This window comes from Acomys russatus, chromosome 29 (assembly GCF_903995435.1).
Source record: "Acomys russatus chromosome 29, mAcoRus1.1, whole genome shotgun sequence".
Taxonomy (NCBI): Eukaryota; Metazoa; Chordata; class Mammalia; order Rodentia; family Muridae; genus Acomys; species Acomys russatus.
Genome location: NC_067165.1, coordinates 8,028,137 through 8,100,225, shown reverse-complemented (window position 1 = coordinate 8,100,225; position 72,089 = coordinate 8,028,137). Strand labels below are relative to the sequence as shown.

At 40.9% G+C, this 72,089-nt stretch overlaps 1 protein-coding gene and 1 pseudogene across 2 annotated transcripts in view; one reads left to right on the top strand and one right to left on the bottom strand.

Annotated features, from left to right (window-relative positions):
- Cdkn2c (cyclin dependent kinase inhibitor 2C) overlaps positions 1 to 3,526 on the top strand; it is a 6,393-nt gene extending 2,867 nt beyond the window's left edge. For both annotated transcript variants that reach the window (XM_051171268.1, XM_051171267.1), the window contains one exon: positions 2,300 to 3,526. In XM_051171268.1, coding sequence (XP_051027225.1) covers positions 2,300 to 2,677 — 378 coding nt within the window. In that variant the 3' untranslated portion in view covers positions 2,678 to 3,526. The remainder of the gene's footprint in view (positions 1 to 2,299) is intronic.
- Positions 3,527 to 29,914: 26,388 nt separating this feature from the next.
- On the bottom strand, positions 29,915 to 67,664 carry LOC127211925 (serine/threonine-protein phosphatase 2A 55 kDa regulatory subunit B alpha isoform-like; annotated as a pseudogene).
- Between the last annotated feature and the right edge of the window lie 4,425 nt (positions 67,665 to 72,089).

Sequence of the window (72,089 nt, the reverse complement as noted above, 5' to 3'; positions counted from 1 at the left end):
TGCCACTAGCCCCAGATCCTGAAAGGTTTTCTAATGAAAAGTCAAAAGATTAGGTCAGTTTCACTTCATCTGTGTGCAGAAAAAGATAGTGCAGACGTTTTTGACAGACAGGACGATTGGGTAAATATTACAATAATTAAACTTTGACAAACATTGAAAAAGTAACCACCCAATTTTGTTTATATTAACAAACTTAGATAATACCCTCTTATAATAGCTTAATATCAGCACATATAATGAAGCAAGCACACACAAGCAGGAGTCCTTTTCAGTGTACACAATCCTGACTCTGAAAATGTGTCATCAGAAAGAACTTTCTACAAAATCATTGGTAATATTACTATTACTTTCTGCCAAAGATGGCAGATTTTACTCTGTGATTATGTTTCTTACTCAACTGCAGAAATCTTTTCTCCTTTTGCTGTTGTTTTTCAGAATAACCAAAGACCTTTATCGTACATATGCTTTACAAAAATCTAAGGTGTCTGTTTCTTGTTTTGCTCACTCTAAGTCTTTAAATGTGGCTAAGGTTTTAGGGAGGTGTGACAAAATTCAAAATTAGACTGTATTAAATTTTAATAAACAGAAAATATATTTCATTGAGGTTCTGGAAAATAAATTTTGGGTCATTTTTCTACTGCCTTAAATGAAAGACTGAAAGAGGTTTTGTTTTGTTTTGTTTTTTAAAGGGGAAACTTGATATCTTGACAAAGTATGTAGTTTGCACTTATAAAATAGTATTCACTCTCAATATATTTTAGTAAATTTTAATTCTTTCAAAACCTTTTAAAGAGATTAAATGAACTTTGTACATATTTTCAAATGGATTAGTGTTTGATTCCAATAAACATTGAGTATCTGATAAGTAGCCCACTTATATTATTATATAACTTAGATTCTTATGAATATACCTAAGTATAAATGAAACCAATTCAAATGCTGGAATTTTCTGGCATGTTAATGAAAGTAATATCTTCACAAGTGAATTAAATATGTATTATACTTTAAGTGCTATTATATAAGATATTTTTACTTATGAGAGATTTTTGACCAACAGACATCTTTTAAAGATTAATACATTTAAACAGTAAATTAGTATTTCTGATATAAATTATTTTGAGCCTTGATAGCAAGTATTGACACTATTTTCTGACTTTCAAAACAGTGGTGGTTTACAAATAGCTATTCTTAAATGTAATGAGTGCAAACGGAAATTAGCCAGGATCACCAGTTGATTATTAAATGGCTCAAACCACAAGACGAAGCTGTCTGTTCCAACACACATTAAATGTCTTGCATTTCCTTTTGCTCCCCTGGGTATTGGAAGGCCAGTCAGACTCAGAGAAATACTAATATAGCAGGATTGTCCACTTTATTCCTTTCAGGAATGGGAGCCAGACAACCATTTCCTCCCTGACACGAGGCATACCCCCAACCTAGTTCAAAATAAATTGATGTAAGAAGTAGAACACAGTAGCTGGATTAATACCTTAATAACTCAGTAATATTCTATAATTTGAATGAATTCTAAGCATGAAATATTTTCAGTAGCCAATTTTTTTAATAGCCTATAAAGAAAAAAATATTAATGCTTGGAAAATTCAGGCATATCTATTTGGAGGGACCTCATAACAACTAGTCATTTAAGAAAATGTCAACTCTGGGATTTTAGAAGATCGGTTCTACACCAATTGACACTCATCTGAGAGGTTTAAAGAAGCCCATCATTTGTTTTCAGTAGCTACTAGGAAATAAATTTTCATGCCCATTTAATCTTCCAGAATTAATACCCCAGGTATATTTTATGAGCATGAATAAACAAATAGGAGTCTCCTAACTTAAATCCCAAATTACATTTCTTTTATTTTAAGAAATTCATGAAAAAAAAAACTGCTACTTTTTGTGAAAGATAAAGAACCAAATTAGCCATCAGATTTATTCATGTTACAGAAATTCTGCTTTATTTATCATCTTATCCTGCATCTGGGCTCATTTAGAATATTAACTCAATAATCTCAATTTGTACAAGTTTTCCTCTTCTCCTTCTTCTCCTCCTCCTCCTCCTCTTCCTTCTTCTTCTTTTTCTCCTCCTCCACCTTCTCCTCCTCCTTCTTCTTCTAAACCAGCTGGTATTTTCCTGCTACCCAGCTCTTCAGACTGTATGCTCTAAGTCTTCTTCAAGCACTGAATCAAAAAAAAAAAGAAAAAAAAACCACACTGATAAAACAGACAGATGTCTTTAAATATTGCTGTAGCTCAAGCTCTGGAGGGATTCTCCTATCTTTAACTTCTTCCCTAGGTAATGAAACTTGGAAATCCGGAGATTGCCAGGAGACTTCTCCTCAGAGGTGCTAATCCCAATTTGAAGGACGGAACTGGTTTCGCTGTCATTCATGATGCAGCCAGAGCAGGGTTCCTGGACACTGTACAGGCTTTGCTGGAGTTCCAAGCTGATGTTAACATCGAAGATAACGAAGGGAACCTGGCCTTGCACTTGGCTGCCAAAGAAGGCCACCTCCCTGTGGTGGAGTTCCTTATGAAGCACACAGCCTGCAATGTGGGCCATCGGAACCATAAAGGGGACACCGCCTTTGACTTGGCCAGGTTCTATGGAAGAAGTGAGGTCATTAGCCTGATGGAGGCAAATGGGGTTGGGGGAGCCACAAATTTGCAGTGAGGGAGGGCTTTCCCACATTGCCTTTACTTTGTCAGTTAGTTGGTTGGCTGTCTGTTTTACTATCACTTATTAAAATATAGGATTTTGTTTTGTTTTGTTTTCATACGTTAAGCAGCTAATTAAATCCTTCAATTTGCCTAAGTGGAAATCTTACTGCAAGTGTATGAAATATTTAAACATTCTTTCACTGTCAAAATTCTGATTTCTAACATGTAATTGCAAATAGCTATGCCTTCTGGATATTTTATCTTTGATTTTTTTTTTTTTTCCTTTGCTTTGCTTACCCTTTGCCAGTCTCAATGTCAGACTTGGAGACTTTGTTTTAAAAATGATTTGTCCTGATGCATCTTTTGCCTAATTAAAACACATTTTTTTCAGAAGAGGACCACATTTTCCTGTGGTTTTTTCCCCCACCACTTCTCTGTAACCTATGCACAATTTGCACTTTGTCAGAAATCTGATCAAAGCTCATGATCCTGTAAGTCTTAACATTACAAAAGAACACATTGGGAGCCTAGTTACATTGTAGCTACAGTGGAGTTAGCTCTTTATTTCCCTCCATGCTCCCTCCCAAAGAGTTCATTGGCCAGCTCTGCTTTTATTAGTATTTTAGCTTCAAAAAAGAATATGAACATCACTTTTGAAAATCAGAATTAAAATGATTTCACTATGACTTTCTTGAAATGTCTAATCTTCCCCTTTTTCTCAAAATTGAGGCAAGCAGCTGAAAGGTAGATTTTGGAAGAGGCAGTCTGAAAAAAGATGACAGTTCTAAAAAGCCAGTGCTGAAAGAAAGCACCACTGTCAAGTGCTTCTGTTCGGTTAGGTAGTTTTTTAAGATCATAAAATGAAAGAGTTGCTTAATGTAGTTCTCAGATTTGTCGCACAAGTAAGCCAGGATAACACTGGCCTTTCCCCCATAAGTGTCACAAATGCAAAACTACAAAATGTGTAAGTATTAAAATACAAATATCAGTGTTCATGGTGGGAGGCTAAATATCTCAGCCAGATAAAAAAATGCATAAATAATATATCAAGACCATAACTACTTAGGATCTACAGAATAAAAAATATGGAAACTTCCATAATATATAATAAGCAACTCCTCCACATGGTACTTTATTTATTTCTACATGTTCATTTTCTTTTTTTTTTTTTAAACTAAATGAATGTAAAGTCTTTTGGGGGAGCCCGTTTAGCATAAAAAAATAAATTGTTGAGGAAAGTAGACATATCTCAAGTTCCCAAAAGAATTTTCACCACATCTAGTACTTACACTGTCACATTAGTTAAAGATAGTCACCAAAGAATTTCAATGCCATTTATAAATTTATAAATACTGCATTCATCATTTGCAACACAAACAAAGATGGTTTTTGTGAAAGTTCCTGCTTCTGCTTCTTATGCTCTCTGCCCTCAATTCAGAAAGAACAAAACACTTGAAGGTTTATTGAAGGGTGTGGCTCTGATGTCTGCTTCAGCAAGGGCTGCAGGCAAGTGCTTCTTAAAAGCTCATCTTCTAGTGTAATATTAAAGAATCTGGGATTTTTTAAAAGCATAAACATTTTCACTGTGGGGTTAAAAATTCGCATTCCCAAAACTGAATACAATAAGATTTTTACTTCTGCCTTTTTAAATTGCAATTCTACATGAATTTATTTTCAATGGCAGTATGATACTAAACTTAGGAAAAATTTGAAGGTATAAGTAAAGGTGGCCTAGATGGAAAATATTTTGATTTAAAAATAGAGTCGATATATAAAATAAAGGTAGTACTATTACTGAAAGTAAATCTGTAAAACCCTTCTTACAAATTGCGACCGTAAAGTTAGGTAATTCTAAATTTATAGTTTAATTGACTCGCAGTACCACTTGTCTCAGCATTTACTTTAATCCCATGATGTAAAATCACCTTTAGAGATTTCAAATACAAAGGCACAAGACGTCCATAAAGCAAAAGAGAAGTACTGTAGTTGCTTTGTTCTCGGGTGGTCTGAGCACAGCAGAGGGAGAGGACGCCCTATCTCTTCATCAGCCCAAGATTTGCTAGGCATTAAAACATCTTCACATTACCCTGGCTCCTCTCAGGAAGTAGTTTTGGTAATCTGAGTATTTTAGAAATGAGTTATGTGGTCCCCTCTAGGAAATATGAAAAGCTATTCAATCTCGCAAAAACCTCGACAGTACTCAGTAGAGCTCTTGAATAAGCAGAGAGTGTGCTGCTGAGCTTGGGTGTGAACAGCAGCGAGCTCAGGTCTGAAGAAGGCTGAATTTATTCAGGTGCAGAGTAAGGATGAAAAAGCTAATTGAATAGAGTGCCCAGATCCCCAGGAGACCCTGCTATATCAAAGATAGAGGTTATAAAACAGATTCGGAGCTGAGTTTTCTTCACTGTGTCCTAATCCGAACCGGGAAACTCAGGTCCAGCCTTTGCACGGTAAACTAAATCCAGGCTTACACCTGCGGGGATGGAGGGTGCACTAACAGGGTCTCAGTCCACAATCTGGTACTGGAATCACTAATCAAGGTGCCTTTAATCTCAGTTCTCTAGTGAGTCAATAGACATATATCATTCATCAAGAAATGTTGCGATGAGCTCTTGCACACACACACACACACACACACACACACACACACACACACACCACTGTGAATACGTAAAGTATTGTTTGATAAGCTTACTTTGTCTTGATCTTATTGGATATGGAATTTGGACGGGGACCTTCAAAGTTTTTTGTTGTTGTTGTTGCTAGGAGGGTGTCTTAGGTTTTCACTGGAGACCAAGAAACACTGGAAAAATCACAGTGCTGGAGAGAGAATGGGTCATATTTGCAAACTTTCCTGAATGTTCTAAGCTACTTCTGTCAAAAGACTACAGGGGAGAAAGCCTCATCTTAAGAGTGTGTAGACCGTGCTGCCTTTACTCGGCAGTTTCATGCAAACCGACACACGCAGACATTTAGTGAGTGGCACAACAAAAACCCAGCCTGAGATGGGAGTAAAGCTCTGCTCAGAGCCAACTCCAGCATGTTTGGAGGGGCTGCGAACACATCTTTTGTGTCCTAGACTCAGACTGAGCCTGGGCGCGGTGGGTAAGAAGCTGGAGCCCGGCGCTCCTTCGCAGCGCGCAGAAAAGCCCGAGGGTGGGGGCGGGGGAGCTGCAAAACCGTTAGCTCACTTTTTTTTTCCTTCCTTGCAAAGGTCTCTTTTCTCTTCTCTTCCTGTCCAAATATTTCAAATTTCCGCGCCTTAAATAACAGTCTTCTTTTATTTAGCTAGTTTCCTAGGCAGGTTTGGCCGCCCAGCTGGTCTCTGCCCCCTACGGACCCGGGATGCCTCTCGCGCCCCGGTGCCTCCTGCAGCCCCCCCCCCCCCCGCAATCACCCCGGGCCCAGCACGCTGGGCCGAGCAAGCCTCTGCGAGCCACAGCCCCTGCCCCCTGCGACCTCGCTTGACCTGGCTGTCCCGGGCACCCGGAGCCACTGAGGCTGCCCCCAGCCCAGATAGGAGCCAGCTTGTCTCTCAGACCAATTTCCCTCCCTGAGCTTTAGGGCATGCACTGCTTGGGGCTGGGAAGCCCTGAGCACTGAGGCAGTGGCAGCGAAAGGCAAGGGGCGGGAGGAGAGCTACGGAGGAGGCCGGTGGCCGCAGCCCGCGCGAGCCCCACGCCGAGGGTAACCTTGGAGGCGCCCTGGAGTGTGTGCGCAGGGACAGTGTCGAGCTGGCGCACCCGGCAGGGCGGGAGGAGGGAGTTGGCATCAGGAAAAGGGTAGCGGGTCCCAGCACCCCGGGAGTTGTGGGCTACCCGGGCAGCCAGATCTCGCTGCTGGCCCTCGGGAACTAGCCATCCGGCTGGAGAGCGCTGGCCCCCGGGCTGCGGTCGGAGGGCAGTGCGCGAGCTGGGGCAAGCAGGCCGGTGAGCGCCTTGCGCTCCGCGGAGGTGAGCTAGTAGCCGGAGCTGCAGGCGGGCGGGCTGCAGCTACTCGGGAGAAGCCCTAAAGCCCGAACTCCTTTCCTAGGCTGGCGATGACAGCTGAGGACAGCCGGGCTCCCAGACTAACGTCCAACGGCTAGGAGGCAAATTCTTCTCTGGCTTCTTACCCTCTTGGACTATTCTCAAAATTGCCCCATGGTTTTGTTTTTCCTCTGTACTTTACTGGACATCCGAACCGAAATGCACGTTCATTCAGAAAGACCCCAGCCTGAATGGTAACTTGCAGGGCTGCGACGTGCAGAACACCTAGGAGTCTTATTTTTTTTTTTTTCCCCTCAATCTTCAATACCTCAAGAGAATTATTACCCTTCTCTCCCAACCCCCAGATCTGGTAAATTAAGGTTTTAGCCAAATATTTTGCCATCTGTGTAGAGACAGTGTGTGGACTTTAGGTGTTAGGATGTGGTTTTGGAATTTTCTGTGTTGTCTTTAATTCTCAGCAGACATTAAAAAAAAAACACACACATGGTAATGGCCAGCAAGTGAGCAAAGGTTATTCCTGCTCCCACAACACCTGCAACAGCACAAGTGGAATTCACATACTTTGCTTCCCGAGTTCTAAAATGGATTCTGGACGGTCCAGAGAAGTCAGCACCTGAAGAGAAAGCAGAGCTGTGCACTGTTTCACCTAACCTCTGTGTGTCTGTGTCTCACTGATCAAGGCAGAATTTTAACTTAGGCCTACTTAATAATTTTATACACAGTCTTTTTTTTTTTTTTTTTTTTTTTTTTCCTCCTCCTTCACACCCCACTCCCCAACCACCACCAGGCAAAACCAGCAACTCTTTGGGAAAGGAAGTAAGAAACCACCAATTTCTATTCAACTACACTTCATTTCTTCTTAGTACTAAGAAGAAATCCTATTTTCAACCAGTGATGGTGGGGAGGAAATAATTTACCAAGAACACAACATTTAATTGGTATAATTATAATTATAGTCTTTTAACATACAAATCATGGAGATTCTGCAGTTGCTAAGTAAAAACCCAGATTTCTTCCTGGGAATATCTGGACATGGAGGCTTCTGTTTTTTTCCTATCTCATGAGTACAGTCTCTTAGAAAAGTCTGGAGCTTTATCTTAACCATGTAGAGAGCAGTATCGTGTTGGCAGGTTTCATTTCTGTGCCTTTGGTTTTTCAATTAGTTACATAAATAGTGATAGTTCCATATGGCAGAATGTCCCAACATCTTTTGATGTTGGATTTGGTTTTTTTAATTTAGAAATACAACCAAGTTATTAACTATTTTAAAATCCTGCCTACTCCCTTGTTCCTACTCAGTGTAGTATGTACACTTCTGGGGCGGGAGAGAGTCTGTTCTGAGTTTTAGATGTGTGCTTTGGAAACACAACTTCCTAAAATTAAAAAATTAAAAAACAATCTCCCTGGTGTCTAGGAACAATTCTACCAGTTGGCAGCTCGCGAACAGCTGATGTCATAATGTCTTTTCTCACATGTTCAAAATTGTCATACTGCATAACTGGGGCCCTTTTTGCACCCAAATAATTCCTGTCCCATAGCTACCTCCTTAGATGTTTTTACTGAAAAGTGGATGTATGCCCTCAATGAAGCAGCAGCACCCTGCTGTCCAGTCCAAGGTTAAGCTGTCCAGACCAAGCTGTATGGGCCACTTAAAAATGACACGAATTTCTTCCTTTGCCAAGGTATGGAACAGGTCTGAATAGATATAATCACCTTAAAGACCTAGAGTAATTAACTTGCAGATTTAGAGTAATCTTACAGTGTGGTGATGATTCACAGTGAAATAAAAGCAGCCATGTATTAGGACAAGGGGCCAATTACTAAATCTGATGGCAATCAACATGCTACTGGCTGCCTCAGTGTTTAAATGAGCAATGGTGGCTGTTGTAGTGTGTGTGTGTGTGTGTGTGTGTGTGTGTGTGTGTGTGTGTGTGTTAACTTCTTATGTTGTGTTCCTCATGAGATTAAAAAGTTGATCATCTCAAGGTCTCTTAAGTTAAACATAACTAGGAAAAGTCTTTTTTTTTTTTTTTAATCATTTTGCTTTACTAGAGCCATAATTTTGCTTGTCTCTAACTTTAACTCCTCTACCCCCTTTCTTTCTTTCATTTATTTTTCTCTTCACATTTGGGGTAGTAAACAACAGGGGGGAAACAGCATGTAGGTAGAGATTTACATTTTTAAAAAATCCCAAAAACCAAAACAAAAAAAACAACTCAACTCCTCCTACCTCATCTGTCTCTTTTCTCATTCTTAAAAATCACTTGGACTTTTAAAATTATACTCAGTAATAATAAAAAGTAGTTTTTATTCCCATTAATTCTAATTTACCTTGGGCCTATGAGAAAAAAAGCCTTGGCTTTTTATTTTTCTGGCAGCAAAGGTGAGAGTAAAGAAGTGTTTGTGCTAAGTTACAGTAATCATGTACTGATGTCTCGAATTTAAGTTGAAATGCTAAAAATACTTAATAATTTATACATGCTAAGAATTTCTTAGCATAAAATCAAGATCTAGGAATATACTGAATGTGATTTGTGGCCTTCAAAACAATTTAATACCTTAATTTGGCATATTAAGAAAATGCTGAGTATTTTGACAGATAAGTTAAGGTGAGGCAGGTGGCCTCTGCTAGTTCAGCATCAGCCTTGTCTACACAGTGAAATTCTGTCTCAAAAAAAAAAAAAAGTTAAATAGTTAATAATTATGGGAAGATATCCAGAAAAGGACTTCAGAACCAAGGCCCACTTGCTTTTAAAAATAAATTATTCCTACAGGTAAATTGCACAGTTTAACTGTATTCTTAGTGCTTAATGGCTGTATATATATTTTTTACTTCAAAGTGTTCTCTATAAGCATACAGCTAGAATGAGCAGACAGTCAAAGCAATGCTTTTTAGTTCTGCCCTACATGAGTATTGTTATGTGAGTACTGATGTTGAGATGCTTCCTACCGAAACTTTATATTGAACAGATGGATATTTTGAACAAAAATACCAATTCACTAAACATTTCTTTTTTTAAAGATGCTATATTATTGTAGTTCATACAAATATGACCTGATCCTTTCCCCCCCATTATATGTGAGTTCATTTTCACTAATAATTCAGGGAAAGATTCAAGTTAAAATCTTAGAACTGAAAACACTGAACAGGCCCTAGTTCTGCCTGGTATTATTTAAGATTCTTGTCATGGGCAAGTATATAACAAGACATTTAACATTCACAGCTAAGAAATTTCAAATTTGAAAACAGAATTTTGATAGTGACAAGAGGACAAATAGATATTTTCAATATTTTAGATAAACCTGGCTACAGGTTAAATATTAATTACACAAAAGGGGAAATTTGATAAGGAATCCAAAAGGATGGCCAGTAAGATGTATTTGTCCAAGAATAAAAGCACAAGGGAAATAACAGCATTTTTAAAATTACATCACTATTAATAAATATAAGAAAATTTAATTTTCTTATATGGAAAAATTTCCAGTTTCCTATGACATTTTCTACTGTTTGCATTTGAATAATGTTTCAAAGACATACCTAGAAAAGAAACACTTATGTATAGTCATATCTATGTATTATATATTTTTTTTTTCTTACATATAAAAAGCATATATTCTCCCCCAAACTAGCAAGGTCAGCACCACTCTGAGGGACTTGGTGGACACAGCTGGCCATCTGGAACAGACTTAGGGGCCTATTCTGTGTGAGGCCAGCATGAGGCCACATGGGAGAGATCACTGAACTGGCTGAAGGCTGGCTAATTTGTTTAAAAGTAATCAAAATGGCTCCGAGCTAGTACAGCATGTCCACAGTTGCTGAAATATACCGTGTATCTACCAAGAAAGCAAAGAGCTGAATACAAAGAGTATCAAAAAATAAAGTACTTTGGTTCAAGTAAGACATAACAAACACCACAGGAAAAATATTAAGGTGAAAATATAACAAAGACTTGTATGCAACAGTATGGGCTAAATGCCAGTGATTGGAGTTCTGTTTAAAAAGCTTATTTTAACCCACTTTAAAGACTGAAAAATGTATGTTTCTTCAAATATTACTTATTAACTATAAAAATATTAACTCATTAATACTCAATTTTAAAAATTTCATCAGACTCTATTGAAGGGCTTGTAGCATAACCTAAGGCCAGCAAATGAAGTTTCTGATGACCAACATAAAAGAATTTTAAAATATCAGTGTTCTCTAAGGAAAATAATGCCTCAAATTAAAAGGATGGAAATAACCCCCCCTTTCTTTCTATAGGAAAAGATTATATAGAGGATCGAGGTAAAAATAAGTTTATTTTTTTAATCCCAAAGTATTTTTTACCATTATTTTGAATATAAATGTATATATATACATAATTTAAACAAGACATAATGTCTGTGTATAGTGAGGATTTTCTGCTTAGCACATAATATACTAAGGAAAAATAAGATGAAAGCATCTGACATGAAATCCAAGCTTCTGAATGGCAATGACACTAAATCAACTAACAGAAAAATTAACTCACACAAAAATCATCTATTAATTTGACGGAAAGGATTTCTCAGGAAAACTATTTCAATCTCCTTCGATTAGATTAAAAGATTGTTGGAAAGCAACATGAAGATCCAAAACCAGGTAGTTTCTGTGATAGTAATTTTTCTGAAGGATTTTCTGAGGTTGTTTCAATGTAATTGTGCACATACTAGCATGTAAAAAGTTCTCCATTCAGAATTGTGCATGCACACATGCATGCGTGTGTGCGCGCATACACACACACACACACACACACACACAGGATTTGGATAAATGTATTTTCCTTTTTAATCTTAATTTATTCATTTATTCATTTGGCTTACATTTCAGTGAGACAAAAGAAACACATAAGTAAGTTATGAATATTTGTTTTGCATCTGTGCTTCCTGGTTTAATATTCAGAACTCCTTCAAGGCAAGGGTTGGGCCTCCTTTAAAAAAAAAATCCCATTCTACCAATCAGGAAACTCAGGACTGATGGAAAGTGAGCACTTGTCTGCAGACATAAGCTAGGAACTTAATAATAGCATAGGAATTCAAACTTGTCTCTTTTGTCCCTTCCAGATGGGAAGATTTTCACCAAATTGGCACAAATCAGACCCGTCATCACGGTCACCTACTAGGCTTATGCTGTTGGGACTATAGGCTTTCTGCATTTGCAAAATGGAAATAAGCCCTCATTTTTCATGTTCTCATAAACAACAGTAAAATGTGTACAAAGATCCTGCCCCTCAGTAAGGCCTTAATAAACCACAGCTATTAGTAATAAACCACGAGCAACAGAAAAACACATCCTTTTTTGTTTGTATGCTTTTTTTCTAAGTCCTTACGTTGTAGGTCAGGCTGGCCTGAACTCAGGACAATCCCCTTGCCTCAGTGCCCGGCAGCCAGGGTTTATAGACATGAGCCAACACTGCCAACCTGGAAATCCATTCTTGATATCAAGGGACTTAAAAACTGCTTGGTTAAATGAAGTTTCTATGTGGTGTGCAATCTATAGCTGGAAACTAAGTGAACATAAGCAAGTGCCTGGTAACGTGTGGTGTAGATTGTGCTGACAAGCCTTACTGGTGAAAAATATTAGAAGGCTGAAAATACTGCTTTCACTATCTCATCACTGGCTACCTCAAAGCAATTGTCTTCTAATCTCTCAGAGCGCCTTTTTCTAGCAAATAGGTAAGTTATGCAAAGTGGCTACATGGACAGACCTTTTACAATAAAATCATATATAAATCAATATAATTCCATTGCCTTGGAATAGGTAAATACGACACTGATCAAACTAGGACTAGAATGAGTTTTGTAGTCATTACAAAGCATGGTCCATCACAGCAGTCGGTATGGGATGGCCAGTGGATGCGGAGCCAAATGAACGTTACTTGCAATTAGGATGTTCATTGCCTATTTCACTGTGAAATAGACGCTTAGCCTTTCTGACTTTTACTTTCCATATCTGCAAAATGGGTATAATACCATTTACTTTACGGGGTTCTAATCCCTTTAAGCAATATTTATTAATGTTACCTAAAAGTCTGTTAACACAGAGGTTTGTTGAGACATCAATTTAGTTATTTTAGTCAGAAAGAAAAGAAAGTCCCACAACCCTAAGTAACACCGACATGTGTATGATGGTGTGGGGCCTGTGATCCCAGACTGCAGGAGGCTGAGGAGAGAGAGAGAGAGAGAGAGGTGGGGGTGGGGGGGAGAGAGAACCAGAGGCATGGCTTAATTGGTAAAGAGCTTACCACACAAGCCTGGTGACTCAAATTTGACCCCTGTAACCCACAAAGAGTTAAAAGGAAAAAATTTACCTCCACACAGCTGCTGTGGCACGCAGGCACCCCATAATATCATATACACACAACAATAACCAATAAAATTTCAAATTAAAAAAAATTAAAATGAAAATGAAATCTTTAAATTAAGACCTAGAATTACCACTCTAGGCAACTTCATATACATCTGATCGATATATATGTGATTCAGTTTAATAACTGTACTTATTAAATAGCCATTGTGTGTAAAGCATTGCTTTTTAGATTTTATCTGATTTTTCTTATGTGTGTGCAACTGAGAGTGTATGCACATTGCTGTGGGGGTGCCTGGAGTCCTGGAGGTACAGGCCACTCAGAGACAGCCTATGGTGGGAACTGAACTTCCATCCTCTGCCAATCACTCTTAACCACAGAACCATCTCTCCAGGCCTTAAAATAATTGTTCTATATGATAAATATACAGTGGTGGATTAGATGGCATGTCAACTCTCAAGAAACTCACCTTTTTGTAAAATTACCACATACAGAGTATAATAAAATATGAAACAATTAAGACAAATAAACAAACTTGACTTGGAAGTTAGTAAGTACCTGAAAGATAACAACCCCCTTTTTAGAGCTAACCACTGTTCAAGAATCAAGTAAACTTCTACTTTCACTTAAATGAAGATTAGCCTATAAAATAATCTCAGAACAAAGTAAACACATACTATATAAAATATTTTTTAGGATGTACAGTTACATTGTTAAGAATATATGAGAGGCTGAGCACACCTTAATCTCAGCACTTGGGAGATAAAAGCAAATGGAAGTCTGTGAGTTCAAGGCTAGCCTGGTCTACATATTGAGATTTAGGCCAATCAAGCTTGTATAATGAGACCCTGTCATTAAAAAAAAAAAAAAAAAAAAACAATCAAACAAACAAAGGAAGAAAGAAAGAAAGAAAAAACATAAGAACTCTTCAGAGATCAAAAAGAGGGAAGAGAACCCTGACACCAGCTGCTCCCAGGGGACACTGAAGAAGCCGTGACATAGTACATGAAGTTAGCAAGAACAACAGCAAATGATGCCAGCAGAAGAATGGATGTGTACCTCTCCATACAACTGACTGTCTTTAGCAGTAAAAGAGAATGGAGAACAAATAGATGTTACTACATGGACGAACCCTAAAACATTATGCTAAGTGAAAGAAGCCAACACAAGAAATCACATGCTGTGTGACTACATTAATTAACTGTTAATAAGATGCAATCTAAAGGCAGAAAAAGCAGATTAATGGTTAACAGGTACTGTGGGAGGGGGATATGAGGAATAAGTTTGAACGGATACAAGTTCCTTTTAGAGGTGACTGACTGAACTAGATATCACCTGTTGCTGCCTAGCTTTAGGAATATGCTAAGACTACTGTATTCTACACTTTATTAAAAGGGTTTTTTGTCATACGTGAAATAGAATTGCGTCACTTTCTCTACCTCCAGCCCCTCCTCCAACCCTACTCTCAAATTGATAGCCTCTTTTTCTTTGATTATTATTGTTACTACACATATATGTGTATGCACAAACACACACACACACACACACACACACACACACTGCTGAGTCCTTTTTTGTTGGTGGTATGTATAATGCTGGAGGTTGGTCTGGTGCTAATTACTGACTCTGAATCTTGCCATTACACTTGTGGCTGCCCTGAACCCCGCCTCCCTAATCAGCTGAATAAAAGGCCATGGGTTTTCAGGAGAGAGGATTTTGGGGAAAGAGAGGCAGAAGAAAGAGGAGACTCTCCATAGGATAGGAAAGGGCCACATGGGCCCAGAGGAGCAACTCTGAAGTTCCACATGAAAGAAATGGCCCAAATCAACAACCTTAGCAAGTATTTGGTAGCCCAAATAGAAATTATGACAAGCAAATGGCATGGGTTGGAGGCTGGGATCTAAATAAAGATGGCTTAGGAGGTAATAGCTGCCTTGCCCCGGGTCAAAATAGGCTAGTCTAAAATACAACAGGTGTCTGTGTCTTTATTGATTGTAAAAGAGGGTTAGATAGTACCACTGTAATAATTATAAGCCTAATAATAAACATTTATTAGGTCATACCACTAAACAGCAATAGTATATAGTTTCAAGGTTGAAAACTCTTCACTGAACAACCATAAAGGGCTTCATTCCTGGAGAGGCTAGCTCTCCTTATCCCAGGAGTCCTTAGTTGCCTCTAGTTCTTTGTCTAATGGTGGAACCCCATGAAAAATTTCCCATTACACATTAACTTATCCATCGATACTGCCATTGTCCTGGTATTATTCATGCAGCCATTTCTAGGAAAGACTTTCACAGCAGACTACCTGGTACTCTGGCTCTTACAATCTTCCCACGCCCTCTTCTGTGATGTTCCCTGAACAACAGATGCAAAGTGATGTTCGTATATCCTTGGGGCCAGGCTCCCCATGATCTGTTGATCTCTGCATTACGTCCAGTTGTGGGTTTCTGTGATGGTCTCTACTTGCTGTAAAGATAAGGCTTCTATGATTAAGAGGTGTTAGCTACACTTATCTGGGGGTTTTAGAGTAGGATTTCTTAATGTGGTAAGGCATTTGACTAGTTTAGCAAAGTGGAGGTAGTAGAATCCTTTCTAAGGTCCATGATGTCACAATCTGGCTGGGTTTGCCAGTACCAGGCAAGATTTCTCTCTTGTTAAATAGGCCTTTAATCCCATTAGATAGCTGGTGGTTTTCACCACCATATGAGTGCCACTTATTGCACCTTCATGCATGTGTTGCCGTTCTGGAATTGCCTGGGTTCAGGAGTGGTGCAGCTACGTAGGACTGCTCATTTGCTTTCCCCTCTTCACAGCTCACACAGCATTTTCTGGAATCAAGGACGCTAGACTGCAAGAGAGGGGCTTTCAGGTCAGGTCCAACTAGAAACCCCCATGGACTGTGGACCATGTGTGCAGTGTCTTCAGCAAACTGAGGCCTAGCCTCGACCCCTGAGAGGCAACCATGAACTACATCCATAATCTATATCGTTTGGGAGATCCTGAGTTCAAATCCCAGCAATGCCTTTGTACAGACTAAGAGGATGAGGTTTTTTGGTTTGTTTTTTGGTTTTTGTTTTTTAAGAGGATGTTTTAAGACAATTGTATTGCATACCATTTCACCATTTCTTTTCTTTTCTTTCCTTTTTTTCCTTCTTTCTTTCCTTTTTTTTTTTTTTTTAAAGGCAGGGTTTCTCTGTGTAGCCTTGGATGCCCTGAAATGAGCAACAACAAAATTTAGGATATTTGCCCACTCACCTTCAAGTCAGCTTATCACAGAGATGCTCACACACCAGTGTTTGTGGTTCCACTGTCACCATAGCTAAGTTACAGAACTGCCCTAGTTGTCCAACAACAGAGGAATGGATAAAGAAAATGAAAAGGAGGGGACAATGTTGGGGGGGGGCGCTCAATGTATAATATACACTTCTGTAAAAGTAACCATTATTCTCCTGGATCAATTGTCTATGAGGCTTACTGCCTCCTTCTGCGAACCTAGGCCTAGTCCTGGAAGCTTCTAGTCTCCATACAATCTAACCTAGGCCCAGAATGTTTTCAGTCTCTGAGACTTACTGTTTAAAAAGCTCACCCATATTTGTTCTTTTTTTTTTTTTTTTTAAGATTTATTTATTTATTAAGTATACAACGTATGTACACCTGCCTGTATGTGCACCAGAAGAGAACATTAAATCACATTATAGATGGTTATGGGCCACAATGTGGTTACTGGGATTTGAACTCAGGACCTCTGGAAGAGCAGTCAGTGCGTTTAACCTCTAGAGCCATCTCTCTAGCCCCCACCTGTACTTGTTCTTTCTGAGCTCTGGGCTGGCTGGTTCAACTCAGCTGTGTGGCTCAAACTCTTCTCCCAGCTGACTTATTTAACCTGGCTTCTCTCTTGCCCCAGAATTGCTCTGCTTGGCCTCAAACTAAATTTAGCAGTCTGTTCTAATCTTCTGGCTTCTTCTCACTTTCTGCCTCGTTCTGTCTTCACCTGACTTTTCTCTCTGCAAACCATCTATTACTGTCCTGGTAAAAACTGCCTCCTCTCTCTGTAAAACTGCCTCTTAAGTACTTTTCCTTTCCTCTCTCCTCTTGAGAGTTGGGTGTATCCTATTCTGTCATATCTCTGATTCGTCACCTTTTCTGCTACTCAATTAGACACCACTTTAAAACATGGGTGCTTCCTTCTACAAACTAACTTTACCTTTGTTTGGGATTAAAGGCATGTACCACCATGCCTGGGCCTAAGCTTTTCTTTACCTGATCCTTGCTCTATACTAGGCCTTGAACTCAGATCTGTTTGCCTCTGTCTCCTGGATTTAAGGCATGTTTGTATTCCAGCAGGATGAAACAGACCTAGAAGATCTTTGGATGTGATCTCTTGCCAGAGCAGCCATGTTCTAAATTAACATTCTTTTACACACTTCTGTAAATATGTCCTTTTGTAACATACTACAACATACAATCAATATGCACGATAGAAATAAAATATTCCCATCTGCATTTATGTCTATTGCTCTTAACATACCCTTCTTGGAGTGCTAAGAAGAGGCTGTTTCCTTAATGAGTTTCCTCCGGGCAACAGGGATTGTGTTCCTTTTGGATAACTCACTGTCCCCCCATTTCTATCATAATCCCTATCACATATTAGATAGCCAATAATATATCTTGAATGACTGAAAGCAGAATGAATGATAGAATAAACGAATCTTGACTGGAATATACCTCAGAGAATGCTGAGTGCATGGACAAGGCCCTCAGTTCACTCCCAAACACTATGCAAAACTACTTGGTTTTCATTAACAGAGAATAATTGCACGAAATTTTCACTGTGACATGCACATAACATACTTTTATTGCATGCCTGCCCCCATCGCCCTCACCTACTCCCCTTCTGTTGGTTCCCCCTTCCTTTTTCCAAATAGTCTGTGTCACAGTTAGCAACAGTTGTCACCTTGACACTCCTGAGAGGAGGAAACTCAGCTGAGGAATCGCCTTCATCAGATTGGTTGTGGGCACGTCTATGGGGGACTGCTATCCGATGTGAGAAGGGCCCTGCCCACGCCCACTGTCCGTGGCCACTGTAGGCTTGACCATCTGAGCAAGTCAGAGGACGCACGCCAGGCAACAGCGGTCCACCACGGGCTGTGCTTCACAGCCTCCCTCAGCTTCCCTCGCTGGAGTGACATTTTGGAATTTTGATTAAAAAAAAAAAACACACAGAAATATTATAAGAAAGTGCTTTCAATTGAATCCCATGGGTGGGGATAATGGGGCTGCTTCGAACTGACAGGAGCAGCTGACTGTGAGTTGCCCTGTGCTCTAGGAGAGGCATGATTTTTGCCAGCTGAAGATAGCTTCTATGACTGTGTGACATTTGGAAATCTGGGAACCTTTCTTGGTCTACATACCAAGTACTAGGCCAGCCAGGGCTACATAGTGAGACCATGTTAAAAAAAAAAAAAGTGTGTGTGTGTGTGTGTGTGTGTGTGTGTGTGTGTGTGTGTTTCCTGCATCTTTACAAGTATTTGTTGAGTTTTGTTTTCTTGACGACATTCTGACTAGGGCGAAATAGAATTCCATTGAATTTTGACTTGTATTTCTCTGATGGCTAAAGATATTAAAAACTTTTACCTATATTTCTTAATAATTTGTACTTCTCTTAAGAATTATGTGTTTGGTTCGTTTGTTAATTTATCGACTGGACTCTCTGTTCTTTCTGTGTTTAACTTTTTGAGTTTTTACAGTACATTCTGGATACTAATCTGTCCGTATGGCTGGCAACAGTTTCTCCCCCTGTTCTGCGGGATGTCTCTTTGCTCTAGTCACTTCCTTTGTTGTACAGAGCTTTTAATTTTATTATTTTGTTGTTTGTTGTTTGTTAAGACAAGGTTTCTCTATATAGGCCAGATGGGCCTTAAGGTGTGGTCCTTCTATTTCAGCCTCCCAAAATGCTGGGATTGCAGGTGTGTGGCCACTGCTGGCTTCCACACAATCACAGTTGTCGCCTTCTCCTCGCCTACCCCCTCCCTCCCTCCCCTTCCTCTCTCCTACCCCCTCCCTTACTCCATTCCTCTCGCCTACCCACCCCCTCCCTTCCTCCCCTTCCTCTCTCCTACCCCCTCCCTCCCTCCCCTTCCTCTCTCCTACCCCCTCCCTCCCTCCCCTTCCTCTCTCCTACCCCCTCCCTTCCTCCCCTTCCTCTCTCCTACCCCCTCCCTCCCTCCCCTTCCTCTCTCCTCTTTTCTAGGAATCAAACCCAAGGTTTATGCATGCGATGGAGTGCTCCGACCACTAAGCTATAACCTCAGCTCCCATTTGTTAAGTTCCGGATGCTGTCTCGCCAGCTGTTGAGATTCCAGTCACAGAACCGTTGTCTATATCTTGAAGTTATTTCTCTGTTTTTCTGTGTCTGAGATTAGAGTCTTACCTGACAATGGTTGATCCATATCAGATTGATTTTTACACAAACATGCACGGATCTGAAATTCAGTGTTCTTCATGTAGATATCCAGTTGTCCCAATATAATGTCTTAAAGGAGTCGTCTTTGTCTTCAGTTTTAGTTTGTAACCAGCAATGTAATGCTTCATTAGAAATTATTGTGTGGAGCCGGGCGTGGTGGCGCACGCCTTTAATCCCAGCACTCGGGAGGCAGAGGCAGGCGGATCACTGTGAGTTCGAGGCCAGCCTGGTCTACAAAGTGAGTCCAGGATGGCCAAGGCTACACAGAGAAACCCTGTCTCGAAAAACCAAAAAAAAAAAAAAAAAAAAAAAAAAAAAAAGAAATTATTGTGTGGAAGTTTGATGGGAAACTTTTATTTATTTATTTTTATTTTTGAGTGATCTCAATATGTCACTTCTAAAGTTGGCTATTAACTGCAAACAGAATATAAATTTTTCACTACAATGGAGCAATCTCAGCTAGGCATGGTGCAGCGCACCTGTAATGCTGCCACTTAGAATGCTGGGGCAGGAGGATTACAAATTTGAGATCATTCTGTTCTATATAGAAAATAGGAGGCCTTTATTGGTGACATGAGGCTTTGCCTCAAAAAACATAAAACAAATCTTGGAGTGGCATGCCTTTAATGCCAGTATTTGGGAGGCAAGCAGATCTCTAAGTTCAAGGTCAGACTGGTCTACAAAGCAAGTTCCAGAAGAGCCAGGGCTACATAGAGAAATCCTGTCTTGAAAAACAAAACAAAACAAGCAAAACAAAACCACTGGGTCAGCCAGGCATGGTGATGCACACCTTTAATAGCAGCTCTTAGGAGGCAGAGGCAGGTAGATCTCTCTGAGCTCAAGGCCAGCTGGCTTATAGTAGAGAGTCTCAGGCTAGCCGAGAGTATATGACGGGACCATTATAAAACAAACAAACAAGCAATAGTGACCCCTTTCTAACTAACCAATTACTAACCAAACCAAGCATCATCACAGGCCTGATCTGTGTATGTACTTTTGTTCTATTTTTATCTTCTTAGGCAGAGTCTCACTGTGTCACCCAGGCTGACCTGGAACTCTTGGGCTCGAGCCATCTTCCTGCCTTAGTTGCAGAACTGCTGGGACCCGTGGCATGTGCGTCCTGATGTGATGCAGAGGGAAGGATACAACATCACTTGTGAAATATTCTTACCAAGAATGTATAATGTAATCCTGAGAAGCCCAGCAAATAAACACAGATGGTGAGACATTCTATGAAACAATTGACCAAAGTCTTTTTTTTTTTTTTTTTTTAAATCAGTGTTGTCAAAGAAAAAGCACAGATCTGTAATGGATCGAAAGAGAATCTGGGGGAGCAGAGGGGGCTACAGCTCCTGCCCAGCATGAACAAAGTCCTGGGTGTCGTCCCCAGCTATGGGGGGAGGGGGAAGGGCTGGAGATAAAGATTTAATCACTTAGAGGCATTTAAAGGAAAATATAGACTCAGGCAATAAATTCTTTCTAACAAAAAGGGCAAGTTTCTTTCTGAAAGAAACAAATTATCAAAGCTGAGTCAAGAGGACGTTTAAAAGAAAGATCCAAGCAGCTAATTAGCTACTAAATAAATTGAATTATGAGCTTGAAATGCTCCAGCAAAGAAAACTTTAGCTACACATGACTTCATTAATGGTATGGCGTCAGTGTATGCTTTAGTTGTCAACTTGACACACCTGAGAAGAGAGGATCACAGTTGAATAACTGGGAACATTGGGTTGGCCTCTGGGCATGTGTGTGTTTGTGTGTGTGTGTTCTTAATTAGTGATTGATTTAGGAAGGGCTAGCCCACCATGGGCAGTGTCATGCCTGGTCAGGTGGGCCTGGGCTATATAGGGAGGGCAGATGAGTAAGCCAGTAAGCAGCTTTCCTCTGTGGCTCCTGCTTCAAGCTCCTGCCTTGGCTTTCCTCAGTGACAGACCGGAATCTGTAAGATGAAATAAACACTGTCCTCCCAAAGTTGCTCTGGGTTATGGTGTTTATCACAGCAGTAGAAAGCACACTAGGACACAGTTTGGATGTGAAGTGTCCCAGACAGTGTTTCACTTAGTCCCAGATGGTGGTACTGATGGGGGAAGCTGTGGAACCTTCAGGAGGTGGGGCCTGGTTAGAGGAAGCAGGTCGCTCAGGGAGGGCCTTGACTGTAAGAGCCTGGCCCACTTCCTGCCCTATCTCTGGTCATATTCTTTGAGGTGTAGATGAGGCATTCCAGTGCGCTCTCCCCCTGCCAGGAAACCACCTGCCACCAAATCTTCTCTGCTTCTCTGTGATGGGCTGCATTGGAAGCAATGCTTCCAAAACTATTTACTTTAAACAGAAGGTTTAAGCCGGGCGTGGTGGCACACACCTTTAATCCCAGCACTCGGGAGGCAGAGGCAGGCAGATCTCTGAGTTCGAGGCCAGCCCAGTCTACAAAGCGAGTCTAGGACAACCACCGCTACACAGAGAAACCCTGTCTCAAAAAACCAAAACCCAATACAAAACAAAAAACCCAGAAGAATTAGTAAATAGAATCCAGCAATATGAAGCATGTTATGGTGGCCAATTCCTGTCTTTTAAACACCCGAAAGACTGAAGCAAAGCCAGGCATGGTGGCACACACCTTTAATCCCAACATGCAGAGGCAGGTGGATCTCTGTGAGTTCTAGGCCAGCTTGGGCTACATAGGGAGTTCCAGGACAGCCAGAGTTACATAGTCTCAGAGAGAGGGGGGGAGGGGGAGGAGAAATCCAGGGTTGATTTAACATTAGTCAATCACTTTAATTCATTACTTGAACAAAATATATGACTCCAACCACATGATTATCTTAATAGAGGGAGAAATCTTTCCAGACCATGACACCCAGTCATACCGTGTGTAAAAAATGAGAAGAGATTGAATCTCTTTTATCATAAAAGATACTTAGGTAACTCTTAGAGCAAAGCTGCATTTAATTTTCAACTGATTTCTTCCCCCCCAGATGGTTGCACACTCACTCACCATTTCTGTCCAATTTGTTGTGCCCTCCATCCTAGCCAGCTGGCTCCGGGGCAACATTGTAAACATGCACATAACCTTTGACCCAGCAACTCTACTACTAGAAATCTACCCCCAAAGAAATCTAGGTTCCTCTTAAAGTCATTGGTACAGCTCCTTATTTGACATGCCTTATTACGTGTCTAAGAGGCATTTACAATTGATAATGTCCCAAGCTACACTCAATTTTTAACCCATAAAACCTGTTTCATCTGCTGCATTTCTTGTCTCAGTTAATAGCCTACTATCACCCACACTGCTCAAGATGATCAATCTCCTTACTATTAGTGTGTGTTCTCTTTCTATTATACCATCTACTAGCAAATACCGCTGATTGTGTCATCACAACAGATGTATTTTATGTGCACATGACTTCTTACCCTCTTCATTATTGAGCATCGCTGGGTCTAATTAAGGGTGCCATAGTCTCTTAAATAATCACTATTGCTTTGTCTGGCTGAAGGTGAGTCATGCCCAGCTTCGGGCACTAAGTATATTTAACCCAAAGCACCTGTATGGATACATATTCGTAAGAAAGAACAGACGTGGTCTATGATGCAGTAGCATTGCTGTTTAATCACTTAGATTCTCCTATAAATACAAACTACTCCTATACATATCTAGAATGAGGCAGGAAAGGAGAACATGAGCAATAAGTGCCCATGATGCTCTAAAATATGTTCATAAGCCGGGCAGTGGTGGCGCACACCTTTAATCCCAGTGCTCGGGAGGCAGAGGCAGGCGGATCGCTGTGAGCTCGAGGCCAGCCTGGTCTACATAGTTAGTTCGAGACCAGAAATGCCTACACAAAGAGGAATTCTGTATCAAAAAACAAAACAAACAAATAAAATATGTTTATGTGAGGCATATTTTCACATTTAACTTACGAAATATATAAAAATATTTTCTCATAGATGTTTTATTAGATTGTTTGTTTAATTAGTCTTTTTTTTGCACTTTCCCCAAAAATGTATTTTCCCACTTTTTATACCAATATCAGTTTTCAGACATAGTCTATTGACGAAGGAAAAACTCAGTTTCTCAGGAGAAAGAAATTGCCAGTCTTGCTAAATATATAGTGTGATAACAGTCTTTCTCTAAAGATAGTTTCTTTTCTTTTTCTTTTCTTTCTTTCTTTCTTTCTTTCTTTCTTTCTTTTTTTTTTTCTTTCTTTTTTTTTTTTTTTTTTTTTTTTTTTTTTTTTTTTCTTTTTTGTGTGGTTTTTTGAGGCAGGGTCTCTCTGGGTAGCCTTGGCTGTCCTGAACAGGCTTTGTAGACCAGGCTGGCCTCGAACTCATAACGGACCACCTGCCTCTGCCTCCTGAGTGCTGGGATTAAAGGCGTGCGCCACCAAGCCCAGAAAGATAGTTTCTTTTGAAAGTCAGATTCTGAATGAACATATTTTCACATGGAATAGGACAATGAAATAGCATGAACAAGTTTACAATAAATTCTTCTAAATAATTATTTTTTCTAAGATGGCTTAAAATTCAATACTAACGTATTTAAAACATAAAAGAAGACCTGGAAAAAAATAAAAGAAGACCTGATTTACACCTTTGTTCAAAAATAGTATTTTCTTTTCTGTTCAACGTATTGCTGATTTCTCTGGTTTCATCATTAGATCCCAAGAGAATAGTTTTCTTCATCTGAAGTACATAAATATATGGCACAGTTAAATAGTAGGGCACAATTCTCTAAAAGATTCACAATCTTATAAAAATTACCCTGACAACCTGGGTGTGGTGCGCACGCCTTTAATCCCAGCACTCGGGAGACAGAGGCAGGCGATCACTGTGGATTTGAGGCCAGCCTGGTCTACAGAATGAGTCCAGGACAGCCAGGGTGACACAGAGAAACTCTGTCTCAAAAAAAAAAAAAAAAAAAAAAAAAATTACCCTGACTTAACGTAGATGTGACTGGAGATCGTTATGTGATTTGAAATAAGCCTGACACAAAAGACAAGTGTTACATGATCTCACTAACCTCTGGGATCTAGAAACTGGTCTCAGAGTGAAGAGCAGAAAGGTCCTCACCTGAGGCTAGGGAAGAGGGGGATGAGAGGGATAGAAAATATCAACGAGTATAGGCATAAGGTTAATGTGTTATTAAAATGCTGACTTTTGTATCTCCCATATTTAGTTGCAAGCCTTGTTCTGAGAATAGCCTATCTCAATGTTGTATAATTCTGCTTCCCAATTGTCCCCTTGTATGCCAATAAAGCAGTTTACAACCAATCACTGAGCAAGGGAGAGAACAGGGCTGGACTTCCTGCCAGGTAGGGGAGGAGTAGAAGTAGGGGGATTCAGCCAAGCAAAGAGATACAGGAGAGATGAAGAAGGTTCAGCTGGAGCAAAGAAAGAACTGAAAATCAAGTAACTTGGAGATTTTGGCAAAGGTAGAGTCAGGATAACATAGAGGGTTAAGAACAGACTAGAAGTGCTCAAGATTGTGTTGTAAAGCTTTATAAACAAATATAAAGGCGTCTCAATTATTTGTATTATAGCTGAGATAAGAGAGAAACTAAGGAGCTGGAGAAATGGTTCAGAGGTTAAGAGTGCTGGCTGGTCTTCCAGAGGTCCTGAGTTCAATTCCCAGCAACCACATAGTGGCTCACAGCCAGCCGTCTACAATGAGACCTGGTACCTTCTGGCCTGCAGACATACATGCAAGCAGAATGGTGTATACATAATAAATAAATAAATCTTAAAGAGAAAGAGAGGGAAAACAAGAGAAACAACACAGGTTTTATAAAATAGCCATAACAAATGAGCTCTAAGTTAGCCTTAGAGAGGAGCAAGAACGCCTGTGTGTATGGCAGCTGTCGCTCACTGTATGTGATAAGGCTGATGCTAAGTCAAGACTGGTGCCTTGGTCCTTACTTACGTAGAATGACAACTGCCATGCATGTGGCTCATGCTGCTCTCTCGACCTAGTTACTTAAATGTAGTGACATTTCAGACAAACCTGGGTGTCGGGCCTATAGGATGTCAATGGCTTCTGGCTGTGTTTGCTCTTTAGTTTTTGGTGCCGGATTCTGAACCCAAGGCTTCGCTCACGCTAACCACATTCTAGTACTCTGCTTCAGACCCAAACATTTTCATGCTGCCTTCCCCTGCCCCACCCCCCACGTCTCTGTAAGCAATGCCCTTATAAACCCTCTTGGCTAAAGCCTTCTGGTTATGTCACCAGCTTTGTGCAGGTGCTTTAGTTAATGTAAACTGCTTCAGTGTGCGATCCGAATGGAGGTGACGCCTGAACTATTCAGACCCCTGTAGCTATTCATTGTCAGTGTGCATGCTCCAGCTGCTTGGTTTGAGAGCAGCCTTCTTTCCCTCTTTATTCTCCAACCCAATGCTCCATTTGTCTCCATAACTCTAAAGAGCAACACATTCCCAACTCTTACCTAAATTTTATTTTATTTTATTTTAATTTTTTGCTTCAAAAAGGTTATCTCCTCTAGCACACTGTAAGCTACATAAAGGCAATGATTGAATTTACTTTTTCACTGTTATATTCCAACAGCTGATGAGCACCCAATAAATATACATCTATTCACTTAAGTATTAACTGAATGCCTGCCACGTTGTAAACTCTGGTTCAGCTTCTGGAAACAGATAGAATGAGCCAGGTCTCCCTTCTTACTCGATAAGTAACACGATGCATTTCAAACATAAACCCATATGATACCAATAGTTTTTTCAAAGAAAGGAATGGGCATTCCAGAAAAGAAACTAAAAAGTTGGACTGGTTTTTGTGGAAGGCTTTCTCACTTACCTTAATAAGCAAACACATTTTTTATTCTGTTTTTTTGAGACAGGGCTGGCCTGTCTCTGTATAGCCTTGGTTGTCCTAGACTTGCTTTGTAGACAAGGCTGGCCTCAAACTCGCATACATCTGCCTGCCTCTGCCTCCCTGAGTTCTGAGATTACAGGCTTGAGCTACCACTGCCCAGCATTTCCTTTTTTGTTTGTTTGGTTGGTTTGGTTTGCTTTGCTTTTTGAGACAAGGTTTCTCTGTGTAGCTATGGCTGTCCTGGAATTCACTCTGTAAATTAGACTGGCCTCAAACTCACAGAAATCCACCTGCCTCTGCCTTCCGAGTGCTAGGATTAAAGGCATACACCACCACCGCCTAAATTTTTAATCACCAGTTCCCTGACCCCTTTCTAAGAACAAAGAGGCCATAAGATTTTATGAAGAGAGAATGGTTGATCTTTCAAATTTTTAAATGTTTCAGGAATTTTTAAAAAGACTTATTTATTATTATGTATATAGTGCTCTGCCTGCATGTACACCTGCAGGCCAGAAGAGGGCATCAGATCACATTATAGATGACTGTGAGCCACCATGTGGTTGCTGGGAATTGAACTCAAGACCTCTGGAAGAGCGGTCAGTGCTCTTAACCTCTGAGCCATCTCTCCAGCCCCAATTTTTTTTTTTTTTATTAGAGGCACAAATTACCTTTCTAAAGTACTCCCATCTATGAATTAATTAAAAACATACAAAACATGGGAAGGTATCTCTGTGGGTGAAGTGCTTGCTAAGTGAGATGATTCAAATGAGAAAATGGTCCCCACAGGTTCATGTATTTGAACACTTGGTCCTCACGTGGTGACGCTATTTGGAGATATTATGGAACTTTCTGGAGTGAAGCTTTGTTGGAGGAAGTAGTCACTGGAGACATGGTTTGAGGGTTGATAGAGTCACCTGACTTTCTGCTCTCTCTGCTTTCTCTGTGGGGATGAAAAGGTAGCCAGCCAGCTCCCTGCTTGTGCCAGCAGATTATGCCTTCCCTGCCAGTATGGATGCACCATCTGGAGCCATAAACCAAAGTAACTTTTCCTTCTATAAGTTGTTTTGCTTACAGGAACAGAAAAGTAGCTAATATAACAGTGAAGTGTGAAGACCAAAATTCAGATCTGCTGGGAAGGCAGATACTGCCTGTAATCCCAGCAGTAGGAAAGCGGAGACAAGGAAATCCCTGAGCAAGGTGGCCAGGATAGCAACATGGGCTAGCTCTAGGCTCAATTGAGTGGCCCTGTCTCAATGAATAAGGCAGAGAACAACTGAGAATTACACACATGCAAGCACACACACACAACACATACACCACACACACAATACATACACCACACACACACAATACATACACCACACACACAGTATATACAGCACACACACACATAATACATACAGTGCGCGCGTGCGTACACACACACACACACACACACACACACACACACACACAGACGGAAATCAACCCAGACATTTGACAGGGCATGCTGATGTACAACTGTAATGCTTGTACTTGGGAAGTGGAGGAAGGAGTGTATGCTCAAGGCCAGCCTGGGCTTCATAGTAAGATACTGTTTCAGCCATCAACAAAACATAATTCTCAATAGTCTTTGTAAATTTAAGAAGAAATTATAGAGCTTTTGGAAAATTTAAGGAGAAATTTAAATAGCTTTTTAGTAGGCCAGTGAGGTGATATATAACTGATAATGGACCTTCAAAAATAATGTGCTCCTTAACAAAGTGTGCACGACATCAAAATACTGTAGTTTTAAAATCTCAAAACTTTAACTCAGGGTCATTTCAACAAGATGATCTATTGTAAATAGGTGTCTTTCAGTCGCATACCTTGTATGCCCTTTGTCTCCCCAAAGTGGCTGTCTCCGCCTCCCTTTTTCATTGTTTGTCACTTTTATTCACTGTGTGCTTTTTTTTTTTAATTAAAAAAAAATGGGCAGGGTGTGGTAGTACGCACCTTTAATCTCAGCACTTGTGAAGCAGAGGCAGACAGATTTCTGTAAACTGGAGGCCAGCCTGGTCTACATGTTGAGTTCCAGGATAGCCAGGGCTACGTAGAGATACCGTCTAAAAACAAAAGGATAGTTTTGGCCTCTATGTGTGTCTGTGCACCATGTGCATGCAGTGCCTATGGAGACCATAGGAGAGCACCACATGCCCTGGAACAGTCCAAGCTAGGCTGAAAGGCAAGATGGTGCAAGAAAGTCGTTTTAACTAAAAGTGCCATGCCTTTACCTAGTAGATGAGGCGAGCTCCACCACGACAAATTTACACTGTCACAGTTATTTTTACAAAACTGTTTATTTTTCAGTTTCTTTCTTAACCTGGCTATCACACAGATAACTAAGATTCTTTTATATTTGTTTAACAATAAGCTTCACAACATAATAACTGAGCAGCTATTACTCTATTCTTAACCCTCTAGGCTAATCTGGTTTCCTCCAGCCTTGCATACCAGAGATCCCTACACTTTGTAGCTTTCTCTGCTCCAGCTCCTTCCTCTGATCTCTCTTGGACCTCTCCTATGGCTGAACCCTTTACTTCCTCTTCTAACTCCTTCCCTGACTGACAGGTAGTTCAGCCTTATTCTCTCCCCTGCTCAGTGATTGGCTGGAAGTGGCTTTATTGGCATATCAGGGCACAACCTGGGGGCACAGTTTATACAACATTGAGACAGGAGACTCTCACAAGGATTGCAACCGGATATGGGGGGCAGAGAAATCAGCATTTGAATTACACAATAACCTTAAGCCTATATTACACAGCTTTTTTTTTTCATGTGACCATGACAATATGTCGATGGGGTTAGAGAGATGGCTCGGTGGTTAAGAGTGTGTACTGTTCTTTCAGAGGACCAGAGTTCACTTCCCAGCATCCCTATCAGATACCTGACAACAACCAGCCGTAGGGAGAGCTGATGCTTCTGGCTTTCATGGGCACCTGCAGTCACATGCACGTACCTACAGATACACTCACACACATAAACATAATTAAAAATCATAAGTCTTAGAGAAACAAAGTTAAGTTTAAAGTGTATGTGGAACAGCACACTCTCAAGCACTGGAAAGGATGCCTCAATGGACCTCTCTTTCATAGGTACGGTTGTCAGATTCAATTATCTCAGGTGAGTAGGGAGTGTGCCCTTCTGCTGGAAATGCCAATCATCACTTTTAATTGAACTATATACAGAGTGTAACCTACAAAACGTTACTTTCATTGGAGTGCCAGCTATATGAAAAATTTTCTCGCTAAAGTCTAGCCTACCAATACATCTTTCTTTTGCTTGCTGTTTGCAGGGACTTGGTGTATCTTCGAAACTGTGTGAAGGGGTGGGGAGATGGTTCATCAGGCGAAGGTGTGTGTTTCCAAACCTGACAATGAGAGTTCGATTCCTGGGCCCCACAGGATGGAAGGCGAGAACCCATTCTGTCTTCTGACCTCCACATGTGAGCTGTGGGGTGTGTGTGTGTGTGTGTGTGTCTATAACACACACACACACACACACACAATAACAGATGCAATTAAAAATTTAAAACTGTGAAGCTTCTGTGTTATAACTCTCTTGTTCTGTAAGAATTTCTGAATAAATTATTATAATATTCAGTCATGAGGGCCCTATAAAATCTATTCTAAGACCACTCAAATTTGCCAAATATGCAGTCGTTCTCTTAGAGAGAGCAAAATTTGCTTCTGAGATATCCACATACTTGTTGTGTTTCCAAATGCTTGCCTGTTTTCTATATTTAAGTTTTGACTGACAAATATTCTCATCATGCTGTGACCGCTATGACAACATTTTACATCAGAAACAGAGGGGATGATTTGGGGGAACAAAATGACCCTGTTACTGGGATCTTCCAGCTCCTAGCAGTTTAGAATGCCGATCACAGACGCAGATGCCCTCATGTCACAAGGCAGATGCTGCAGGCAGATGTGTTACAGCTGTTTGGGTGCAGTTTGGCTGTCGTCCTAACCCTCTGTGAATGCTCCCGTAATGACAGAGTCGGATACACAGTATCGAAATCCCTATCTGTAACTTCCAGGTGCCAAACGTTGATCTGAGAATCATCTGTAGGTAAACAAGTTTCATAGCCGCTGTTAACAGAACTTGGGTTGATACTGTATGCATCAGCAGTGGTAAGTGGTCTTCGTAGACTGGCCTCGTCCAGCAGGTCCACAGCTTAAAGCTGGGCACTTGCAGCTGTGGTAGGACCTCTCAGACTGCCATGTCCCTCCCTCAAGTTGTATCTTCAATTCCTTTGTCACTGAGTTTCCATATTGTATTGTTTTGTCAGTGGTACCAGTTAAAATCTGAGCATCATTGGGGGGAGGTAATCCCCCTCAGGAACAGTCATAGGGGAGGGGAATAATGGGAAAATGGGGGGGGGGGAGGGAGGAATGGGAGGATACAAGGGATGGGATAAACATTGAGATGTAACAAGAATAAATTAATAAAAAAATAATATATAGTCTTTTTATGAATGTATGAAATTTGAGAATTTCAGGAGATGTGTTTTGACTACATGCACTCCCTACCCCACCCCTAAGTCTTCCCAGAACCACCCCTACCACTGCACTCCTTGTCTTTTCTGTTTTTCTTTAATTACTACTGTTATATGTACACATGCATATAAAAGTATAAATACAACCTACTGTATCCATTTAATGTTGCTCATATTTATATTTTTAGAGCTGACCACTTGGGATAGAACAGCCCCATTGGGAGGTGGGTGACTATATAATATTCTTGGTCTTTTCTATTTCTGAACTTCTCAAGTAGTCAGATTCTGGTTCGGGGGTTTGTTCTGGTCTGTATACGTGGTCTCCTTGGCTATGAGACTGCATTTTCTCCTGCTAGTATCGGAAGGTGATGACTCCACCCTCCTTATGTCCTATTGTAAGCAATTATCCAGGATAATTAAATTCGACATAGAAAATCCATCTGCTTCAACTATATCAGCATCTGCTGCTCCTTTCACCCAAGGGGGGGTGGGGAAGCACTGAGTAAGCACACCCCCCCTCTAGCTCCCACAGCGTGGAAGCGGTGTGGTGTTGGCAGTGGCAGGAATGCACATGTGCCTCCATTGCATTTTAACTTGTAAACCTTCTTCAGTCTCAGTGTAAAATATATTTCTGTACACAGCACAGAACACTGAAAGCATAGGACAAATAGAAACTAAACGAGGGAAGATCTGCAAAAGAGCCAGCAGACCCTAGTTTCACCTTGTAACGGCAGTGCCTTTGGGGGAAAAAAAAAATCAACTCTAAGTTTCTTCTATAAAATGAGAAAATATAGACACCTCATCGAATGAAATAGAGCTGTGTGTATGAAGTCTCTCTCATTGGCCAGGGGAGCTAGGCTAGACTGATCCTTGCAGAAATGGGTTCATTAGGGATATCGGTAGGAAAACATGTCTAATTTAGAGTAGTTGCACATGGCTACATACAAAAACACTGGGTTATATGTGTGTATTCCTCTGTCTTTTCAGCTAAGAGTTTCTAGCAGAATGACATGCTAGCAACAACGAGCACATGAGTATGGGGTCTCGGTCCCAGGCCTCTTAGACAAATGGCTCCCTCCAGGGCTGGGACAGGAAATGTGCCAGATGATTCTGAACTGTGTCACAGCATTAAAGAAATAAGGAATTATTGAAAGCAATTGTTGAAAGGCACTGGTGGACATGGTCAAAGGAAGACACAGACCAAAAGAGTTGACCGTGACCAATGATGGAACAACTTGAGCAATAAGATGAATACCATAGCATCTGGGCCTATGTTGATATAAAAATATACATGGCTAACCTGAGAACAATCTCTCACTCAGAATTCCAAACATGTGATACAGAGACTATACCTTATAGGGAGGGGAGCTTACTTCCCACTCCTTTCGCACGGTGACTTTGGTCCAAAGACTATATACAGTATTGAAAGAGCAAAGAAGACACAGTAGGAAAGGCGCCCAAGCACGGCTCCGGGCGGGCGTTTGCAGATGGCACCAAGAGCTATCCGTGACACGATGAGAATAGCACCTTTATGATCTTTCTCCAACAACCTTTGAACTGTCTAATTTGTCTAATCATGGCAAAACAATCAAACAGATCCTCACAAAAGCTGTATAATATCCCTGACTGGTCATCTTCAAAATGCCATGGTAATAAAAAGCAAAATAAAACAAGACAAAAAAAAATTGAGAAAATGTTCAAGCCAAAGAGGCCCAAAAAGTCAATATAATTTAGATGCTGGACAAGTTTATGAGACAGAAAATGACATTAAGCAAGCAAACAAACAAGGGAAAAAACCCACAAGGAAACACAACCATACTGCCAACCTATCAATAATATTCCTGCTGGCTCATTAACTGTAATAACATGCCATGGGAAAGTTTGAGTTAACAACAGTCTGGTTCTGTGTGAGAACTCTGTACTATTCTATGCTCAGTTCCTATTATTATTATTATTATTATTATTATTATTATTATTTGTTTTTTGAGACAGGGTCTCTCTGTGTTAGCCTTGGCTGTCCTGGACTCGCTTTGTAGACCAGGCTGACTTTGAACTCACAGCGATCCGCCTGCCTCTGCCTCCTTGGTTCCAATTTAAAATTCAATTTTTATGCAACATTTTGTTAGTTATTTGGGAATTTTGTACAACGCACTGCATCACCCTCACTTTCCATTCCTCCCAGGTCTGCCCTCCCACCTTTGTGAGGTCCGCCCTCAAAAAAAACCCACCAAGTCCAATCTGTGTTATCCATATTCTCACTGGAGATGGCCAACCTCCCAATGGCCAGCACCTTATAGGAAACTGAGTCAGTCCTTCCCCACCCTCCTGCCAGAAGCCATCAACTGGGAAGAGCTACACTTTCATTAAAATTCAATTTTAAAAATGCCATTTATGATGCCTAGTATGTGAAGACATTCAACAAATGATCACTATGGTTATTGTTATCATTAGTAATAAAGTGACATATTTTCAGGTAATATTAGTTCGCAGCCACAAGCATAATCCTATTTAATCTCCCTGTTTTAAATGGGAGACATTATATCATAGAAAAGTACGTAAGATTTAAAGATGGGGCCTGGAGAGATGGCTCGGTGGTTAAGAGCACTGCCTGCTCTTCCAAAGGACCCGGGTTCAATTCCCAGCACCCACATGGCAGCTCACAATTGTCTGTAACTCCAAGATCTGACACCCTCACACCAACGCACATAAATTTAAATTAAATAAAATATTTTTTAAAAGATTTAGAGAGAGGCTGGAGAGATGGCCCAACAGTTAAGCAGTGCTTTTTGCTCTCATAGAGTAAACAGGTTCTGTTCCCAGCACCCACTTAGGAGCTTACACCCATCTGTAGGTCCAGTGCAAGGGGATCCAATGCCGTCTTCTGGCCTCTGTGGCCAGGAGCACCAAGCACACACACAATGCACATACATACATGCAAATGCCTGGCTCTGAGTCTTTAGATAACTTCTTTAGCTCTCTGTTGTGGTAGACACATGAAGCATCCCCCAAAGGCTTATGTACTGACAGCTTGGTCCCCAACTGTGGTGCTATTGAGAGCTGTTTGGATCATGAGGGCTGCGCTTGTTAGTCTTTTTGGTTTTGTTTTTGCTTTTGCCTTTGAGGAAAGGGAACCTAACTGAGAAAACGCTTCTACAAGAGTGGCCCAGAGGCCTATCTGTGGATGCATTTTCTTGATTAATGATTGATATGGGACGGTCCCACTATGGGCTGGGCCACTGGACAGGTAGTCATGGTTTGTATAAAAAAGTAAGCTGAGCAAGTTAGGCAGTAGCAAGCCAGAAAGTAGCATTCCTCCATGGCTCCTGCCTCAGCTCCTGACTTGGCTTTCCTCAAGGACAGACAGATCAAGACACGCAAGCCAAACAAATCCTTTTGTCCCCCAGTTGCTTTTATCAGCGCAATGGAAAGCAGACTACGGTAACGACACTAACTTCATCCATGGATTTATCCATTAGTAAGTTCTTACAAGGGAAGCTGTTGGAGGAAGTAGTTTTCTAAGGATGTGCTCTTGAAGAATATATCATTTCCTGATCATTCCTAATTTCCTATCTGCTTCCTGGCTGTAAACGAGGTGAACAGCTTTGTTTCACCATATGCTTCCTGCCATGGCGTCCTGTCTCAACACAAGCCCACACCACCGGGGGGGGGGGGCCAATTGACAATGGACTAAAACCTCTGAAGCTGAGCCAAAATTAATCTTTCCTCCCTTACGCCATTTCTCTCGGTGTTTTGTCACAGTGACAAATTGCTTTCTAATACGGAAAATCGGCACTAAAAAGTGGGGGCGTGGCTGTGACCTGTCCCGACCGTGTGGTTCAGATGCCTTTGGACAGATCTGTGAGATGAATTTTGGAAATGTTCAGAGATGTTTACAGTACCATAAGTGAAGCTTCCTGGGTGACTCTGGTGTGAGCTCAGAAGGCCAAAATGCTCATGAGGTGTAGGCAATGAGGCGCTGAGTGGAAGTGAGGACTCTGTTAGGAATGGGAGGAGGGACTAATCATGTTACAGTCTGGTCAAGAAAGTGTCCACTAGCAGGCTACCAAGAAGAGACTTGATACCCTATGAGCATATACAGGGGGAGGTAGTCCCCCTCAGTCACAGTCACAGGGGAGGGGAGTAAGGGGAAAACGGGAGGGAGGGAGGAATGGGAGGATACAAGGGATGGGATAACCATTGAGATGTAATATGAATAAATTAATAAAATATATTTAAAAAAGAAAGAAAGTGTCCACGTTTTGCTCATGGCCTGAGAATTTTTTAGGACATTGGGTTTAACTACTTAACTGGTAAAGAAAATGTCAAGGTAGCATAGCATTCAGGATTTGGCATGGCTTAATTTTTTTTTTTTTTAAGATTCATTTATTATTTATACAGTATTCTGCCCACACGTGTGCCTGCCCACCACAAGAAGGCACCAGATCTCATTACAGGTGGTTGTGAGCCACCACGTGGTTGCTGGGAATCGAACTCAGGACCTTCAGAAGAACAGATGGTGCTCTTAACCTCTGAGCCATCTCTCCAGACCATGGCTTAATTCTTTTACTTACTTCTTTTAGCCAGATTTACAGGGAGAATCAGGAACAAAAAGCAGAGTGGGTAGACTTTAAAACTTGCTGTTTGCCCCAAAAAGGCAAGCATAAAAAGATAGGCCAGGGAAGGTAGAATTTTTATAGGTCAACACCACTAAAACAGGTCACATACTTTGTAGTGGAACCCTAAGTAAGACGCCTGGAAGTCATCTTAGGAACCGCTTGGGCCTCGTTCATCACAGGCACAGAAGTACAAGTATGTAAAACTCACTTGAAAGATGCTGGTTTTAGAAGAACGCTCCCAAGCACCCTCCTCACATGGCGATGCCGAGCAACATGTGTCCCCACATCCAGCTGTGTAGACACTCAGGCCACAGCAACCTCGGCTACAAGGGATTTTTATCTACTGTTTGACTTAGCAGCAGACCTTGGTGTCGTCCACGTGATGTCAACTGTGCAGGCAGAATATGAGAGTTGTGGCTTGCAGAGGCTTCCACCAAGAGTCCAAAGATGGGCCTTGGATGCGAGGAGTTGTGTGACGTGGTTGGAACACCTGTGGGCAGCACTTGAGATGGGAATGCACAAATCTATGAAGAGTAAAAATAAACCTGAATGGAGACCCCAAGAAATCTGAGGTGCCAAGATGATGGAATGGTCACAGGCAACAATGAGAGTCAGCTAAAATAATAATAATAATAATAATAATAATAATAATAATAATAATAATAATAATAATAATAATAGTAATAAAAATAGTAAAGCAGAGGGCATGCAAAAGACAGTCAATAAGGCCTTAGTGGTGGGGCTGCCCCAACCCTAGGGGAGTTGTGTGAGGTGGAGCTACCAAATTTAATGTTTACCTTTCTTGGTTCAGTCTTACTTTATTTGACTCTGCCATGGTAGTCTCCTATGCATTCCTTTTGAAATGGTAATGTTTACTCTATGTCCGTCTCATCGTTGCTTATGTATGTAACTTTTTGCTTCGCTTTGTTTTGTTTTACAGAGGATCACGTCTAAAAGTTTGGGGTCTGAGAGGAGACTTTGAACTTGGAACTTTAGAAGTACTAGAACTGAAAGCTCTTGGAGTTGAACTAAATATAGTTTGCATTATGGAGAGAGAGATGGCAAGATGTGGGGTCCAAGAGTGGAATGTCACCGTTTAGATGTGAAGCTTCCCCTCCCCCAAGCCCCGCACACCTTGTATCTAGACTCCTATGCTGAAGGCTTGGCCTCCAGATAGTAGTGCTATTGGGAAGGGAGGACTGGATGGATCCTTCTTAGAGGGGAGAGCAGAGTTGGAGGAAGTAGGTCTCTGGGGGGTGTGCATTTAAGGAATCTATCATGCCCATGACTGCCTTTTTTTCCTCTCTGCTTTCTGGTCCAATAAAAATAAAACAAATAAAAATCTTTGTTTTGTCACATGCTCCCCGCCATGGTTTTGTCTGCGTTGAATAAAGGCAGTAAGAGAGTAAATTATCATAAAATAAGTAAAACTATATAATACAAAAACAGTAATAAAACTGACCTAAGGTAGATCTAGTTTTGTTTTGTTTTGTTTTTGTTGGATTTTCAAGACAGGGTTTCTCTGTGTTAGCCTTGGCTGTCCTGGACTCGCTTTGTAGAGCAGGTTGGCCTTGAACTCACAGCGATCCGCCTGCTTCTGCCTCCCAAGTGCTGGGATTAAAGGTGTGCGCCGCCACCATGCTAAGTTTATCTTTGTTATATGTATATTAGTATTTTGTCTGCATGGAGGTATGTCTGTAGTATGTAGACCACATGCATGAAACCCACAAAAGCCGGAAGAAGACATTGGGTACCCTGGAACTGGAGCTACAGGGAGTTGTGAGCCATTCTATGGGTGCTAAGAACTGAATCCAGGTCCTCTGCAGGAACGGCCAGTGTTCTTAACTGCTGAGCCCTCTTTTATTAACACCACTTACCAGTAATTTAAAAATTTAACAGTGACAAAAATATGCATCTCCCAAGATATTTTGTTGGTCTAAGCTTTAGGCAATTGTGCGATTGCACCATGAGCTGTAACATTACATACATAAACTTCCAATTAGCCCCCTTTTATTATTTAAACAATATATTCTCCATAGAAATAATTGAGTCAGGCTCCAATGCAATCCTACCAAGCTGCACATTTGTTTTGAGTAAGTTCGTAATGGTTCAGAATTGTCTGCTTTCATTACAGACACTTTAATCCTCCGTCTCTAATGACTATGGGGCCATATATTTCTACACTTGAATAGTAAACTTGATACAAATAATAACAATAGACATAATGAAGAAGAAACAGAACTTCAGTTACTTTAATTTTATCATTTCTATGAACATATAAATTTATTTGTGTTTAGAAGTTGAAATTTAAGACAGGGTAGGGGGGTGTAGCTCAGTGGTAGTGTCCTTGCTTTGTAAACAAGATGCCTTGGGTTTTATCTGCCGCCCTATAAATAAGTAAGAAGATAAAAATCAAACAAGAGATGGGTGCAGGCTGCTACAATGAATACTAAAGAAACAAAGGCCTTGTAAGCCTAGCAGGCCAGGGAAGAAACGTAAAAATTTGAGGAGCCTGAACGCTATAGCACATCTCTGTCTCAGAAAGAGACAAACGGAGGTTGGAGAAATCGCCCAGTGTGGGAAGAGCACTGCCTGCCCCTTCAAGTTGGTTCCAACACTCAACTCAGGCGCCTCACCACTGCCTCTAAGTCCAGATCCAAGGGATTTGGTACCCCTTTCCTGCCTCCATGGGCAATGCCCACATCCATGCATACATATACCCAGACACACATATACACATGAGAAAAAATAATAAAGGAAAAAGGTGTGTAATTTCTTTTCAAAGAATTTAATATAATTGACATAGAATGAGTTGAACATAATGAATGGTACAATTTGATAGTTTCCAACATGTGAATAAACATGAAAATACCAACTAAGACAATATTTGTTATCTTTAATTTTTTTTCTTTGTAATCCTTTTAATATCCTGCCACCGTCCTTCATTATTGGGTGACCATTGATATATTTCATAAAAGCAAAGATTATTGAGGTTTAAAAAATCTTCTATAATTTTATATTATTAATAATAAAGCATATACTCCTCCCTGAATTAATTTACTTAGTGAAATTAATCTGGACTGCTGCATCTAAATCCATGAATATTCATGAACAACTTATCATATTGACAGATGCTTTTGTTTTTCTTGTGTAAAAACCCAATACTCATCAGTTATGATGATACAGACCTTTAGTCCCAACACTGACAATCTTTTTTTAAGTTTAATTTTAATTTTATTAATTTATTCAGATTACAACTCAATTGTTATCCCATCACTTGTATCCTCCCATTCCTCCCTTCCTCCCACTTTCACTCTATTCCCCTCCCCTAGGTCTAAGATCAAGGGAGACCTCCTCCCCCACTATATGGTCATAGGCTATCAAGTCTCATCTTGGTAGCTTGCTTATTCTTTCTTTGAGTGCCACCAGGCCTCCTCACCAAGGGGAGGTGGTCAAATATGGAGCACCAGAGTTCATGTCAGAGTCAGTCCCCATGCTCCACATAACTGTGGAGAATGTCCTGTCCATTGGGTAGATCAGAGTAGGGATTTGATGTTTAATACTGTACTGTCCTTGGTTAGTGCAATAGTTTGAGCAGATCCCCCTGGGTCCCGATCTACTCATCACGATGTTCTTCTTGTAGGTACCTAGGACCCCCTGGGTCCTTCTATTTCCCCATCTCCTAACATACAATCTTTTTTAAAAAAGATTTTATTTATTTATTATTTATACAATGTTCTGCCTGCATGTATACCTGCATGCCAGAAAAGAGCACCAGATCTCATTACAGATGGTTGTGAGCCACCATTTGGTTGCTGGGAATTGAACTCAGGACCTTTGGAAGAGCAGATGGTGCTCTTAACCTCTGAGCTATTTCTTCAGCCCTTAACATACAATCTTAATAGGTATGAAAACACTCAATTTTTAGATCTTAGAAATTAGATATTACTTGCTCCAAGTTTATCTTTTGAAAGACTCCTATTTGTAGTTACGACGTGTCACTTGAAAGAAACTCTACAAGATTAAAATTAATACAAGTTTTCCAGTTAATGGTAAAGATAGGTTGATAAACCAGGCTGTGCTCTCGATTAAATATAAAGTGTGAAGACCAAGTTTTGTAAATTCACTTAAAAATATCTAGAAGTTTGGGGCTGGAAAGATGGCTCAGCGGTTAAGAGCACTGAGCTGCTTTTCCAGAAGACTTGGGTTAGATTTCCAACACCCACACGGTGGCTCACAACTGTCTCTAACTCTAGTTCCAGGGGATCCAATGTCCTCTTCTGGCTTCCACAGGCACTATACTCATGTGGTGCATAGACATACATGCTGACAAAATATCCATACACATAAAATAAATAAACAAGCAAACAAAACAAAATCTAGAAGTTAAGGCTCAAAAAACCCAAAGGTTACTACAGCAAACCAATGTGTGAACTTCCATTTCTTTTTTAAAAAGTTTTATATGTGTGGGTGCTTTGCTTTCATTAATGTCCATGTTGCGTTTGTATGCCCGCTGCCCCTGGAGGCTAGAAAAGGGTGACAAGTCCCTTTGAACTGGAGTTGCAAACAGTTGTGAGCCACTACAGAATGCTTGAAATCAAACCCAAGTCCTCTGAAAGAACAGCTCTTAATCCTCTGATCCATCTCCAACCTCTAAGTTTTTTTTTCTTATTTAAAAAATAATTATTAAAAGGTTAATTCATTATTTTTCTTGTTTTTAACATAAGAGATATTGTTAGAGATAAATGCTATTTATAATACATAGATATTCTTTACAATAAAGAATATGGTTACCTGCTAATTATGACTATGAATTCCCTTTCTGATTTTAAGAGAAGTGCATTCACAAAATGACTCAACCCTGGTGTTGCAGCTACTGCATTCACTACTGCCTGTAATAACGACAACTTAGTTGTATATGTAATGTGTGCGTGTGGGTGAGTGAAGTCAGAGGGCAAGCTTGGGCGTGAGTCCTTGCTTTCCAGCTTATTTTGAGACAGGACCACTTTGCTGCTCATCACTGGAAACACCAGGCTCGCTGCCTGGGTGGGTCTTCATTTTCTTCTTTTCTGCACTGAGATTGCAAAGGCATTGCTTGCTACAACCAGCCTTGTGTGGGTTCTGGGGATTTGAGCTCGGGCCTCAAGCTTGTATAGAAAGCACGTTACACATCGAGCCATCTTCCCAACACAACAACTTAAATAAGGACAATTAAAACTCATCTCTGGGGTTTAGGGGCATAGTTCAGTGATAGAGCACTTGCTTGCTATGAATAAGCCCTTGGCTCTGACCCTAAGCAACACAAAGACACACACACTGGGAGTTGTAAAATCTGGACAGTACATTTTTAAAAATGAAAGATTTGGGGCCAGTGGGATGGCCCAGGGGGTAAAGGCTAATGACCTGAGTTTAATCCTGAGGACATAGAGAAATCCAATTTCCAAAAATTGTCTTCTGACTTCCACATATGCACCATAAGAGTGACTGTGCGTACACACACACACACACACACACACACACACACACACACACACACACACACCAGATAAAAATTAAAATAAAAACCAAGGCCCAATCATATGCTGCTTATAAGAATCTAATTTCACCAGTAAGTACACATAAACTGAAAGTAAAGTATGGGGAAAAAACACAATATTTCGGCAGACACAGTGGCGCACACCTGTAACCCTAACACTCAGGAAGGCAGAAGTGGATGGACCTCTGTGAGTTCGAAGCCAGCCTGGTCTCAAAGCAAATCCAGGACATCCAAGGCTACACAGAGAGAAACCCTATCTCAAGAAACCAAAAATCAAAAACAAAAACAAGATATTTCACTACAAATGAAAACTGATGTGATCAGAACTATTACAATCACATTGTATAAAAATAGACAGAGTGGGAAACTGAAAAAAAAATAAACAAAGGAGATCAGTATATAATGGCAAAAGGACACATACAGTATTGAATATAGGATATAATCCCATACCAGAACAAATATATAAAGCAAATGCTATCATATCAAAAAGCAGAAATAGACACAAATGCAGTAAGTGGGACTTCAATGCTCTACGTGGAACAATAAAACTCATCTAGGTAAGAAAGCTAACAGAGAGCCACTGGAGTTAAATGACATTACAATCTAAATGGCTCCAACAGACACTTATGGAACACTCTCTTATCCAACAGCTACAGAAAGCACAGCCTGGTCCTCCTTGACTCGTTAGGCCTTCTCCAGGACAGACTGTATGTTAGGCAATAAAACAAGTCTCAATAAGTGGTACAAAAACAGACCATAACATGTATCTTCTCGGACTAGCCACAAAATAAAGGCAGCTAAACAATAATAACAATGAGAATTATACAAAAGCATGCAAAGCAAACAAAATGCATCTGAACAAACAATGCACCAAGGAAGACATTGAAAGGAAAGTAAAACTTCCAAAGAACAAACGAAATTGAAAACAATTATGGTTTCGGTGGGGAATGCCCCCCTCAATGGGCTCGTGTGTTTGAACACTTGGTTCTCAGCAGATGGTGCTTTAAGGAAGGTTATAGAACCTTTCAGAGGTGAGGTCTAGCTGGAGGAAGTGTGTGTGTGTGGGGGGGGGGGGGGGATCCTGGGAACCCACTTGGCAGAAGAACAGCATGACCTTCTGTTTATTAGTCCTCTGTCTCTCACGCATGCTGCCGCTAGTTTTTAAACTCTATTTTATTTGGGATATTGAAGCCTCTACCTCCCTTCCACCAACCCCTTACCCTGTATTCTTTCTGTAGGTTCTTCTAGATGCCCCGAGAGTGTGCTCAACCCATCAAGCAATCACAGCCCAGCATCAGAGGAGGAAAGGAGAAAGGGAGGAGAAGTCAGGGACTCCAAGAGACTGACAGTGTAAGGAAATGGGAACGTTTCTAAAGAAAAGTAGAGTGAAAGAATGAGTAGTGCAGTGTGAACTACAGAACCACCAGGGCCCCACTGGAGACTAGGGATCCTAAATTTAAAGCGAAAGTGGGGATATGTTTATGAGCCACGCTTAGAGTTTAATGAGAAACGAATTTAACTAGTTTTGCCATAGGAGTACAAAGCAGAGAAAAAGAGAAGAGTTCGTGTGGCAGTGAGTCAATTCTAGCCATTGGCTATGGAGTTTAAGTTGGCTAAGGACGCCACAGAGTTATCACAAGCAGCATGAAAGACACATCTCAGCAGGACTAAGAGAACTGCTGATGCTCCAAGTTGGCTCTGTTCGGTGCTTCCACTGGGATGGTCCTCAGCGAGAGACAGGAGATGGCGGAGAGGCCTGTCTACAGCTAAGACAAGATGCAAGCTGTGAGAAGAGCAAAAAGGGTCAGAGGTGAGTGAGAAACAAGACTCAGAGGGCTGTGAACTGTGTTTGTCTCTAATTTTAGACAAGGTCTCATGTAGCCCGGGCTGCCCTCAAATTCACCCTGTAGCCAAGGATGACCTCAAATTTCTGATGCCCGACACTCGCCTCCTCCTCTTAAATCCTGAGATTACAGGTGTATCTCATCATTTCTGACTTAAGGGTTTTGTCTAACAGGGATAAATATTTCATGACAAAATTATTTCCAAAGATCCCAAGGAATATTTTAGTGGTAAAGTCATACAAAAGAAGTCTTATCAAAACAGAGTTCTGTGCTGTCCTTGACGTCTGTGGAAGTTTTAGTATTTATTAAATGTGAAGGCAATATGCTTAGACAACACACACACACACACACACACACACACACACACACACACACGCTGTGATCAAATTATTGCAGTTTGTTTTTGTTTCCCACTACTGTCCTACTGTAGTGAGAATTTTGTTATTTTGGTTTATTTTTTAAAAACACAGAAATATTATGAAAACGTGTTTCATTTTAATCCCAGGTGTGGTGATATGAGGCTGCTTCACAACAGGTGGTTATGATTTACCTCATGCTCTAGCAGGGGCATGTTTCTTCCAGCCACTGATAGTGTCTGGGAACTTTTTAGAGGATAGGTAAATGACAGGGTCCCCAGAGGTGGTGCTGCTGCTGTTGGCTGCTTGGTGGTTGGGCGCTGTTGGTTGCTGTTTGTCAAGTTGCCACAAAGAAACGAGAAGAAGAAATTGGCTATCCTGACACTGAAGCCCAAACATGCCCCCAAGGAGCTGGACACCCCTCGTCAGCAGGAAGTAATTTATTGATAGCTTCGCTCTCCTTTCCCCCCTCTCCTATCCAGTGCTATGGAGTTAATAGGGATGGAGAAGGGTGAAAGAGAGAAAAAGGAACCCACAAAGTAGCAAATGTTGGCTAGACCCTACAATGATGTTTTCTTTCTTTCTTTTTATTTTTTGTTTTGTTGTTGATCTTTGTTTCCTGAGACAGAGTTTCTTTGTGTAGCCCTGGATGTCCTGAAACTAGCTCTGTAGACCAGGATGGCCTTGAACTCACAGTGGGATTAAAGTCATGTTCCATCAGTGCTGTGAAGATGTTTTTGCTTGAGAGGGACTTCACAAAGGAAGGGAAAGAAAAGGAAGGGAAAGGAAGGGAAGGGAAGGGAAGGGAAGGGAAGGGGGAAAAAGGTTTGACATGTATGGATTCTCAGAAACTAAGCTTCCTTAAAGTTTGGTTTTTTTTTTTGTTTTGTTTTGTTTTGTTTTTTAATGTTAAAGGAAGTTGTAATTAGAATTTGAGAGAGGCACTGAGGATTACAGAGAGTGATGTCCAGGTGGGACCCTCGCTGCCCCAATAGACCATCGCCAATATAGGTCCATGAGGGCGAATGGAGCAGGGGCGATCGCTGGGCATTTGCAAGCCTCACAAGTAAGGACAGAAAGGAAGGCACTCCAGAATCAGCTTCGGAAAGGCAGATCAATTTTACCCAAAGTGAAGGGCAATAATATAGAACTTTGGGAAGGGAGTATGAGTGTCCAGGGTGAGGAAAGGTCATTGGCTAAAGGGCTAAGGAACTGAGATGCCTTCTTAGCATGCGGAGGAATCCCGAGTGCTTGCTGAATAGGTTCTTATGGGGACCCACAGATTCTCTAAGGGCTACGTGAAATTCCTAGGGTAATGGGTGTGGGTTCGGGATCCCCCCAGGCAGAGAAGAGGAAGCCTTGCTGACAAAGGGAGCCTGCCATTTTATATCGAGCTCAGGGCTTTCCACTAATGTAGGACTTTGACCTTAGCAGCAGGGTTTCCGGGCATCCGGGAATCAGAAGGGGTATCACGCTACAGACTTGCTTTGTTGAAAATGGAACCCAACTGTGTGATTACCATGGAGAAGAACAACCCCCACCCACCCACCCTCCAAAACAGACTCTGTGTCAATCAAGTGCACCTGGCTCTCCTACTTTCCCTTCTGTTCCAAAGCCAATCAGCTTTGTGAATGAGAGAGAACTGGCAAAGTTTAAAAAAAAAAAAAAAAAAAAGTCAATTATCTGACTTCCACTACCAAAGACTTCTACACGCGAATCAGGCCAACCTGGGTGGAAGAGAAGATTAAAGTGTATAGGCTTTTTAAGTAGCAGTGTTTGTTATCATTAAGAATAAGATGTAAAAAAAAAAAAAGAATAAGATGTCACACAATTGATGTGATATAGAGAGATTTATTTGAGGAAAGGGAAGGGGAGAGGAGTTAGGGTCTGAGTGGGCCATGAGGGCAAACAGACAGAGACAGACAGTGGGGGGGAGGGGGGGCTTAGAATGCACGAGGGAGAGACGAGGTGGCAGGTTTGACATTTTATATCTGCTGCCTCTGGCACACACCTAGTGGTGGCCAGCAGATGATGATGTCAGAGGTTGCTAAGCAACCTAGAGGAAGATCAGCTCTGGATCAGCTTGTGAACTAACAATGTTGAGACTCATCTGTCTTAGTTTTAAAAGCGATGCACCACCTCACTTAAATAAGAGTTTTTGTTTTTAGTTGTATTTGTGGGAGTTGTATTCAGATATGCGGAAATACGCATGTGTGTTTGCGTATGCGTGAATATGCATGTGTGTTTCGTTATTTGTGAATATGTATGTACGGGCGGTCACTGGGTGACTTTCTTCCATTTTTCTCCACTTTATTTTGGGTGGGTGGGTCTCACACTCAAGCTGAAGCTTATTGACTAAGCTGGGCAGGACACCCAATGAGGTCCAGAGAGTCTCCTTCCTGATCCCTACGAGAGCATTGGGGTCACAGCACCTAGCTTTTTACATGGCTCCTGGGTCTCCAAACACAGGTCCTCAAGTTTGCTCAGTTTATAGACCGAGTGAGCATCTAGCCCTCTGAAGGATTCTTTCAATAACTAAACACGGTTGTAAAGCTATGGAATCTGCCCGAGACAGCAGTTAGAGGAGAGGAATAAAAATTGGACAGAACAACTTTGACTCAAGAGAAGAATGAAGTAGCCTGGTCTACAAAGTGAGTCCGGAACAGCCAAGGCTACACAGAGAGACCCTGTCTCAAACACACACACACACACACACACACACACACACACACACACACACACACGAAGGAGGAGGAGGAGGAGGAGGAGGAGGAGGAGGAGGAGGAGGAGGAGGAGGAATGAAATTACTTTCTGTAGCATTGTCCTGGGCCCGGCTTGTCCTGGGAAAAGGTGATGATTGCATGGGTGAAAACAGTATCATCAGTAAAAACAAGGAAAGGGTCTATGAGAGCTAAGTGGAAAAAAAAAAAAAACCTCAGGAGCTAAAATGGAAAAGGATCCCTTGAGCAGGACCTATAAAAACATTGTATAGTTTGGAGGTAGAATGAGAAAAGCAGAGCAGATCAAGTGAGAGGGCAGAAAGATAGTCTACTAATTATGTTTTCATTGTGATTTCTTCATCTAAAATATTCAGTATATATGTGTTCAGAGGGTTACAGGCACTAAAGTGCACATGTGGAGGTCATAGGACAACCTGGGCGAGTTGGCTCTCTTCTTTTATCCTGTGGGTCCTGGGATCACATCCAGATCAGCAGGCTTGGAAGCAAGTGCCTTCACCTGCTGAGCTATCATGACAGGCCCTTAGAAAACAAACCTTAGGTGAAAGCTGAAGTAGTAAGCAACAGAATGGAAAAACGGAAGCAAAGCAGGAGAAAATGGTAACAAATGAAATGTAGGGTATTTCTAAACTGGCCGTTACATTGAGATACCAGAAGAACTAAAATTGGATTTCAGGGTAACTGGGGCAAAGGTTAAGAATTAGGCCTACAGGAGATAATCTGGCCAGCTGCAAAGAGCAGCTCCCACTAGAGATAGCGTCGCCTCGTGACTGACCCAAAGGGTCCCACCGGAGATAGAGTTGATAAGAGACCCAGTGTTATGGCCACATTCCTTCCTGCCCACCAGATATAGGGTTAATAAGAAACCAGACACCTCCCTGGACAAAATAGCGAACAAAGAGAACAAAGAAAGCTAAGCCATGGGCGGTCTTGGAGCCTTTTTCTGTCACTTTAGACATTAGACCTCCTTATGTTACTCAACCAATAGATGCTTGCCAGGCTAGGGCTCCCCGGCTTTGGGGCGCTGGGAGGGATAGGAACCTATGAATTCATCCTCAGTTCAGAGATCGAGGCTCTTTCTGGATACCACTGTGTTGCATGTGTATTGCATCAGTATCGAGTCCTGGTGGTCTTTTGGGGGGCGGTCTCGTGATCTGGGTACAGCAAAGTTAAAACTCTCACAGTTAAACTCAGAAACTGATCCACAGAGAACATCCACAGGCTCTACAGGGACATTATGCTCCAGAAAATTCCAGAGAATAGACAGGAAATCTATTAATCCTCTCTCTCTCTCTCTCTCTCTCTCTCTCTCTCTCTCTCTCTCTCTCTCTCTCTCGCTCTCTCTTCCTCAATCCCTCCATTCCTCACTGTTATCCAAGTTTGCTTCTCACAGATTTAATTCTTAAATTTCCATCCATTTGGCCTCCTATTCTTCATCTAATTCTAAAATTTAAGACTCTAAGATTCAGTTGTAAAGCTGCTTGTTCCCATATAGTCTACAGAATTGGTCATTAAGGCGGTAGCTTATGCTGAGGGAATAGTGACACCAGGCTTAGAGTTCTGATGAAGAATCTGACAGTGATGCTGAGTGTCATGCACATTCCAAAATTTGCATCTGTGGTCCAGATACTCTTCTTGCACAGTCCACAAAATCAGCTCAGTCTCAAACCCTTTCTTTTTTGTTTTTCGAGACAGGGTTTCTCTGTGTAACCTTGGCTGGCCTGGGCTCACTTTGTAGACCAGGCTGGCCTCAAACTCACAAAGATCTACCTGCCTCTGCCTCCCGAGTGCTGGGATTACAGGCATGCACCACCACATCTGGCATAGAAACTCTTTCTTGAAAATATCAATACATATATACATACATACATACATACATACATACATACACACACACACATACATATGTCAATCTCACCATGCCTATAAGAATTGTGGATCTTATTTAGTGTGATATATTCATAGAAAAGTTCATAAAATTCATAGCATGGGAAAATATTTTCAATTCAAAATGATTACAAATGACCTGTTCTTGAGTTGGAGTGATGGTTCATGCATTAAAGACTAAGGACAGATGACCCATTATAGAATGACATATTAAAAGCTGCTTCAAATCAGTGAAAAGTAAGCAACCCATGTAAAAACAAAAACAAAAAACTCAGGTTTTACATCCATGGGGTCCAGTGGTGGCTGAGGTGGGACAGCAGAGGCAGTGAGACAGAGGGCCTAGGCCTGTTGGGGCTAGGAGCTGGATTCTTCCAGTGCTTCTCTCTGTACTTCAACTCTTAAGCTTTCATGCTATTTAGGGGTGCTGGTCTCCAAACTTTGAACTTTCTTAACTCTCAACTGTCAAGGATAGCTCTGGCTGCTGTAGTTTAACTCTTCAGCTCTCAGGCTGGTAGCTTTGCTATTCAGAAACTCTTATCTATGCTTTAACCATTAAACTCTCAGGCTGGTAGCCTTGCTCTTCAGGGCCACTGGTTGTGGTGAGAAGAAAGAAAGAGAAAAACACACATTCACAAAAACATAGGGAGGTCCCACAGATCATTCATAAATATATATAAAGACATAGACGATCAGACATATATTTGGTGGATGGTGAATGGAGGAAAACTCCAATCAAACAACAACAACTTTATTTCTGTCCTGGGTTTTTATAATGTATATGAAAAAAATTACCTCTTTCAAAAAATAGATAAAATCATTACATTAAAAAAGAGCTACAATAGGACTATTGATTTTAAGTTCTTTCATTAGAACTATACCTAACTAGATATTTTTATTATAAGTTTAAAGCAATGGTTTTATCTGTATGCTCATTATGAGTTCAAAGCAGAAGTTTTATATTTTTCTAATTTTATATGTATGGTGTGTGTTCAAAGCAAGAGTTTTTTTATGTTAAGGTTTTTCTAAGAAATAGGTGTCTGTTTTGTGTTGTATTTATTCCTTGTTTCTATATTCATATGGTCTTTCTTAGTGTAGTGTACACCTGGGCCTTATCCTTGGACTAAACCTAGAATGAATGTATTTCCTTGATTATTAATTTGTTTCAATCTTGTTTTCCTGTCGAAGTTATTTTTATAAAACAGTGTTTGTTTCTCTTAGCTTATTTCTTAACCTGGCTATCATATAAATAATTGAGACTCCTTTATAATAAAAGGCTTCACAATACAATCTGAGCAATTTAAGTCTGTTCTTAGCCCTCTATGCTATTTTGTCTTACTCCCATCAAACATTCCAGCAATATTTGCACTTTGTAGCTTTCCTTGGCTCCATGTCCTTCCTACTGATCCTCCTCGGACCTCTCCTCGTGGCTGAATCTCCTACTTCCTCTCCTGGCTGGCAGGAAGCCCAGCCCTATTCTCTCTCCTGCTCATCAATTGGCTGTAAACTACTTTACTGACATATCAGAGGGACAATTGGAGAGCAGAGTTTATACAACATTTAGACAGTAAATTCTCAGAACAAAGCTTGCAACCAGACATAGGGGGCAGGGTACAGAAATCAGAATTTAAGCTACACAATAGGCAGAAGTATATGGGCAGCACAAATGGCTTTAAAACTTTTTTTTTTAAAGATGGGGCTGGAGAGATGTCTCAGAGGTTAAAAGCACTGACTGTTCTTCCAAAGGTCCTGAGTTCAATCCCCAGCACCCACAAGATGGCTCACAACTATTTATAATGAGATTTGGTGCCCTCTTCTGGCCTGCTGGCATACATGCAGGCAGAATAATGTATAAATAATAAATCTTAAAAATAATATATAAATAAAAATCTTAAAAAAAAAAAAAAAAAAAGAAAAGGACACACAATTTGGCATGGGTAGGGAGATAGGATGAATCTGGAAGGAGTTTGAGAGGGGAAAACCAGGGGACAATTATGATCAAAATACATTATATGAACTCTCAAAGAATTATCAAATTAATAGTTTGTATTTTTTCAGGAAAAAATGTAATTCTAATTATACTTTTTATTTTTGCGAGCAAAAATTGATTTAACTGTGATTTTTTTTATACATATAAATTGCTAAGCTTTACTCTTATTTGCTCCACTGCTACTTTCTCCATCCCTCTTTCCTCGCTTTTGTTGGTCCCCTCCGTCCCCTGACTCTCTCCCATTTTGCTATTATGACATATATATATATCCCAGTTCCTCCCCTTGTTCCTCTCTCTTTGGATCTCCTCCTGTCTATTTCATGTCTTATGCGCATACACACAACTGAGATTCCACATATGAGAGAAAACACGTCATCTTGGTCCTCCTGAATCTGGCTTATTTCATTTAACATGTGGATCTGTTTAACTGTATGGACCTATCTCACGCTGTTCCATACATGTTTCTCCAAGTGCCATAATCTCATTCTTCTTTAGTATATGAATAAATTCCATTGTTCATAATTCCATATTTCCTTCAAGTATCCATCTCATGACGGCCAGGTCGGTATTTTGGCTATTGCGAATAGTGCAACAGTAAACACAGAGATATGTGTATATGCTGACTTGGAGTCATTTGTGTATATGCCCAGGACTGTTGTTGCTGAATCATATTTAAGGACATCCTATTTTTAGATATGTGAGAGATTTCCATAGTGTCTGCACTAGTTTACACTCCTACTAGGAGAATATGAGGGTTCCTTTTTCCTCATACCTTGGCAAGTATTTACTGTCCTTTATTTTCTTGATAATAACAATTCTAACTGGGGTTAGAATTTTAAGGCAGTTTTAATTTTTATTTCCCTTGATGACTAAGTATGTTGAACACTTGTGCAAATATTTATTGGCTATTTAAATTTCTTCCTTTGAGAGCTGTCTATTCTATTTAATTTTAGTTCAATCGCTGATTGAATGATTTGCTTTATTGGTATTTAATTTTTGGAGTTCTTTACAGATATTAATCCCCTGTCACATATATACTTGGCAAATGTTGTCTCCCGCTCTGCAGGCTGCCTCTTTATTCTACTGATTCATTCATTTGCTGTGCAGAAGCCTTTTAATTTCACTCAATTTCATTTGCCAATTCTCGGGGCTATTTCCTGTTAATGGAATCATTTTCAGTACGCCCTTGCCTGTGTTTATATTATGAAGTGCTTTGCCTATACTTTCCTCTAGCAGTCTCAGGCCCAAATTAAGGTCTTTGATATATTTTGAATTAAAATATTGAATTTTGAATTTGAATTAACATATTGAACTAGGGCAATCAGGCAATCAGGATTTGACCCACTGAGATATCTCCCCAAACCTTGAAAGAGAGAGAGAGAGAGAGAGAGAGAGAGAGAGAGAGAGAGAGAGAGAGAGAGAGAGAGAGAGAGAGAGAGAGAGAGAGTTGGATGAAAGAAACACATCAAGTTTCATTCATGTACATGTGGGTGTATACTTTACCGGCATCCTTGTTGAAGAGACTGGCTTTTTCCCAGTTACGTGGGTGGAGTTACATGGGCTTATTTCTGACCCTCTGTTCTATTCCTGGTCCACAAATCTGTTTTCTGTCATTACCATGCATGCTGGTTTTGCTACTGTGCTGGGTAGGACAGATCCAGAGAGGTACTGTGTGTTTCAGAATTGCTTTTTTGTTTGTGATTGCTTGGACTCTTTGGAGTCTTTTGTGTCTATATACATGTTAGGGTTTTCCCCGCCTGATTATGTGAAGTCTGTCAGTCGAGTTTTCATGAGGATTGTGTTAAGTCTGTATATTACTTCCAATTTATAGACACTTCCACACAGTTAATATGTGACTCCGCGAGCATAGGAATTAATGTGTGAGTCCATGAGTATATGTTAGCATCTGCCTCAGGTGTTTTCTCTTCATTGTAGAGGTTTTCTACCTTCTTGAGTATTTTCTTTTCTCCTTCTTTTCTTTTTCTTCCTTCTTTTCTTTTCTTTTTTTTTTTTTTTAAAGCTATTGTACATCAAATTTTCTTCCCCTGATTTTAGTTCTTGGGAGGCTTGTTGTTGGCATAATACAAAAAAGGTACTCATTTTATATTTGGCACCCTTGGATAAAGTATTCTACTATCTATTTCTATCATCCTAAACAATATAAGTTTAGCTGTGAGACTATAACTATCTACTTTTCAACCCCATCAGAGACTTAAGAAGAAATAAATAAATAAATATTCAAGTACAGGCAAGCAGCCTCCAAAAGCTTAGAAATGCCAGAGATATTTGGCTGCCTGAGCAGCACCCCAAAATTCCTCCATAATGTTGAAGCATCATCTTCAGCCTTCTGGCTCAGACTATCTGACAGACTTTTCTGTAAAACAGAAATTTTAAAGGACTTGTCTATCTTATCCTTGCAAAGCCTGACAGTCAACTTTTCTGCCTCCAGTTTATTCAGTTGGGACAGTATTCTGTCTGTAATTGGCACAAGGACATTTTCTCATTCAGTGGCTATCTTGCCCCATATAAAGCCTCTGATGCTCTTTGACAGAGAATGGGGCTGCTGCCAGGAGCAGACCTGTCTCATTGTCAAAAAAGCCTTAAGCTAATAAAATCTTTAAATGCTGTATTCTGTAGATCTCTGAGGTTTTTGAAGATTTACCTGAATTGTTTGATTTTTTTTTAACTTTTTTTTTTTTTTTGGTTTTTCGAGACAGGGTTTCTCTGTGTAGCTTTGGCCATCCTGGACTCACTTTGTAGACCAGGCTGGCCTCAAACTCATAGCAATCCCCCTGCCTCTGCCTCCTGAGTGCTGGGATTAAAGGCGTGCACTACCACGCCCGGCTCTTAACTACTTTTAATCTGTAGATCTAGGAATCAGTTTTGTAATTAACCTAGTACCTAACACGACCATGAATTTGATTGTCTAACTGCTAATATGTATTTTTTAATTAACTAAATAGTTGGTAATAGCAGTTTTTAAGAGGATTAGAATTTAACAATGTGGTTTTAAGAATTACATAGGTATATTACCTTAGTTTGTTGTAACCAAATATAATCTTAAGTATGTACCAATATACAAAGATTTATACTAATGTAAGGTTTTTGGTTTATTAATGCTCTTTAGTCTCAAAATAGATTCAATAATCTACCCTTTTACTTATTTCTATAATGAACCTGTTTAAATGATAACAAACATCTATCACCCATAAAATGACCAAAACCCATCCACCCCCTTTGGGAATGGGGCATAGCTTTCTTAAATTGCTTCCTGCTGATTTGGGACATTGTTTGTTGTTGTTGTTGTTGGAGGGGGGGGGACCCAAGAAAATTTGGATATTATCCAGTCTTATAAAGCTAACTGTAATTTTTGCTGTCCTGTCTCTGAATGCTGAGATAGTTCAGAGCTTAACTGAAGTCCTCTTGACTGGAACAGTCTGTGGTGCTGGATGGTCTAGTAGCCATTTTGGAAAACTGTCCTGGATACAGGTTTTCAAGGAAACAGTTACTGAGGCCGTCTGTGAGGTAGGATCACCTAGGCTACTTATCTTGTCTATTTTGGTGTCTGGCCCTCTTGCTATGCAAAGTATTAACTTCAAAGGTATTGTAAATTTTTGTATTAATCTTTATATAGCCTGTGCACTGAGCAAGGTTCAGTTAAAGATGATTTTCTGCTCTGTATTCACGCAGGTAGAGAACCAAACTGTAATATAAATTTTAATCTATGACATTTAAAAGAATGACATAATAAGTCCTGAGGAATTTGTAGCCAAAGATTTACCAGACATGCATAGTTGAAGTCCTGGCCAGAGATATTTTCAGTCTCAGTCAGTCTCAGAGGTGTTTCCATGTGGAGGGATCAGCAAATTACATTACCTGTTCTGTTTTGTCTTCTTGATTTCTTTCCTTTTGTCTGTAGCCAAGATCTTCAGGAGGTTCCTCCCTCCCCACCCCACCCCCACCCTATAAAATCTGATTTCTAACAGTTTGAATAGAATACATAGCTTTTTGTTTCCTGTTGACACAAGAACATATTTTCCTCCCTAGAGTAACACATTTCCTGTCTTCCATTTTGGCATTAGGCCCTTTACATGCTGATCTAATTCAGTAGTACTTTCTAAAATCCAGTGTATCTTAGCAGGTGTGCTACTTGTCTCATTAAAAAAAATAAAATTAAATTAACAAATCATTAATTAACCTATTTTGGGGAGATATTATATTCCCCGTCTCCTTTAAGACCACACTTAAAAATTATTGTTATACCTTTGCATAACTGTTTGACCTACAGGATTATAAGTTATATCTGTGACAGGTTTTATGTCATAATGTCTAAAATATTGTATTTCAACGGATATACACGCTGAAGCACCATCAGCTCCCAATTTGCAAAGGCATCTCTAAGAAAGTCACCATCTTTAACAAATTTTTATCCTTAGACTCATGATCTCTAAGAATTTAAGGCCAAAGCCCACTGGAATTCTGAATATGAACCTATGGCATGGTGTATGTATTTCAATTTTCCAAACCATCCAAAATGGAGCACACAAGCCACTGCATGACCTTGTTCCAAGGCAATACCAAAGAGGATCTGCATTTCTACTTTAGCATATAGACCTTCATCCAGTAACTGAACCTTGAGAATACACACACACACACACACACACACACACACACACACACACACACACACACACACACACATCTAGTCTGACCATGGTGGCCTACAGCTGAAGACTGTCTACCCAGCATCTCAATGGGCTTCCGTTCCGCAATTTCGTCAAAGCCTTTGTGGACTCTTCTTTCATCTCGAATAACATCTTTTGTTGTTATTGTAAATTTCAGATTGGATTTCTCAGAAGGTTCCCTATTTTAATTCAAAGATTCCTCAAACCTCTGTTCTATGGCCTTTAACTTAGTATCTTTTTTTTTTTTTTTTCAGTCTCTTCTTTCTCCAAGTCTGTCTTATTCTGATATCTCTCAAAGAGGATGTACAAAACTGAAATCATCACTGAAAAAAAAAATTATTAGTATGTTAAGAGAAACAAACTCAAATAGAATCCAGAGACACTGTGTCACCCTCCATTTTCAACACAGAAAATAGTTTTTCTTTTTTTCAATCTCCCAATCTTTCCCTAAGGATTTTACTTTCTTAGACCCAGCTTCCCTCTAGACCTTAACAGTTCATATGCTTGAGGCTTCTCAGTCTCCTAATCCTTTTTGTTGTTGTTGTTTTTCGAGGCAGGCTTTCTCTGTGTAACAGCTCTGGCTGTCCTGAAACTTGTTGTGTAGACCAGGCTGGCCTCGAACTCACAGAGATTCACCTGCCCATGCCTCCCACGTGCTGGGATTAAAGGCATGCACCACCATCACCTGGCTTCTGGCTCCTAATTCTAAGGAGAGGCTTTTTCTGCCTTTCTCGTAGCATTCTGTCCCCTCCCCCATTCTGGGAAATTATCGGGTCCACAAGTGTTTGTTCCTCTGGCCTGCGGGAGTCAGGCCAGCAAGAGCCCCTTCTCAAAGAGATTTCTCTTCCTGCCTTGGCTAGGAAAATATGGCTTTGAGAAGCTCACTTGCATTAAAGAGCCATTTTTGCTTTCTTACCAAGGACTTTCTAAAAGAACTGTCTCTCTGGGGTTTGTATCAGTTTTCGTATTTTTGCAGCTGGCTGGAGGCCTTGCTGCTCTGTGAGGAGTCTGTCTAATCAGGAAGATGGGAGCTCTTGCCTTAGAAACTGCAGATGCTCTATTTTTCTTTAAGGAGCAGAGCTAAGAAACTACCCCATGGTTTTACTTTCTACATAAGCTCTTGCTAGATTACTGTGAATTCTGCCCCACATTGGGTGCCAGTATGTTAAGGTTATTTTTTATAAAACTGTGTTTGTTTCTCAGTTTCTCTCTTAACCCAGCTATCACATGATTGACTCTTTTCTATTTGTTGAATAACACAATAACTGAGCAGTTATTACTCTAAGCTAATTTGGTTTCCTCCCAGCATACATCCCAGAGATACTTGCACTTTGTAGCATTCTCTGTTCCATCTTTCTCTCCAGATGTCTCCTGGACTTCATCCCATGGCTTCTTCCTCTAAATCCTCCCTCCCTGTCTGACAGGAAGTCCAGCCCCAGTCTTTCCCCTGCTCAGTGATTGGCTGTAAGCTGCTTTATTGGCATATCGGGAGACAATTGGGGAGCAGAGTCACAACACTGAGACAGGGATTCTCAGAACAAAGATTGTCACCACATGTGGGAAGTACAGAAATCAGCATTTGAATTACACAGTAGCCTTACGCCTACATGAAGCAGGCTCACAGTTTAGAGAGAACCACCAGACATAGTTCAGAAGATACTCAGATGAAGTATGGGACAGCCCCCCTCTTTTTCTGGAAAAAGCAGGTTTGGACCCAGCTTTTCTCCTTGACTTTTCTCAGCAGCTGCCTCTGTCCTAAGCATGGAGCCTCTGTTATATATTTACAAATATGCCACTAAGCTTTTTTTTTTAAAGACAAGGCTTGAATAAAAGCGATTTTCTATCTCAAATATTCCCCATTTTTCAAACTGAAAATAACCTTCAGCCAGAGAGGAAGTGTGTGTGTGTGTGTGTGTGTGTGTGTGTGTGTGTGTGTGTGTGATATGTAATCATATTATAACCTCAAAAATTAAAAAAAAAGAGGGAATATTTTGGAAAAGTAAATTTTAAGTACTTTGTTTAATTTGTAAAAATCTAACTGAATGAAAGATATTTTTTCCCTTTACAAATAATTTACCAGTATAGTGATATCATGTAGATGTTTTTCTGTTCTGTCTCTTTTTTTCTATAAGATGTTCATTTATTCATTAAGTGAATGTTAAATAGAGACGGTAAAAAGGAAATATATGTGTGTGTGTGTGTGTGTGTGTGTGTGTGTGTGTGTGTGTATGTATGTATATTTTTTTTAATGGCATGGTTGGTAGAAGATGCCACTCTAGGCTTGACTCAGTTCTTTGTCCTACGGTCATCCCTTGATAGACATAGATGAAAGTTCTTTATGTCTTTTTTTTCTTTTGAAGGTCAGATTCAAAGTTAAATTCTTATGGGCAGATTAAACACATAATTTTCCAAGAAGAAATAAAAAAGTGATAGTCTCATGGTTAAAGGGGAGACCAGTCGTCTTTCTCTAGACTGTAGATAGCTACATGGAGACCAAGGTGTTTTCTCCCAGCATCCTTCTGCTGCAACCCAGTTCCACCTACCCAAAGTGCCGTGCTGGAGCCTAAGCATTAACCGTGAAGTTCTTTGGAGGAAACTTAAAACCCAAAACTGTAGCACAGCCTTATTTACTAATGACCACAGTAAATCAAGGAAAGACAAGTCTCCAGAATATTGTTTAATTCATTACCCACATGCTATATTACAATTCTAAGGTGAAATGTCCCCCACAGGCTTATATTTTTAAACACTGGCTCTCTGGCTGGTGTTACTATTTTGAGAACTTTTGAACTGGAGCCACACTGTGTGAAGTGGCCACTGATTACAGCCTGGCCCCGTCTCTTCCCCAAGCTCCCTGCTTTGACCTCTGACATGGTGTAACCAGTTTTGCTTCGTGGTCAAGCCTTCTCCACCACTATGGACTGCCTTCTAAACTTTAGTCTAAAGTCTGCCCTTCCCCCCTAAGTCGTTTTCTGTCACAACTATGAAAAAAATGTACACAGAAAATTGGAAGCAAAAGTGACGCCTTGCCCTCAAGGCATCCTTTCTGTCGTCGCATACAACATATGCCCTTTCACTAGCACTAGGATCTTCAACAATTACAGCTATCTTCTCCCCACCTGTGCTACCTGCTACCTCAAGGGTTCACCTCTCTTTCCAAGGCCACCAAGTTGTGCCTTTCTCACATCCTTCCGCCCCTTTTCTGCCACTTCTCACTGTAGACCAACCTAAACTAAGCAAGCGATAACAATGCCACGGCCTGACTATCATGTTCTCTGGAGGTTTCCTCTGCCAAAGAAACTGGTTCACTACTTGAAAATTCAGCCTAACTCACATTTTCATAGCATGGGTATAATTCAGCCAGATTCACTACCGGAATTAACACAAATGTCCTCTAACTCAGTTCTAGATAAAAAGCCCTCATTCTCCCTGCCCCTCCCCGCCAAAAAAAAAAAAAAAATTATGTGCACAGTCCTTTCTGAGTCTCTGTTAGGGTTCTGCTCTGTCTCTTACCACTTACACACTGTGGGGATCTCTTAGCCCACAGCTCCAGACTTTCCCACATTTCCCCCACAAACCAAAGGCCCAGAAATCACATGGCCAGGTTTATCACAGCAACAGTCCTACTGATTGGTACCAACTTCTTGTATTTGATCATTGTCAGTTGGTTATCACTGTGACAGAATAACTGACAAAGCCGTTTAGAAGGTGAAAGGAATTAGTCTAGCTCAGGGTTTGAAAAAAGTCCATCAAGGCGAGGAAAGGCGTAACGGTCGGGGCAGCTTGTGCCTATGGCAGTGTCAGTGGAAAGTGAGGTCATGTCAGAGCTCAGGAGAAAGTTTGGCCTGGAAGGAGGCCTGGACTGTAGCCCTCAAACAACGCCTCCATCCCAGAAAGCTACTATCTCCCCTTAGATAACATCTCCCAAAGGTTTCAAATCCTCCTAAAACAGCATCATCAGCTAACGACCAACTGTTCAAATGTTTCTCTGGTCAGTCTCTGGTCAGTCCAAACTGAGATATACTATAAAAATGAAGCACACAAAATGGCCAAGTCATAACAGCAAGAAGAGAATATAAAATATAATAATTTTACATGTGTTACATCCTGGAGTAATAACAACTTGGCTAGACCTGGTCAAAGGAAGCGTTCTTTTAATTAATTTTACTTCTGTGCTTTTACTTTTTAATGTGAGTGCCATAAAAATTAACATTACATATATGATTTGCCTTATGCAGCCTTATGTCAGTCAAGACTCTGAAGTAGAGATTCTCAAACATGGTTGATTTGGCCAGCTCAGACACTCTGTAGCAATATTTGGAGATAGTTTGCACAACGGGGAGGGAAAGAGGACACTGCTACTTGGCAGAGACCTAGGTGCTGCTTAAGACCCTGCAACAGGAAGGCCATCCTGTTACAGAAGGAATAGCTGCTCCAGAGTGTCAAAGTGCTGAGGTTGAGAAACTTGGCTGTGAAGTAATCGTTATGGGGACAACACCAAAGGGGTATGCAACTAAAAATCCTTAGCTTGTCAGGGAGAGGGAAAAGAGAAATAAACAAAAATTAGCAGAAGTAAACACAAAAGCCAGCTAGGTAGTAGACTAACTCCAAGTATATTCACACTTATATTAGATACATAAAAAAGAAATTGTATACTATTTTTAGGGCACATGTAGAGATGGGAAAAGAGAAAGCTAAAAATGAGCCCCAACCCAAAGAAAACTATCATACTATCATGGCTATGTTAATATGGGAAAAACAAAACTTTATTGCCAAAAGTATTATCAATAGATACATAGTATTTTATGGCAATTAAAATGTCAATCCAGAAAGAACACACATGAACCCTAAATTGGTATGCACTCACTAACAGTACTCCAAAAAGTACAATGGGAAAAGAGCTGATGGTCTCATTTTGGGTAAAGAAGTTATATTCCTGATTAAAGCCCCCCTTTTTTTTTTGTTTATTTGTTTGTTTGTTTGTTTTTTCAAGACAAGGTCTCTCTGTGTTAGCCTTGGCTGTCCTGGACTCGCTTTGTACTGTGGACTCACAGTGATCTACCTGCCTCTGCCTCCCAGTGCTGGGATTAAAGGCATGTGCTACTACACCCAGCGATTAAAGCCCTTTTGACAAAGAACTCTCCAGACCTGCAACGCTTTGCTAGAGAACAATTCCAAACACTGAATGGAAGAAATTAGACCAAAACAGCAACTTATTTTAGACTATAATAAACTAATGAGCACTTCCCAACTCAGTTTTGATTAGGCAGTAGACAGTATAACCGTAATCCTAGCAGTTGCAACAGATAACACAAAAAAAAATAATGTCACTGGCCATTTTCTTTCATGAATTTAGAAGCTGAAATTCTAAATAAGGTATCAACAAACTAAACAATCTGACACCTAAAGCTTGTAATACATAATGGCTCGCTTAGATTAATTCCAGGAAGCAAAGTAGATTCAACATTTGAAAAAAAAATCAATTGCTTAACCATATTTACAGAGTAAGAAGAAAACCAATATAATCATCAAGAGCAACAATGAAAACATTAAAACATGATGAAGTTCAATACTCACCTAAGACAAAAGCAGAGAGAGAGAGAGAGAGAGACTAAATCTGGAATGGCTCTGTGTGGAGGTGCACACCTGCAAGCCCAGTACTTCAGCAGCTGAGAAAGGGGATCTGTCCTGAGTTCAAGATTTGGGTGATATAGTGAGTTCCAGGCCAGCCTGAGACACACTATGAAGCTATGTCTCAAGAATACTAAAAAGAGTGAAATGGTTCATCAGGTAAAAGTGAACATCTCCAAGCCTAACAACCTGAGTTTGGGGACTGACACCTGCAGCTAAGCTATAGGGGTAAGATTTACATCCTATATTTACAGCCATCACAAAACTCACTATTTAGCATATCAGCATAAAATAAAATCTTTTAAGGTATGAAAATTGGAACAGAAGTAAAATGTTATTTACAGATAATGAATAAATACATCAAGGCAGATATGTGCATGTTATCACACAGAAATTAATTGTATTTCTGCAAGTTTAGGGAACAGTGGAATTTATAAAACAGTAACATTGACCACAATGCTTAAAAAGTCATTGATCATGAACAAATCTAATAAAAATGTGCAACAGAGTTCAACATAGAAAACCACAGGGCTGGAGAGATGGCTCAGTGGTTAAGAGCACTGGCTGCTCTTCCAGAGGTCCTGAGTTCAATTCCCAGCAACCACATGGTGGCTCACAACCATCTATAATGTGATCTGCTGCCCCCTTCTGGACTGCAGTTGTACATGCAGGCAGAGCACTGTATATTAATAACAAATACATAAATATTTAAAAAAGAAAAGAAAACCACAAACTGTTGCTGAGAGAATTTAAAGACCTTAGAATGTTCCTGGAGAGCACGTTGTGGTTTGTTGAAATGAAAATGGCCCCCATAGGCTTGTGGGAAATGGCACTATTGGGAGGTGTGGCCTTGTTGAAGAAAGAGTGTCATAGGGTTGGGCTTTGAGGTTTCAAGGGCTCAAACCAGGCCCAACGTCACTCTCACTTCCTCCTCCCGGATGTAGGACTCTTAACTACTTCTCCAGCACCGTGTCTGCCTGTGTGGCACTAGGCTTCCTGCCTCGGTTAAATGTTTTCTTGTATAAGAGTTGCTGTGGTCCTGGTGTCTCTTCACAGCTACTTATGGTTCAGTCAAAGAGAGGGAGCAGGAGACAAGGGTGGTTGGAAGAAGTGCACACCAGGAGTGGCATGCTGCCCACAGCTACCTCCGCTGTCACTTATGTGCACAGACCCAAGTCTTGGGCAGCATCCTGCTGGAAGACCCTGCTATTCAGGTCACAGTCCACCATAACCAGATAGCTTTCTGAGCTCAGCGCAAAATGGAGGACTCCCTTTCTCAGTGGGACTTCTTGCCCGACCTTACCTGGAGAGTGTCTCTAGGCACATATGCTTGACCTTGCTTGGAGGATAACCCTGCACAGGGCTAAGTGACTCAACACAGGAGTCCTGCTCCTTTGATTGCCCATATTATAATTAGGTACTTGTTGTGACCAATCAATCCTTCCTGCCCATAACCCTAAGAACTTTTATATACCTCATCCCTAAAGCAACAAATAAGCTGCCTCTCTGAAGCTGATCCCGGAAGTCTTGTCTGTCATACTCATGCCCATCTTAACCCCATTTGTCCACCCTTCTGTTTCTTTTGTCCTCATGGGCTGGTGGTGAATGACCCCTGAGGGAAAGGAAGACCACATCTGGTGCCTGAACGGGGACCCCAGAATGCTCAGAGTTTGTGAGTACCCCTCCCCCACAGAGTAGAGGCATTTTCGTCAGACCATCCCACCTGAGGATTGATGGCTCCTTTCCTTTCTGTTTTACTTTCAGTTTGCTTTGCACCTTTGTGTGGGACTGGATACAGTTTGCAGATAACTGAAGCCTTTCAGTCAGGGTGTTTGAGTAGGTTTTTTGTTGTTGTTGTTGTTTTATTTGGTTTTGTTTTGTATAATGGGGAACTCAACATCACATCAGAGACTCTCCCAAATTCATTCCCTTAGAGCCTCACTTAAATCTAGAGGCCTTAAAATCTCCCAAAAAGAGGGCCTAGAGTTCTGGAGTGAAGTGCTCCAACGTGCACTATGTTGGCAGATATTTCCAACCATAATATCTGGATCCATGTTGTCTACCTGGCTGGTAAAATGTGAGTTCAGGGAGGCTACCTTTTGCCCCTCTCCTTCCTTCCCATAACAGCTGCTATCCAACAGTGCATAAGGAAAAAACCCCTAACCCAAGGAGGACCCATTAGGGGAGGAAACACAGGAGGATAAAGGAGAAGGCTCAAATGAGAAGGAAGACGCTGAGGATTTCCCAGTCACTGACCTAGCCGCTCTAGAAAAGGCAATTGATTTAATTAGACAGAAGTTACTCGCCAATCGATAGCGCCCCTCCCCCCTTAACCGTCTTCTTCCTCCCTAAGAGCCTTCATTGGCTATGGAACCTGGAAATTAGGATCAAAGCTCCTAAAAACACTCAGACGGACCCTCCCCCACCATTGGCTCCACCATCTATGGCACCCCTCCCCCATCATGGCCATTAAGAAGCTCTGTAATATCAGAGACACTGGGAACAACTGTTCCCTGCCCCCTCAGCCACAGTTGCCTGGGGGTCTAGAACCTGTGCCCATAGGAACTTTCCTCTTAATCTAGGTATAACAAGACAGTGTCCTCTGGCTTGGTATCCTCTCCCAGCAACAGACTTAAAAGAATTGTGCACCAAGCTACCCACAAGGATGGAATTCATGCTCCATGCACCAAGTCTATTTGGCAAAGTTTCACTACATCCCTATAACTCCCCAGGACTGGAGAGATATATGCCGATCTACTCTCCCTAGCCCTCTATTCATACAATGGGAGGCCCTGTTGGGAAATGACTGTCAGATGCAAGCTAGGAAAAATGAGTTACATAATCAACAAACAGGATCCCAGCAAGGACACCCCTAAGCTCAATGAATAAACTGGAATTATGAACAACTGTTCAGCCAGGGTAATTTCTCCACAGAGACTCAGCAGGCTTTACTCCCTGCTGGCTGCTTTGAGCAGATCCGCTAATGTACATTTCAGGCCCGGGACCATTTAATACATTTGCCCACAGGGCCTGGAGAGGTTTCTTCACTGACCTTCCTAAAACAAAAACCAGCCAAGACTCTCCAAAACTTCATACTAAGGATATAAGCCTGTTTAGATAGAAAAATAACAGACACTGCAGCAAAAGTGATGATCCTAAATAATCATATCTGGGAAGGAATGGCCCCAGAGCACAGGCAAGCATGCCAAGGACTAAAAAATGAACATTATGACAAATGGAGCATGGCTAACCATGATACTGGGGCTGCCTTGAATCAGGCCTCCTCTCTCCCTCCAAGCCTTCGCTGCAGCACAGTATAATTCAAAATGTTTTAAATGTGGGGATACCAGACAATGGAAAGGAGACTGCCCAAAAAATTACCCAACTACTCTAAAACCCCCTGAATCTATTTATTTCTGCTGTAGAAAAGGCTTTCATTTGCAAAGAGACTGTAAATCCAAATATGACAAAAAATGGCAAGCCACTGCTACCTTTAAACTCCTTGCATGGCAACCTTTACCCCCAACAATAAGAGGGGAAAACCCACCAGTCCACTGGGCCACTAAAGTATTAGAAATATCTCAGTCAAAATTGACAAAACACATTTTAAGTTCCTGAGAGACACAGGAGCAGATAAGGCCATTCTAAGATGAGCTGAGGTTGCTTCACTTTGGACTCTTCTACCAGGGCCTCAAGTGTTGGGAGTAGGCGGTCTCTCCCAAACATTTATTACCCAAGACTTTCATACATGGGATAACCCAGATAGAACAAATGGTACCATTAGACTCCTGGTGGCCAATGTGGCCACAGATCTACTGGGTAGAGATATTCTGGAAGATTTAAGTGTGGCCCTTACTGTTGGAGGAGAAGAATGCCTCCAACTAGAGGATTATCAAAAAAAAAAAAAAAAAAAAAAAAAAAAAAAAAATATATATATATATATATATATATATATATATATATATATATATATATATATATATATATCAAGATTAAAAAAAACCCCAACTCTAAGGGCCATGGTTGAATATGTTACTCCTGCTTAGAAAGAGTCACAGAAGATCCAGTCTGGATGGAACAATGGCTTCGAAACAGAGAGAAATTAACAATTTTGCAACAGTTTGTTAAGCACAATTAGACATGGGATACATTTGTCCTTCTAGAAGCCCCTGGAATACCCCAGTCTTTGTAATTAAAAGGAAAACTGAGACCTGGAGGCTCCTCCGGGATTTAAGAGTGATCAATACAACCATGAAAATTTCAGGCTCGCCTCAGCATGGCCTCCCCCTTGCTTCTGCCAATACTTGTAAATACCCCACTATTAGTTTCAGACATTAAAGATTTCTTCTTTTCAATACTGGCCCATGAACAAGATTACAAACATGTCGCCTTCTCAGGATCCAGTGTCAATAATCCAGGACCAGCAAAAAGGTACGAGTGGAGAGAACTCCCTCCAGGTGTGGCTGACAGCCCTACCATTTGCCAAGAAGCTGTAGCCCACACATTAAGATCTCTCACTAAATCAGGCCTCCATGTATAGCCTTAGATGGATGACCTATCAATACGGCAAGACAAAAGACAGGATCAAAACCTAACTTTAGACAATCTTAAACAATGAGCATGAAGGCTCTAAAAAGAAAAAACAAAACAACAACAACAACAAAAAAAAACAACAAACAAACGAGGCTTTACAATAGCAGAGTATAAGATCCAACTTGTTCCTCCCATCACGTTCCTAGGGACAGAGATTATCCTAATCTCAATCCAGCCAGCTAAATCTGCTGTTATTGACCGTCCCAGCCCACTAACCCTAAATAACCTTCAGAGCTTCTTAGGTAATATTAATTGGTTTAGACCTTGGCTTCCCACACAGAACAGTCAATTACAGTCTGTACTTGACTTACTCAAGGGTGACAAAGACTCCTCCTCTCGTTGCTCTTTGACACCAGCATCCAAGGAGGCCCTTTGCTCTGTTAACAATCACATTAAAAATGTCTTCATGGCTGTCTATAATCCACAGCAGCCAATCCAAGTCCTAATATTCAGTTCCTCTGCCATGGTAGTTGGAGCCTTATATCAACCTCAGGGACCCTATAATGGCTCCATACACCAATAGGGGGAATGCCTTGATTGCTAACTGAGGTTGATGCATTATCCACTAAAGTAAGGACAGGAAGAGAGCATACCTTACAAATTATAGGCAAAGAACTTGATATAATTGTTTTCCCCTTCCTCCTCCCAGACATCCAATGGCTCGTGAGAACCATTCCTCTTTTGATAATAGCCTCATTGGCTTCCAGGGACAGATAGAAAACTACCATCTCAAGGACAGAGTTCTGCCAACTACACCACTCCTTAGGTGGCTCCTTCCTCATTTACTCTCCCAATTCCCTATCCCATAGGGCCCTCACAGCTTTTACAGATGGCGAGCAACAAGGAGCCACCTACACGATATATCAAGGAGACACTAACTCTGAGTCGTATTTTCCCCCCTCACAGATAAATCTACTCAATTCAAAGAACTGTACGCCATCTTTCTGGTCCTGGTATACCCAAAAGAACCATTAATCTATATTCAGACAGTATTCATGCAGTCAACCTACTCCCTTGGCTAGCCCACTGCTATGGCAAGTTTGATGATAATCCCCTTTCTCCCTTATTAATAAAAATCTCAAAAACACTTCAAACAAGAACATGCTACATTTTTATCAACTATATACGGTCACATTTATCCCTCCACAGACCCCTCTCTGATGATAAAGCCTTAGCCAATAAGTTTTCCATAACCTGGGCCTTTACTACATTTTACCCTTCACTGTTAAAGAACTCCATCAACTAATCCATATGAAGCTGAAAGAGCTACAACTTAAATTCCCCCAACAACCTCACAAAACACCTTAAATGCTTTTTTTTTTTTTTTGAGATGGGGTTTCTGTGTGTAGCCTTGGCTGTCCTGGACCTGCTTTGTAGACCAAAGAAACCAGAAACTTCCATTTAAAGGCTGGGCTTGAACTCACAGAGATCCTCTTGCCTCTGCCTATGGTACCCAGATTAAATACATCCTTAAAGCTTGTTCTTCTTGTGCCTCTCTAAGACACATCCCTGCTATACAGCAGTTGGGCACCAATCCCAGAGGCTTTAAGGCCAGTGCTCTCTAGCAAATTGTTGTCATCTGTATTCAATCATTAGTTAGACAAAAGTTTGTATTTCTCACCATCGATACCTATTCCCATTTCACTTAGGCTATGGCACAGAAAACTCAAAAGAATTAATACAATACATGATCTCCACTTTCAATATTAAGGGGCTTCCTCTCCAAATTAAAACTTGTAAGGGACTGGATTTCAAAAGCTACCAATTTCAAAATTCTTGCAAAACTTGGAAAATTATCCACAACACTGGCATCCCCCACAATCCTCAGGGCCAAGCCATCATTGAAAGAACACATCAAACACTTAAAATACAAATATTTAAACAAACACAAGGCTCCCTAGCACCAAACACTCAAATAAACCTGGCACCGTTCACACTCAACCTGTTAAATGTCCATGCTACCCAGGACAACCCTCCCATTGTCCATCACTGGAGTCAGCCACCATGTATACCATCCATCTTGGCCAGATGGAAGGATCCACTTGAAGGCTGTTGGAGGGGGCCCAACCTCCTATTAACAGTAGGAAAGGGATTTGTATCTTTCCATAGGATCAACCTCACCCCGTCTGTGGACCAGCCCGAAATGCCCTACTTAACAGCTCCCGTCAAGAAGATAGCATGCCTGGCACCCACAGAGATGGCAAAAAGGAAGCAGTGCAGACAGCTGAGGACATGCAATCTGGAAGGACATCCACACCCTCATTGACCCAGCCCAACATAGTTGCCCACTCCAAGCCTCTTTCTCTGTCATTCTAACGGCTGTTTTTTTTTTTTTTTTTACCCTGCTTAATTACTAACGCCTCAGCTACCCTCCATCAAGTGACCTCCATATCTCTCGACAGCTTGTACCTGCAGCTAAGCCCGTGCTAACTCATCATAGCATTGTTTGTGTGTTTAAGATTTATTTATCATATATACACAGTGCTCTGCCTGCATGTACACCTGCATGACAGAAGAGGGCACATGATCTCATTATAGATGGTTGTGAGCCGTCATGAGGTTGCTGGGAATTGAACTCAGGACCTTTGGAAGAGCAGACAGTGCCTTTAACCTCTGAGCCATCCCTTCAGCCCCATCATAGAATTGTTTTACAGGAAAAACAAATGGGAGAATAAGATTGACAGCATCCTGGAATAAATACATTCAACATGTTGCTGGTACCATCCCATTCACCACACACCCCAAAGAGCATTCTGGGTTAATGATGCAGCCAACCGGTGAACCAAAGCAAGGTTTGGGTTGTGATATCTTGTGGTCCGATCCCTACAAGGAAGTCGTAGGTTGGGTTGAAAATGGCCAGAAGCATCACATTTGGTATACAAGTGGCGTGTGACTTCTCCACAAGTATGGTCTGAATTTTGTAAGTAGAGCTCATCAGGTGGCCGAAGACAAATATGAAATTTTTGCAAGAAAGCAGTTGGTTACTCTGTTTCCCGCAACTCATATTGTGGGGAATTTGACAATGCAGGTGCTGTCCTGGCTGTGGATGAAGCACTGATATGTTCCTTTCAGGTCTTAAAGACTGTGGGGGCGGGGGGTGGGGAGTGGGGGGGAAGCTCAATATCTCAAGACCTGCAACACCTCCAAGGGATGTGATGACCCAGGAAACAGAAACAGATTCCATTTGACCTGCCTATTTGGAATTCTTCATTTATAAAGCTGTAGTGTGTGGTGGTCAGCTTGCTCAGGTAGATCAGTATTTGGTGCTATACATCCCATGTTCTATTTACAGAATGGCAATTGTTGGTTGTAACAGGAGGTGAAAACTGCTCCACTCTCAAGAAAGAACATTTTTGTTATTTAGTTCTCAAACCACTTTAATGGTGGAAGTATACACTCTAGAATACTTTTTTTTTTTTTTTTTTTTTTTTTTTTTTAGGCTTTTCAAGACAGGGTTTCTCTGCATACCCTTGGCTGTCCTGGCTGGCCTCGAACTCACGTCAATCCACCTGCCTCAGCCTCCCTGAGTGCTGGGATTACAGGCGTGCACCACTGCACCTGGCTTCACTCTAGTGTCTTGTCTGAGGAGTAAGAGTGTCATAGATCAGGATTTTAAAAAATTGGTATGAGTTAGAAATCATGCAACTGCTTGTTTCCTCATGAAGAGATTCTTGGGTATTCTAAATATTTACATATTATTGTTGTATACAGTTAATGGAAACTACTGACTACTTTTTTAACTTAAAATTTTTGCTTCAAAGGGATTGTTTTTTTCTCCCATCTTGTCATGTATAAGCCGGTTTTTATAGTTCTCAACAGGAAGAGCTGGAAAGACCAGTTAGTGGTTAAGAGCACTTACTGCTCTTGCAGAGGCCCCAGGTTTGGCTCCCATGGTGGTCCACAACTACCTGTAACTCCAGTTCCAGGGGATTTGATGTCCTCTTCTGCACTGCTTGGGTACCAAGAAAACACATGGTGTACACACACACATGCAGGCCAAACACTTATACACATAAAACAAAGATAATAAATCTTTTAAACCTGTGCATGTGTGTGTGTGCACATGTACACATGTGTGTGCCTGTGTGTGTGCGCATGTGTTTGTGTGTGCACATATGCATGTGCACGTGTATGTGTGTGTGTGTGTGTGTGTGTGTACATATAATTTTCAACAGGAGTGACTGCCACCCTATCAGCATTAGTACTACAATGGATATTTAATATAATCACACCATATTCTCTTAAAATTTCTATTAAAGTATATTTATTCAACAAAAATGATACATTTAAGAATTATGACGTACAGTATACAAAGCAAGTTTCTCAGCATTTTCAAAATTTTGGCATGTTACTCTTTAAGATCTTGGGACAATAAATCAGTGTTTCCAGTAACTCTTCCAAAATTCAAAGTTGTGGTGATTTTTAACATAATCCAATAATCTTCACAACCTGCTATTCTTAAAATGACAACTAAAGGTATCTTTTAAATTTTCTGTGATATTTTTCTAAAGCAAAAATTTCCACTGAAATATACAATGGCAGCCCAATCCCAAATACAAGGTGGCATACACATGCCATATTCTTGTGGATTCCAAAATAGAATTTTAATTTTGAGTAGCAATATGTCTGTTGAAATAATTGATGATTAAAGCTAGTAATATATTTATAATTTCCACAAACCACATTCATTATGTAATTCTTTTTTAACAGTTGAATTGAGCCTGAACACATCTTTTATTTTATTTGTTTACTGGTTTTTTTAGACAGGGTTTCTATGTGCAGACTTGGACTCACTTTGTAGACCATATTGGCCTCAAACTCACAGAAATCCACCTGCCTCTGCCTCCCGAGTGCTGGGATTACAGGTGTGCATCACCACACCTTGCTGAACACGTCTATTTTGAAAGCCTCAAGTTATAGAAGCAATACAGTCCTAGATGAGTGACCAGTGTAGGCAAAGGTTATTTTGCAATTCAAATGTTGATTTCTGTACCTCCTGCACCCCCATATTTGGCTGTAATCCTTGTTCTGAGAACCTCCTGTCTCAATGTTGTGTAAGCACTGCTCCACAGTGGTCCCCTGGTATGCCAATAAAGCAACTTACAGCCAATCACTGAGCAGAGGAGAAAATGGGACTGGACTTCCTGCCAGCCAGAGGAGGAGGAGGAGTCAGAAGAGGAAGTACAGGGATTCAGCCACAGGAGAGATCCAAGATGGTATCAGAAGATGGAGCTGGAACAGGAAAAGCCACAAAGAGCAAATATCTCTGAGGTGTATGCTGGGAGGAAACCAAATTAGCTTAAAGAGTTGAGAATAGAGTTAAAACTGCTCAGGATTGTGCTGTGAAGCTTGTTAAAATAATATAATGGAGTCTCAATTGTTTGTGTGATAGCCAGGCTAAGAAAGAAACTATGAGAAACAAACACATTTGTATAAAAACAACATTAACAAACCAAAATCGTGAGAATTTTGTTTAAAAAAAAAAACATAGAAATGTTATGGGGATATGTTTTTGTTCTAATCCTATATATGGACTATGGGACTGCTTCAGATTGTCCACAGAAGTTGACTGTGATTTGCCTTGGGCTTTAGCAGGCGTGTGGGTTTTGCCAGCTATAGATAGTTTCTGTGAGTGTATAGAAAATGTGAGAGCACCAATATCGTGTCCCAGCCCGCGGGAAAAATTGAATCAGGGTTCACCTGAAAGCGGGAGTGGGGGTTGAAAGTAGGATACAGAGATGTGAGAAATAACTAATCAAATCAGGAAAGTTCTGATCAATATTCTCTTCAATGCGGACGAGTAAGACTTTATATAGTAAGGTCAATAGGATCTATTCTGATCCCTCTCTCCCTAGCTCCCAAGGCAAGAAGAACACAATAGCCTGAATAGCTCCCTGTAAGAACCTATTACCGAGTAGCTCTCTCTGAAAGGATTTCCTTAACCTTCCATGTGTTTCTCAGTAGGGACTTCCCTACTTCTTTCAAAGGTAAATAGTCCAAGCATGGCCTGGAACACAAAGACCTCCTCCGGCAGAGCTCAGCAACTAGAAGGTCACAGTGTGCAGCCTGAGCATGGGATTTCTGACATGGCAGAATTTAGCATGGCTTCCCACACACCAAGAGGGGGCTGCAGTGGCTGCTGCTCTTGCGGATGTTGTCGGTTGCTGGTTGGAGATTATTCTGACAATGAAGATCCTATTATGTGCTCCAAGGAACTCAGTGCCCCTGATCAGCAGGAAGTAGTTGAATGGTGCCGACACTCCCTTTCCCCTCTAACAATCTTTCTCTCCTACTTGGCATTGGGGGGCATTGGAAGTTATAGGGGTGATGTAGGGAGGTAGGAAAAGGAACTTACTAAAGTAGCCAAAAGTTCAGCTACAAGTGACACCTACATGTAGAGGTAGGCAAAATGGGGAATTCTGGTTTCTAATGATGTACAGAAAAAGGCAGAAGATGAAAGAATGAGTATTTTGTTTCAAGATGACAGCAAAAGGTTTACTGTGACTGCTGCCTTCAGGTTTTCCCCCCACTTTGCTCCCAGAGGGGTTTTTCTTGTAATTGTACAGCACAAGCCTGATAATGATGTGGATAATGACTCTGAATAGATAGGGTGGCGTCCTACAGAAATGATAGATCTGAGGTATCCTAAAGAGGCCGTCTGTTCTTACAGCATGCATTCACCTTATATAAAACAAATATTAAGTAACTAGGCTACCCAAAATAGAATTATCCCCCAAGGTTGGAAGGGTCTGGTAACAACCACGCTACAGGCTGGTCAGCAATTACAATGGTTAACATGGTAGAAGGAGGAAGCTGAGAATATTGGACAGGGAGATAGAGTCAGAGGAATGAACGTTGTCAAAGATCGGTTGCTAGGTGAAGGACAGTACTCTGATTTACAAGGACAGATTTAATTAGGTGATGTTATTCCGGAACAATGTTGTTTAGCGACTTTAAGAGCTTGGGACAAAGTTGAAGAGCCTGGGAAAAGGTTTGCCTCACTTAACTAAGATTGTACAAGGCTCTGGGGAATCCTTCTCAGATTTCCTGCAAAACTTTGTTTCGGCTGTAAACCAAGCCATGTCAAACCCTGATGCAAGACAGTTGCTGATAGAGACACTTGCATTCTTTATTACCTAAGTCATGGCCTATGGTAGTAATTGATTTAAAAGAGTGTTTTTTTCAGCACTCTGGGAGGTAGAGGCAGGTGGAGTTCAAGGCCACCCTGGTCTATAAAGTGAGCCCATGACAGCCAAGGCTACACAGACAAACTGTCCCCAAAAAACAAAACAAAACAAAACAAAACAAACAAAAAAGATTGCTTTTTAAAAATCCCCTTGCATGAGCAGGATAGAGAAAGATTTGCTTTCTCAGTATCTACTTATAATAATAGTGGACCAGTAAAAAGATATCTTTGAACAGTTCTTCC